At 37.2% G+C, this 64,744-nt stretch overlaps 3 protein-coding genes across 3 annotated transcripts; all 3 read left to right on the top strand.

The window, feature by feature from the left end:
* Nucleotides 1-24,370: 24,370 nt before the first annotated feature.
* LOC145642895 (uncharacterized) lies at nt 24,371-26,703 on the top strand. Its single transcript, XM_081694056.1, has 5 exons — nt 24,371-24,475; nt 25,515-25,561; nt 25,663-25,868; nt 25,961-26,295; nt 26,341-26,703. Exons 1-5 carry the CDS (start codon nt 24,371-24,373, stop codon nt 26,701-26,703), a joined length of 1,056 nt encoding a protein of 351 aa, XP_081550182.1.
* Nucleotides 26,704-28,192: 1,489 nt separating this feature from the next.
* On the top strand, nt 28,193-33,038 carry LOC145641808 (asparagine--tRNA ligase, cytoplasmic 1-like). The gene is made up of 6 exons (XM_081692775.1): nt 28,193-28,824; nt 29,832-30,422; nt 31,015-31,265; nt 31,347-31,476; nt 32,431-32,489; nt 32,641-33,038. The coding sequence occupies exons 1-6, from the start codon at nt 28,324-28,326 to the stop codon at nt 32,822-32,824; spliced, it is 1,716 nt and encodes a 571-aa protein (XP_081548901.1). The 5' UTR covers nt 28,193-28,323; the 3' UTR covers nt 32,825-33,038.
* Nucleotides 33,039-35,637: 2,599 nt separating this feature from the next.
* Nucleotides 35,638-42,676, top strand: LOC145641809 (V-type proton ATPase subunit d2-like). Its single transcript, XM_081692776.1, has 10 exons — nt 35,638-36,014; nt 36,959-37,079; nt 38,148-38,255; nt 38,329-38,431; nt 38,813-38,893; nt 39,050-39,135; nt 39,375-39,434; nt 39,512-39,560; nt 41,913-42,047; nt 42,214-42,676. Exons 1-10 carry the CDS (start codon nt 35,834-35,836, stop codon nt 42,343-42,345), a joined length of 1,056 nt encoding a protein of 351 aa, XP_081548902.1. The 5' UTR covers nt 35,638-35,833; the 3' UTR covers nt 42,346-42,676.
* The last annotated feature ends 22,068 nt before the right edge of the window (nt 42,677-64,744 follow it).

Here is a 64,744-nt window from a genome sequence, read left to right on the forward strand (position 1 = left end):
AGAAGCCATAGGTTTTCACCAATCCAAACCACACTTCAACTCAATGTGCTTCTTTCCACTAGTCCTCACCCTAGAGAGTCTGCACCTATCACTGACCCAAGTCTATTTGGTAGGAAAATAGAAAAGACTACTACTAGAAGGAAAGGGATTTTGACTAGTTCTAAGGGTAAGGGAATACTTGATGTAAAAAAAACTGTTGAGCCCAGTGAACCTAAAGCTAGGAGGAAGATAACCTATGCTAGCAATGATGGAGATGGTGGGGGTGAGCCTAGTGAGTCAAGCAGTTCTTCTGGTGATGACATTGAAGATGATGATTTTAAGGTTGATGCTTTTGAGGTTGATGATGATTCTGATCTTGAGGTAATCCCTGATGGAGATGTACCTGAAGATGAAAGGGTGGAAGTCAACTATGTACCCCACATAGAAGACAACTGGGAGGCTGGGTTTTGGGTTGGGTTTGTGGACTCAGATGATGATGATGATTGCTTTAAGAAGCTGTATGGGCAGGGAGAAATGTATGAAGAGGTCAAGTTTGGAAAAAATTACTCTTAGACCATGGATGATTTTCATAGATAAAGCCCATTTAAGAGAGACACTAAAAGATTATGCAGTTTAAGAGGGTTTTGCTTTGAATGTCATAGCTGCAGACAACTCTAGGTACACCGTCACATGCTATGCAGAGTGTTGTGAATGGAGACTTCATGCTAGTAGGTTGTCTGATGGGAAGACATGGGCAATCAAGAAGATTTGGCCAGATGTCCATAACTGTAGAGGTCTGGAGACCTACAACCCTAAATGCACTGTCAAGTGGGCTGCTCCAAAGGTAATGGAAGATATCAGGGCAACTCTAGATATTCCAGGGAAGGATTTAAATGAGCTATTGTTCCAAAGGTTTGGTATCTACATGAAGCAGGCCTCACTATACAGACTGAAGAAGTATGTGATTGAAGAGTTATTTGGTGGCCATGATGAGTCTTACTCTCATTTGCCTAGGTATGTTGACATGTTATGTGCAACTAACCCTGATTCTAAGGCATTTGTTGGTTGGACCTTAAGTGAAAGTATACCTAGGGTGAACCTGTTCACCACCATGTTCATTAGCTTTGCTGGACAATGGAAAGGATTTCTTGCAGGTTGCAGACCTTTGATTATTGGGGTTGATGGGGCCCATTGAAAGGAAATTATGGGGGTATCTTGTTGAGTGCAGTTGCAGTTGAAGGAGTTATGTCTTCGATAAGTGCAATTACTAGATATATCAAGGATCACGATTATGGAGATAATTAGTTCATTCTATAGGGTCGTCAATGTTTGGTGCTAGATATGACAATTGATCTTTGGGCTAGTTTAATGGCCCAAAGCCTTATAGAATGGATCCTACAAGGTCACACATAAGAGTATTGGGTTAAACAAGTTAGAGGCCCATTATTGGGCCTCATGAGTTCATGACATACCATGTTGATAATTGGGCTTAGATAGTTAGAAGAGTCTAATGGGTTTTGGACTTGACATGGTTTTATTTCTAGATATGATCTATAAATATAAACCATGCCTAGTGTAGACACCTAAAAATGTCTCCCCAAAACCAAACCCGATGATAAATAACCTTTCACCGCTACTATTGGTCGGGTTTAGTATTTAATCCCGAGAGTGCTTAAAAAATCGTATTTTATTAAATTCATATTTTTGAACGGTCCATGGATTAGTCTTGATGTTTGGTAAAAGCATAGTTTTAATTTCAGCCCAAACTTATTAATTAATTTTTAGCCCAAACCTTTTTTATTTTATTGTTTTATTATTTATTTTTGGCCCAAACCTTTTATTTATTTTTATTTAATTATTTTCTTATTTTAGCCCGAATAATAAAAGTCAGAAAAAGCCCGAAATTATCAATCGGCACTTAAAAAGCCAAAAGAAATTAGGGTTAAAAATGAATTTAGACGGAAAATGGACTGAAAAATTCCCGCGCCACGGCAGACTGCCACTGTGTCACGGGAATGCTTCCCGTCTGACGGTGGGACTTCCCGTGACACGGGAGGTCTGCCGTGACACGGGACGTTCCGTGTCCTTTCCGCGTAAACCCTTAACGCGTTTTTCATCCCGTTTTCTGAAAATTTCCCGCGTCACTCCAAAACTGTACCGTGTCACGGGAAAGTGTACCGTCTGACGGTACAGTCTGAACGTGTCACGGTACAGTCTGACCGTGTCACGGGATACTTTTTTAGGGTTTTTATCATTTTAGGGTTCCGTGTGCTCCCTCAGCACATTTTTCCTATAAATACCCCCTCATTTCTGATGAACGGGGCACCGAGTAATTCTCTAATTTAATTTTCTCTCTTTAATGCTTTAGCCTAAACACTAGCCTACCCCTTTTCTACTTCAAAATTCCTTCTTCAAGTACTCAAAGGAGTCCATATTTTACTCGAGGTTCTGTCCTTAAACCAAGGCATGAAAGGTAGAACTGTTTGAGGGTTTGGCCCCAAAATCAACTTTATTTTATTTATTTTAATTTAGTTATCGTTTTATTATTTCCTTGAAGTTACTAACTCGTTTATTATTTTGTAGTTGCAAACAAACAGAATCGAAGTAAGGATCATGCTCCTTTTATTTCTATTATTTTTCTAACGATTTTATGTTGTTGGAATTGTGATTAATTGGTTTTAATATTAATGTTATATTTATTTTGATCACCATATTTCATGTTAAAGGGAATATGTAATTGAAAATCACGCCTAATAAGATAATTTGGACAACCGGTTTAGGATCCTTTTAATCTTATTATTAATTGAAGTGATCACCAATATTTTAGAATTATGTGTGCATTAATATTAAACCAATTTAGTTAAATAATAGTCTAGGAGCGAATTGAATTATTGTTTGTATGCCTTTTAGATCACAGGAATGCTTTTCAATATAAGAATCGAGTAGAGGCTAATACGGGCGAATGTGACTCCATGACTCACTTTGTACCATCATCCCCGATCCTCCTTTCGTGGTTCCGAACCATATGGAATTAGTAATCTCATGGATTATGAATGGGGTGTAACCTTCACGGGTCAATCGTTGTTTCCTATCGTTGTCCCTTTATTCGTGGTTGCCTTAAATGATCCGTGAACGGTTTACAAGTTCCTTAAAAACTTGTTGGCGGCTCCCTACTTTCCTTGTCCCTAATCGTATATGTCAATTCCTACTTCCTATGAGTGCCAAGCATATTCACAACATGCTTTAACGTAGGCGCACTTCGAGCGACGCCTACAATTTGGCGACTCCACTGGGGAGGATTCTTAATTATTTATCGATTTGAGTGATCGGTATTTAATTAAGATGAGTGGATGAGACTTGAAAGATTTTTGAAAAAATATTCCTGTGATTAATTTGGCATTTTTGCATCTGCATAGACGTTTTAACGTCGCGTTCAGGTCTGTTCCGTAGGAAAAATTGGATAACTTGGTTGCGCACGAAGGAAAAATAGGGCACCAGTCAGATTTTCTGACTGCCGTGCCACGACAAAATCTGCCGTGTCACGGTACAGTGCACCGTCTGACGGTGCACAGTACCGTGACACGGGAATTTTTGCCGTGTCACGGCAGTCCTAAAATCAGTCCGGTGGCTTATTTTCTTTCCTCACAGTCGACTTCCTTCGATTTTTCTGAAAAAACGTATGTGTTCTACATGCGTCTTAGCCCCGGGGGATTTAAGCTCTATCGACCCAAAAACGCTCATGGCAATAAGGGTTCATCCGAGTTATTAAATCCACCAAAACCATAGAGTCGAGTTCGATTTCATCACGAACTCGCGGAGCCGCCCGTTGGCATACACCCTCAAAGGAGGCTGCCTTGCTAACGCGTCCAAACTCTTAACCATGGTACCCTTTTGACACCCAAAGCTTGACCAATAGTTGAACATAGATCTTGACTCTAGGTTGCGAACTTTTTTTACATCATCGTGCCTAAATGCTATGTAGTTGTTTGGTGCTAACCTTCATGTGTTTACTCTTTTGTTTAACCCATGATCGAGGGTTTTTATTCTCACATAGTAATTAGTACGGACCTAAAATCGGTTAAAATCTGGAAAAACCACAAAACTGACCTGGAACTGCGCACCGTGTCACGGCATGTTCTGCCGCGCCACGGTGAACAGTGCCGTGACACGGGGCTCACTACCGTCTGACGGTAGACTGCACCGTGTCACGACAGTCTGCACCGTAACACGGTGCCCAAGAAAAGTGTCATGTCAGTCTTTTTTTGATTCTTATGCGTACGTATGTGGATGCTGTGTCCGGTTTGGTGTCATGTCTAGTTGTACGGTTAAAACACGCGTCCATAACCTCACCTAATCAATCACATGTCGTGTTCACACACTTTTTGCTTTAAGTCGTGCACCACTTTTTTGACCGTATTTTAGGGAAATCTTGTTTTTGTGTCGTTTTTTTTTTCGGAGTAAGTCGGATGGTATCCTCCCTTTAAAAATAAACAAGTAGAATTTCAAAATTATAGATTTTTTTTTTTAAAAAAAAAAAAAAAAATTGTCGTGTCACGGTACAGTGCATCGTTTGATGGGGTGCCGTACCATGGCACGGGAATGTTCACCGTGGCACGACAATTTCCACTGTGGCACGGGAATGTTCACCGTGGCACGGCAATTTCCACCGTGACACGGTGGATTTTCCAAAAAAAAAAAAAATTGTCGTGTCACGGTACAGTGCATCGTCTGACGGGGTGCCGTACCGTGGCACGTGAATGTTCACCGTGGCACGGCAATTTCCACCGTGACACGGTGGATTTTCCAAAAAAAAAAAATGTCGTGTCACGGTACAGTGCACCGTCTGACGGTGTGCCGTACCGTGGCACGGAAAGTTCACTGTGTCACGGCAATTTCCACCGTGACACGGTGGATTTTAGCAAAAAAAAAAAAAATTGTCATGTCACGGTACAGTGCACTGTCTGACGGTGTGCCGTACCGTGGCACGGGAATGTTTACCGTGGCACGGGAAAGTTCACCGTGTCACGGCAATTTCCACCGTGACACGGTGGATATTCCAAAAAAAAAAAAATTGTCGTGCCACGGTACAGTGCACCGTCTCACGGTGTACCGTACCGTGGCACGGGAATGTCCACCATGGCACGGAAAAAAAAAAAAAAAAAAAAAAAAAAACCGCGTCAGTCAAGTCTTCCGTGTTAATTTTGTCCTCGCGTTAGTCATTTTGGTTATTGTTCACATGTCTAGCCATACGATCATACCACGAGTCTTATAACATCACTTAGTCACTCACGAGTCAAGTATAGTCCACACACTTTCTTTATGTTCCGACTCGAGTCGTGCACCAGGTCGTTTATGATCGTATATTAGGTTCATGCACCCTTTTTTCGTCATAATAAAAAATGAGTGGAGTTTTCTCACCTGTTTTCAAATGTCTATTTTTTTCCTTCCTTTCCTATCTTGAGCAATGAGTCAAACAATTAAGTGAATTATTTTATTTCACAGTACTTGGTCAAGGAACAGGGATAGATCAATACGGTTCGAGCCATTACCGCAACAATCTCTCAGATCTAATAGGCGTTCAAAGAGAACTTTGTCATCTCCGTTACTCATCACCTTTCAATGGCCACTAAAGAAGACATTGAGAACATTAACAAATCCATTGAGGCACTGTCTTCCATGATGCAAACCCTTACCATTAGGGTCACTACCATGGAACAAAACAAGGTCACTGTTTCCACCCTTGACAAACTGAAGGAACAAATGAGTAAGATCTCTGAGGATTTCACTTATGTGGAACGGCCTCCCACTCCTTTGGATGTGAAGGATAGACTCCCTGAAAAGTTCTCCACTGCTGATATTCCAAAGTTCAAGCCTACTGACAATCCAATATTCCATTTGAAGGCGTTCTCTGCAACCATGGCTCTTAAGGGATTAGATGTAACACTCTTCCCTACGGTGTTCCCTCTCTCCTTAGAACATGCTTGCCAACAATGGTTTTATTCCTTAGATGCCAAGCATACTACGACTTGGCAAGATGTCACCGACAGTTTCATGAATCATTACAAGTGTAACATTCAAACTAAAACTTCTGAACGTGAACTCTCCATTCTCAAACAGAAAGAGAATGAAGGCTTCACCGCTTACCTGAACAGGTGGAGGGAAACAGCTTCACTCTTGGTAGATCCCCCCAAAGAAAGAGAGATGGTTCGCCTCTTTATTCAAAATCTGACTCATAAATATAGGTAACATCTCAAATTTCTTCCACTGAACACTTTCGAAGCTGTATACGACATCGGCATCAATATCGAGGATGAGCTAATAAAGACTGCTGGTAGTAACAATAATAACACTTGGAAAAACAAGAAGAACGACCATCCTTCTTCTTCGTCTTCTAAGCACGAAAATACTACCAACAATATAAGTCAAGTTGATATCAATGAAGTGTTAGCTCTTGATACTCCATTACCCAAGAAGAAAAGAACTTACACTCCTTTAGGAATGACTTATGATGCGGCCTTTGATCGCCTTTACAGTCAAGGCTTGATCACACCTATTGGGCCATTTATAGAGCCAAAACCTGAAGAAAGGAGCGCCAAATGGAATCCCAATGCCCATTGCAAGTACCATCAAGGAAAGGGCCACACTACGGAGCAATGTTGGAATTTGAAGGACGCCATTCAAGACTTGATGGATGCAAACAAACTTCCTGTCCCTCCAGGCGGCAAGAAGTAATGAATACAAGGCACACAGATCCTTCGTGCAAGATTTCATGATTTCTTTCTTTACCATTCTTCTCCATTCCCCCATTCATTTCTAGCATAGGTTTTCCACTTTGAATTTTTTTTATATGTTTCATGTGTTTCATTCACCTTTTCCATTAATAAAATGAGCAATTTTCCTTTACATCTCGATCATAGAATTTTCCATTCATTCAGTCATTCTCAATTAAAAAAAAAAAATCAATTACCGAACTAAACCCAAGGTACACCAATGACTTGAGGCACCTTTGCAACCATGTCATTCCCTGTTAACCGTTCAATCACATTCCATTTCTTCATCAACCATTTTGAGCCTCGTCTAACGTTTGGCCTTCATTTCTTCAACCCACATTCACTTAACCCTGGGATTGGAAGATGTGTAATTGTACAACATTCAAAAAGCAAGTAAAAAAAAAAAAAAAAAGCAGCAAAGCAACAATAAAACAATGTCTAAAGGCAAGTGTTCCAATGTCTTTGATATGAACACGTCTCAAATTGCGTCTCTCATCGAGTGCTTGGTACCGTGCCTGAGAAACATGAATGCTAAGTGAGTGATGGACCGCATGATCTGAGATTGTCTACATTGATTAAAAAAAAGAGAGAGAAAAAAAGAAATTCAAAACAAAAAAAAAAGGGGGGTTGAAAATAAACTTGCAAAATTCAAAATTTTCAAATCCAAAATTACACATCTTGGGGATTCTCTCGGGTCTTGAGCCTTTTATCCCTTTCTTCCTTAAACCATCAACTTAACCACTTTACAACCCTTGAAAGACCTCTTTGAGGTGTACATACACTTGTGCAAAGTTCGGTTAGAGCTACGTTCGGCCTGATTCCTAACGGATACGTAGGCAACCTCACATCGAGGTGCGGCCACATTCATATTCATATCCATGCATGATCGAGTCAAAGAATATCCAATGCTTATCCCTACCCATTTAGAGCTAGACTTGGGGGCTTGAACCCAAATCACATTAGCTTATCCAGCCTGAAGAGTCATCATCTTTAACTCTTCTCACATCTCTTTCCATCGCTATAACCCTTGCAGCCAGCCTTAGTATCACATTCACCCACTTCACTCACACATCCATATCCATATCAATCATCCTTCCCTTTAAGAGCCCTTTATCATGAAATCTTGTTTCAACACTGTGCATGTTTCATCATATTTAAAGACAACATTCAGTAGAAGAAACATTGTATACTTGCTTAGCTTCCTTACCTGAGCAATGTTCATTGTTTCGCATAATGTGCTAAGAAACATTTATATATCAATGATTTTTAATCATACAAAGCATATCGTGCTTAGCTCCCTGACCTAAGCAACGTTCATTATGCAATAATCACTATACGTGCTTAGCTTCCAGACCTAAGTGACGTTCAAAATCGCTTCTTTACACCATATATGATGCTTAGCTCCATGACTTAAGTTCATTCATCTATCGTGTCACATGATGTAATTGTCCTTAGCCTCCTGGCCTAAGAACATGCATCATACATTATTTTCAGGACAAACAATTCAATCCATACGAATCATTTCGTCTTGCTCAAGGAGGAAGTTCAAAACTTCTCTCCCTTTTCATTATTTTATTTTGGGGAAGTTCAAAAAACTTTTTCCAAGTTTTCATCGAAGGAAGTTCGAAAATAAAAGTTCAGTTTTCACATCTTTCTTTTTCGGGAGAAAGTCGGTACCCTCCACTCATGACAAAAATTGACGGAAAATTTTTGCTTTTGCATCTTCGTTTGCTTGTGTCTGCACACACACATATACACACACACACACACACTCACAAGTCATACACATGTCATGTCACATCAAGTCAAACTTGGTCAAGTTAGTGGTCAAGTCAATCACAGTATATACGAGTCCATTGGCAAATTTATTTTTGCAGGTCCATCTACAGCCCACGTCCGGGGACAAGCGGACCATCTACAGCCCACGTCCGGGGACAAGAGGACCACCATCATTTCATGACGCAAGGTTCTCGATACACAGAGACTTGCAATCTCATCATCTTTCGACTTTCCTCAAGCATGGAAAGTATTATCCGGTGGATTTTTCTTCAAGTATAGAAAACCGCCAAATCGGCTTTCCTCAAGCATGGAAGGCATTATCGGTGGAATTCTTAAAGCATAGAATGACACCATATTCATCAATCGGCTTTCCTCAGGCTTGGAAAGCGTTATCGGTGGATTTTTCTTCAAGTATAGAAAACCGCCAAGTCGGCTTTCCTCAGGCTTGGAAAGCGTTATCGGTGGATTTTTCTTCAAGTATAGAAAACCGCCAAGTCGGCTTTCCTCAGGCTTGGAAAGCATTATCGGTGGATTTTTCTTCAAGTATAGAAAACCACCAAATTCCTTTGTCGGCTTTCCTCAAGCATGGAAGGCATTATTGGTGAAATTCTTCAAGCATAGAATGACACCAAATTCGTTCATCGACTTTCCTCAGGCATGGAAAGTATTATCCGGTAGCTTTCTTCAGGCTTAGAAAGCTACCAAACTCTTCAGTCGGCTTTCCTCAAGCATGGAAAGCATTTCAAAAAACGTCATCCGGTGGATTCCTTCAAGCATAGGAAAATACCAAACTCATTTGTCACCGATACACTGGTACCAGATATGTATTCTATCCCGTTACTCTTTTATCTATGGAATTAACATTTTTCTGCAGGTATCGGCGTATGCAGAGTGATTTAGGATCGCAGAACGTCTTTAATCATTCTCCGTCCGTATCGGCTACTTTGACTATCGTTTTCAAAACTGACGTTTCTACAAACTCAGTCAAAGTGGGGGCTTCTGTAGACACCTAAAAATGTCTCCCCAAAACCAAACCCGATGATAAATAACCTTTCACCGCTACTATTGGTCGGGTTTAGTATTTAATCCCGAGAGTGCTTAAAAAATCGTATTTTATTAAATTCATATTTTTGAACGGTCCATGGATTAGTCTTGATGTTTGGTAAAAGCATAGTTTTAATTTCAGCCCAAACTTATTAATTAATTTTTAGCCCAAACCTTTTTTATTTTATTGTTTTATTATTTATTTTTGGCCCAAACCTTTTATTTATTTTTATTTAATTATTTTCTTATTTTAGCCCGAATAATAAAAGTCAGAAAAAGCCCGAAATTATCAATCAGCACTTAAAAAGCCGAAAGAAATTAGGGTTAAAAATGAATTTAGACGGAAAATGGACTGAAAAATTCCCGCACCACGGCAGACTGCCACCGTGTCACGGGAATGCTTCCCGTCTGACGGTGGGACTTCCCGTGACACGGGAGGTCTGCCGTGACACGGGACGTTCCGTGTCCTTTCCGCGTAAACCCTTAACGCGTTTTTCATCCCGTTTTCTGAAAATTTCTCGCGTCACTCCAAAACTGTACCGTGTCACGGGAAAGTGTACTGTTTGACGGTACAGTCTGAACGTGTCACGGTACAGTCTGACCGTGTCACGGGATACTTTTTTAGGGTTTTTATCATTTTAGGGTTCCGTGTGCTCCCTCAGCACATTTTTCCTATAAATACCCCCTCATTTCTGATGAACGGGGCACCGAGTAATTCTCTAATTTAATTTTCTCTCTTCTATGCTTTAGCCTAAACACTAGCCTACCCCTTTTCTACTTCAAAATTCCTTCTTCAAGTACTCAAAGGAGTCCATATTTTACTCGAGGTTCTGTCCTTAAACCAAGGCATGAAAGGTAGAACTGTTTGAGGGTTTGGCCCCAAAATCAACTTTATTTTATTTATTTTAATTTAGTTATCGTTTTATTATTTCCTTGAAGTTACTAACTCGTTTATTATTTTGTAGTTGCAAACAAACAGAATCGAAGTAAGGATCATGCTCCTTTTATTTCTATTATTTTTCTAACGATTTTATGTTGTTGGAATTGTGATTAATTGGTTTTAATATTAATGTTATATTTATTTTGATCACCATATTGCATGTTAAAGGGAATATGTAATTGAAAATCATGCCTAATAAGATAATTTGGACAACCGGTTTAGGATCCTTTTAATCTTATTATTAATTGAAGTGATCACCAATATTTTAGAATTATGTGTGCATTAATATTAAACCAATTTAGTTAAATAATAGTCTAGGAGCGAATTGAATTATTGTTTGTTTGCCTTTTAGATCACATGAATGATTTTCAATATAAGAATCGAGTAGAGGCCAATACGGGCGAATGTGACTCCATGACTCACTTCGTACCATCATCCCCGATCCTCCTTTCGTGGTTCCGAACCATATGGAGTTAGTAATCTCATGGATTATGAATGGGGTGTAACCTTCACGGGTCAATCGTTGTTGCCTATCGTTGTCCCTTTATTCGTGGTTGCCTTAAATGATCCGTGAACGGTTTACAAGTTCCTTAAAAACTTGTTGGCGGCTCCCTACTTTCCTTGTCCCTAATCGTATATGTCAATTCCTACTTCCTGTGAGTGCCAAGCATATTCACAACATGCTTTAATGTAGGCGCACTTCGAACGACGCCTACACCTAGGGTTGCATGACACAACAATTGACATACAGTGAATTGTCACACAAGCAACCAAGTTTCCCAAAAACCCTAACTCTCTCTCTCTACTCGGCCCTCTCTCTCTCTCCTCCCTGTCCGTACGGCCCCTCCTCATTGGGTGGCGCGTGGGTGGTGTTTTGGTGTGTTCGTGGCTCAAATCTCTGTTGAAGGTTGATTGAAGTGTTCAGTCACAACTAACTAGCATTAGTGGAGGATTAATCCATGCTCGTGGACTAAGTAGAGGAATCACACGTGGGGTTCTTTATCTCCCATTGTTCTTGCTCGATCGCACGTGGAATCACACTTCAAAGGTACGATTATATGTTCTTTATGTGTTATGCATTAGATCTTGGGATTAGGTACTGTATTAATATGATTCATGTTTTTCCGCTGCGTAGTACCTATAATTCCCTACAGCAGTAGATGGAAACAATGAAATCTTCCCATTAGCTTATGCAATAGTAAATGGGGAGGACAAAGAAACCTGGTCATACTTTCTTTGGCAATTATACAACATTGTCAAGGACTCAGGGAGGAAAGACTGGACCATAATATCTGACTGACAGAAGGTATAAGTCTTAACCTCACTGTTTGTTTATGTTTGAGTATGTGTGTGTAGGCACGGAATTTTATCAAGTGTCGTTACATATTGTTCGGGTCAAAGTCAAATTGTTGACTCAGGTATATTGACTAAATAATTAATCTGGGTTACTTTGGCCCATGTTATTTGTTTTAGTTAGACTCATTTAATTATTAATAAAATCCAACAAATTGGATTTGTTTATAATTTAAATGGGTTATTTAGGTAAGGAGGTGGAAGTGGATATGTGGCCCATTTAGTGGTCACCTTAAAACCCTAGCTTGGGAGAACTCTATAAATAGAATCCTTCCCCCCTCATTTCACACACATGAAAAATCCAGAGAAAAACCTCTCTACTAAAAAAAACCCTCTCTAAACTTCTCTAAAAAAACCAATCTCAAGAGCTAGAAGAAGAACAACAAGCACCAGACGTGCCGTTCCATTCTAGAAGACCAACCTTGATTGAGATCAAGCCTTTTCGGCCCTCTATCAAGGAATCCCAGTTTCAACTACAACGAATCGAGCCATTTAACGACGTAGCGTGGAAATCGAATCAGTGGATTACATTAGAGATTGTACTCAAATTTGTTATATTAATAAAAGTTATATTTGTTGCATTTATTTTGACTATTTCACATACTCAAAATTTGTGTTTACAAATTTTTGGCACGCTCGGTGGGACCATCTCTACCACTCATCTCCTTTTTCACGTCAAGTCTTCAACAATGGCTTCGAACAACAACACCTCTCAATCCGCCGCCAAGGATCTCACGTTCGCCCAGCAAAGGGCTGCGGAGTTGGCTGCACTGTTCAAGGACGACGGCTTGCGCACTAGAGGAATGAAGAGGAGGGCCGAATTTCAGGAAGCTGCCGCAAGACTTTGAACTGCTATCATCCCTACTAAGCCAAGCACGAGATCTCGTGGACGTTCCTCCTCAAATTTGTCGCTTCCACCAAGCCTTTTCTGTACTTCTCGTGAGATTCCGATGTTCGGCTCATTCCCTCCTCCTGAAGGTGAACCTTCTGCCTCTACACACGACTCAGAGAGGACTCCACCTGCCAGATCTGAGAAGTTGGTTATCCATACCAGCCCGCTTTTCGATGCATTCGACGAAGGAGATCAAGAAAGCAGTCGTGCCTCATCTCCTTCAACTCCACGACGAACTTCTGATATGATTGAGTTTTCTCAATCATCACAAACAACTATTGCTGCAGTTATGGTGATTGAATCCAAGACCGTCGAGGAACAACTTGTCGAATTGAAGGGCCTCCTTCAAAAGTTAATGAAGGATGGAGAAGAAAAAGACGAGCAGATCAGGCAACAAAACGAGAAAATCTCTGCTTTAAACAAAAAGCTTGGAAAACATCCAAAGGGAGCAAGCGATTCGGAAGAGGAAGAAGTAGACTCTGATGGAGAGAGTTCCGAATCAAGTGCTAAAAGCGAGTCCATATTCACCATCCACAAAATCCAGGATATGATAGCAAACGCTATCAAGAACCAACTGGGAGAAGGTTCTCGCGACAAGAAGCTGTACGAGAAGCCATATAGTAAGAGAATCAGCAAATTGAAGATGCCTAAAGGCTATCAACCCCCAAAATTCCAGCAATTCGATGGGAAAGGCAATCCCAAGCAGCACATCGCTCATTTATTGAGACATGCAACAACGCTGGAACGGCAGGAGACTTGCTTGTCAAACAATTCGTTCGTTCCCTTAAGGGAATTGCGTTCGATTGGTACACTGATCTCCCTCGAGAGTCCATCGATAGTTGGGATGACATGGAGGAGGAGTTAAAGAAGAGATTCTACTGTACACGACGCATAGTCAGCATGACCGAATTAACCAAGACTGAACAATGGGAAGATGAACCAGTTCTGGACTACATCAGTCGATGGAGAGCTTTAAGTCTAGAATGCAAAGACCGCCTATCAGAAACCTCTGCTGTTGAAATGTGTATCCAAGGGATGAAGTGGGATCTGTTGTACATCCTACAAGGGATAAAACCAAGGTCCTTTCAAGAGCTAGCAACTCGAGCCCACGACATGGAGATAAGCATCTCAAGCCGTGGTACAAGCTCTTCAGATTTCGTCAGGAAAGAGAAAAATAATTTCAGGAAGACGGAAAAGACCAACAAGAAATCTACCAAAGAGTCATTGGCAGTCTCCACCACATCTGCTCCAGTAAAAATTTCTGGTAAGCCAAAGAGTGAACAAAAGAGAGAGTCATCTTTGAAGGATGCAAATACAAAAAGAGAAGGGCCTACCTTAAAGTAATTGCAGGCAAAAAAGTACCCATTTCCAGATTCAGATTTGTCGGGAATGCTAGACGATTTGCTCGAGAAAAAGATCATCGAGTTACCTAAGTCTAAACGCCCCGAGCAAATGGGTAGAACATCTGATCCAAACTATTGTCGATACCATAGATTGGTGAGTCATCCCCTCGAAAAATGCATCACTCTCAAGGAGAGAATAATGAGGCTCGCAAAAGAAGGAAAGATTGTGCTAGATTTAGATGAAACAGTAGGATCCAATCATACCACAGTCGCCATGGATGCTTCACCATGCGAACGGCGTGCACAAACCATCCAATTTGGGAGTTTGGAGCCTGTTGTCATACAAGTAATAAAGTTCATCCCAACATTGCATTCAGATCCTACTCCATTGTCGTATGAAGAGGAAGAGGAAGGATGGACGTTGGTAACCAGGAGGAAGGCAAGGAAGCCAACGACATCCATTTCACTACCTTGTAAGAAGCACCAGCAAACAAGGAAAGGTCTCAGAAAAGCGGAGGAAATAAAAAGAATGAGGAAGCGATGTGCTCTACGTGTCCCTCGTGAAGAAGTAAAGCCCTGGATGCCAATCACTTTAGGCAGATTCTTCCCTCGAAATTATTTCAGTGAAGCTTCTGTTGATGTAGTGTCTTGTTACACGGCGGAAGTGAAAGATGGATCTGAGGAAAGTCAACCATCTACACGTCTCGATCATTCACGAGATCCCGAAAGAGATTCAAAGATTCTTGCGTTGTTAGACACAGTCCCAGCTCGTATGGGATGGCGCCAAGCTTTGTCTCTACCAGAAGAAATGCGATTCGCTATGGCACGAGCTATAGAAAATCCTACTCACTATACATCAAAGGAAAATATCGAACAAGGCATCTATGAGGACCATCCTGACCGATATGCAGCATGTAGTGCATCTTTGGCGTTCACTGATGAAGATCTTATGCTTGGGTCGAAACCTCATAATAGACCTCTTTTTGTTTGTGGATACATCCGCAAACAAAAGGTTAATCGCATACTCATAGATGGAGGCTCTGCAGTGAATATCATGCCAAAGTCTACTATGAGGAAGTTAGGAATCACCGACGATGAATTGTCTCAAAGCCGCCTCATGATTCAAGGTTTCAACCTCGGGGGGCAACGAGCCATCGGCATGATAAGAGTCAATTTAACCGTTGGAGATATGACTGCAACAACAATATTTCATGTCATTGATTCAAAAACTTCATACAATTTGTTGTTAGGGCGACCATGGATGCACGAAAACGGAGTAGTAGCATCAACCTTGCATCAATGCTTCAAGTATTACAAGAACGGTGAAAGAAGGGTGAGCGCAGAGGTGAAGCCTTTCTCAGATGCCGAATCTCATTTCGCTGATGCTAAGTTCTACATCGATAAAGAAGAGCCAGTTGAAGTGATGCCATTGGAAATAGCCTCCACAGGAAAACAAGCTCCGAAGAAGCAACAAACGAAAGAAGACCCTCCTTCAAAGGAGGTCTTGAGTGAGAAGGCTGAGGAAATCAATGAGAAAAGAAGCATAGAAGTGAAGGCTAACTCACATGTTCAAGTGCTACGTTACATTCCTATGTCACGTCGCAAGGAGGGACAAACTCCATTCGAAAAATGTGAAGTACGTGTCACACCTAACAAAGTCGAAAGTAAGCTATCTTCAGTAGGTGAAAGCATGACTTTGCCAGTTAGGCGAGTAAGCAACCAGAAGATATCTAATCCACCATCTGCAAGCTTTGAAAATATATCGGAGATGCCTAGCGCTAGGAAAGAAGGATTTGACCTAGTTGCTTACAAATTGATGAAAAGCTCAGGGTACGATTTTTCTAACCCAAAGCTGATGGGAAAGGTCATCGATGCTGCCTCCTACGGCCTCAACAAATCTCAACAGCAGCTGCAACAACAAGGTGAGCGCGTTTGGGTGAAAAAAGTTGGATTGGGTTTCACGGAACCTCAACCAGTGAAGATCTCGGCTCGAAGAAAGTCGGTACAAGCATCCCAGTATATTGCGGTGGAAGAAGTTGAGGAAAGCGTAGGTGAAAACACTACACCGAAACAAAAGGGGCTCTGTCTTCGATAGGATTCAACCGGCATCATCTAGGCCACATCATTCAGTTTTTGATAGGTTGGAGGGTCCAAGCCTCGACCCATCAGAGTCCATATTTAGTAGATTGGGTGGTCAATCAAGAGGCATAAAGGAGTCTAAGGGCGTCTTCAAAAGATTAAGAGTGGAAAACAAACCCATCAACTATCGCCAACAAAACATGCAAGTCAAGAAGCATAGGAGAAATGTCTTCAACCGACTAGGGAGCATTGGAGCCATCTCTAAATCACGATGTCAGCAGAAAGGGAACATAAAGAAATTTGAGTTAGAGAATGATGTCAAGAGCATTATCTCATCTCGCATGAAGCGCCTCGATCTACTGGAAGTAAAGACAGGAAAAACCCTTAGTGTGAAAGGACGTACAGTGATTCTCACCGGCCAAAAGGATCTGACTAATCGTGAAGATGATAACGGTGAGAATATCCTTGCTACTTCCAACCACGTCACCGTCTCGGAAGAAAGTATCTTGGATGAAGAGGTGGAGCCAACAGAAGCCCCTAGGACCCTCGAGGACGGGGGGCAATCCACTGTTGATGATTTAAAGGAATTGAATCTTGGTACCATAGATGAGCCACGCCCTATCTATGTAAGTGCTCAACTCTCTCCTAATGAGGAAAAAGCTTACTTTGACTTGCTCATGGAGTACAAAGATGTGTTCGCATGGAGCTATAAAGAGATGCCGGGGCTTGATCCTAAGATTGCAGTTCATCGTCTGGCAATCAGAAAGGGAATCTTATCAAAGAAACAACCTCAACGACGCTTTCGGCCTGAATTGATCCCTGAAATTGAAGCTGAAGTCAATAAACTCATCGATGCAGGCTTCGTTCGTGAGGTCAAATATCCAAATTGGATTGCAAATATCGTCCCTGTAAGGAAAAAGAACGGACAACTACGCGTTTGTGTAGACTTCAGAGATCTTAACAATGCGTGTCCAAAGGATGATTTCCCTTTGCCTGTCACTGAGATAATGATCGATGCCACAACAGGGCATGAGGCTTTATCCTTCATGGATTGCACTGCGGGTTACAATCAAATTCTCATGGCTCCTGAAGACCAAGAAGCAACTGCTTTCCGTACACCAAAGGGAATCTTTTGCTATAAGGTGATGCCTTTTGGCCTGAAAAATGCAGGGGCTACCTATCAAAGGGCGATGCAGAAAATTTTTGAAGACATTATGCACAAAACTGTTGAATGTTATGTTGATGACCTCGTTGTCAAGTCAAAAAAGCGGGAATACCATTTACTTCATTTACGAGATGTGTTTGAGAAATTACGAAGGTATCAACTGAAAATGAATCCTTTGAAGTGTGCATTCGGTGTCAGCTCGGGCAAGTTTCTAGGATTCGTAGTGAGGCATAAAGGGATTGAAATTGATCAGTCAAAGATTTCCGCGATTCAAAACATGCCAGAACCAAAGAATCTCAAAGAGTTGCGTGGTCTCCAAGGACGACTTGCATACATTCGGCGCTTCATTTCTAATCTGGCTGGAAGATGTCATCCATTTAGCCATCTTATGAAGAAAGGAGCTCCGTTTGAATGGGACGACTTGTGTCAGAAAGCTTTTGACAATATCAAAAAGTACTTGACAACTCCACCAGTCTTGGGGGCACCAATTCAAGGGAAGCCACTCATCTTGTATATTTCGGCTCAAGAAAGATCGCTGGGAGCATTACTCGCCCAGGAAAATGAAGAAGGAAAGGAGAGAGCACTTTACTATCTGAGTCGTACCCTAGTTGGTGCCGAACTAAATTACACTCCAATAGAAAAAGTGTGCTTAGCTATGATTTTTTCCATTCAAAAGCTAAGACATTACATGCAAGCATATACAGTACGAGTCATTTCCAGAGCAGATCCAATCAAATACATCTTGTCAAGACCGGTGCTATATGGACGACTCGCCAAGTGGGCTATGCTCATAACTCAACACGACATCACGTATGTGCCCCAAAAGGCAGTTAAAGGTCAAGCTCTAGCCGATTTCTTAGCCGATCACCCAATTCCATCACATTGGGAGCTTTCGGACAATCTTCCTGGCGAAGAGGTGTTTAACATTGACATCCTTCCACCATGGGAGCTATATTTTGACGGGGCTGCACGACAAGATGGTGCCGGAGCTGGTGTTGTCCTTGTGTCACCAGAGAAACATGTCCTCACTTATTCATTCTCCCTAGCAAACTTATGCTCGAACAACGTTGCTGAATATCAAGCACTTATTTTGGGATTGCAAATGGCAAAGGGGATGAACATCCAGGATCTCGATGTATATGGAGATTCTATGTTGGTAATACATCAACTTCTTGATGAATATGAGGTTAAGAAAGAAGATTTGAAGCCTTACCACAAGTTCGCTTCACAGTTGTTGGAATCATTTGAAAGCGTCAAACTCCAGCACGTTCCAAGAAGTGCCAATAAGATAGCTGACTCTCTTGCAAATCTTGCAGCTACTTTGGCACTGGGGGAAGAGGAGAGCACCACAGTTTCCGTCTGCAACCGGTGGGTAGTGACTTCTCTAGAAGATGAAGAAATCTAAGATGCGTGCATTGTTTCGGTCTACGAAATAAACGCAGTGGATTGGCGTCAACCACTCATTGACTACCTAGAGAATGGAAGAGTTCCAAGAGATTTAAAGCACAAAATAGAGATTCGAAGGCGAGCTCCACGCTTCATCTATTACAAGGGGACACTCTACAGGCGCTCTTTCCTTGGAACTTGGTCAAGATGTCTTGGAGATGAGGAAGCTGCTAAAACTATTAAGGAAGCTCATTCAGGAGTTTGTGGAGCACATCAATCGGGTCCGAAACTACATGACCGTGTCAAAAGAATGGGATACTACTGGCCCACGATGGTACAGGATTACATGGAATTTGCGAAGAAATGTGAAGCTTGTCAATTTCACGCAAATTTTATTCATACTCCTCCAGAGCCGTTACATCCTACTGTGACGTCTTGGCCGTTTGAAGCATGGGGTCTTGATGTTGTAGGACCAATTACACCAAAGTCGTCGGCTGGTCATGCATATATCCTTGCTGCTACAGATTACTTTTCAAAATGGGCAGAAGCCATCCCTCTACGCGAGGTCAAAAAGGAGAATATGGTGGATTTCATCAGAAACCACATTATTCATCGATACGGCGTGCCGCGATACATCATCACAGACAATGGCACTCCATTTGTTAACAGGTTGATGACAAGTCTGTGTGACAAGTTTAAGTTTACACAACGCAAGTCTTCGATGTATAATGCTCCTGCTAATGGACTAGCTGAGGCCTTCAACAAAACTCTATGTAATTTGCTTAGCAAGATAACAAAGAAGCAGAAACGTGATTGGCATGAGCAGCTTGGTGAAGCTCTATGGGCGTATCGAACAACCTACAAAACTCCGACCCAAGCAACTCCTTATGCATTGGTGTACGGTGTCGAAGCTATCGTACCATTGGAAATACAAATCCCGTCGTTGCGTGTAGCCATACAAGAAGAGCTTACCGACGAAGAAAATGCTAAACTCCGATTGGCTGAGTTAGAAGCATTGGATGAGAAAAGGCTTGAAGCTCAACAAAGTCTGGAGTGTTATCATGCTCGACTAACACGTACATTCAACAAGAAAGTGCGTGTACGTTCATTCCAGGTTGGAGATACTGTTCTAGCTGTTAAAAGACCCATCATCACTTCTAGAAAGACGGGGAACAAATTCAGTTCGAAATGGGATGGTCCTTATATCGTCCAAGAAGTATACACCAATGGAGCGTACAAGATCGTTGATGCAGACGGGTTACGCATAGGCCCTATCAATGGCAAGTTTTTGAAGCGCTACTACCCCTAAAGTACCAATTGATGTAATAAGCTCCTAAGCAAGAGCCTAAACTGCGTAAAAAAAAAAAATTCAAAAAAAAGACTTGATGAACTACGTTGGCTTGATCTTGTAAGGCGGATTTCCCGCTTTACAGGTACGTAGGCAGCTTGAAGTCACAAAAAAACTTTGAGTCCAGCCACATCAAAAAAAAAAAAAAATCAAAATCATCATGCCCCGCAACGCTCCTGGCCCGCAAGAGCTTAAACTGTGAACGGCTAAAAAAAAAAAAAAAAAAAAAAAAAAAAAAAAACTTGTACTTGCCAACAACTCTACGAGGAAATAAAGACGATATAGTGGTAAAAGGAAGGATAATCATTATTCATTTCATGCTACCATGAATCGAGTCAAAACAAAAGTTCAAAAAAAAAAATGACTATGGCGTCCAATCTAAGGTCTTCAATGCGTCTCGTCGAGTATCGTAGATCTTCTCAACTTCAGATAGCTTGGACTACGCTTCCTTGATGGCTGAGATACTCTGCTCAAGAGAAGTATGGGACATCTTCAAGTCATTTACTTTCTTTGTGCACTCCGCAAACTGATGCTCTGAATCTGAAACAAGTGATGCAAGAGTAGCTTCCTTCTCAGTCAAGCTAGCAATTTCCTTCACCAATTGAGCTTTCTTCTGCGCAACTTCCTCAATCTCTTGATGAAAAGTTTCAACTTTCTTTCCATTCTCCTTTTGAAGGATAACCGCTTTGCTCAATTGAGATTCCATCATCGAAAGTTGTTTCTCGAGGTCTCCTAAAGGCGCCTTCCCTTCACATTTTGCTCGCTGAGCATGGAGTTGTGAAGCAACCTCTACATAGCTTCTAACAGATTGCTCAAAGCTAGAGCTATCGATCTTTTTAGCTCTTATGTACTGGAATGCCTCTATGAGTTCTTGATCAAGCTCATGAACTTCATCCAAGGGAGTTGCGAGAAGCTTCCCTTTTATCTCTTCAACCATAAGGCGCGCAGCATACTTGTCAATTTTTGATATCGTGTCTCTTACATTGAAAGCAGGGGTCTTTGCCGAACTAGGAGCGGAAGAGGAGGGACCGTATCCATCAATCTCCATGCTTGCTACAACACTAACGATGACTGGATCCTGAGACGCATCGATTAAATCTTGGTTTAGTGGAGGATCGAAAGTGTCGTTACAAGCTTCCAACTCGTCTGAGAGGTTCATGGGCTCATGATTGACCTAAAAATAAAATAAAATAGGGTTCATTGAGTTACACACAAAAAAAAAAAAAAAAAAAAAAAAATACCTGTCCCTTGTCATTCGCGATCTCATCGTAGCAATCGCCAAGGACGTCATAAAGGACAGAAGCATCGCCTGGAAGAATAACTTTGTTGGGGGAGTTCCTTTTGTCATTCTCTTTCTCCCTTGAGGATGGAGACTTTTCACAAGACTTGTTGAGCTTAACCTTTAATGTGCGCTTGGTGCTTGAATCGACGACTGATTTTACAACTTTGCCTCCCAAATGGTCGCTATCGTCCTTCCTCTTCTTAGACTTGCCTTGACTACGAGTTACAGGAGCATCTAGAGGACTCGGTGAACTAGAAGTTGACGAGGTTCGGGGGAAGACCGATGCCCACCAGGTCGCATAAGCAGAAGTAACTCGAGATTGAGGACTAAACGGACGACTCGGGATGAAAAACTCAGACTTCGTGCCTAATTGGGTGCTTGCCTGGAATAATTGGAATACACGCTCTGGGGTAATGGCATCTACCTGTGGCTCAAGTTCACCAGGCAACCCCTGGTAAAAACCAAATTGGCGACCAAACCTATGAGGGTTGTACGACTCAATCACGTAACTATCATCGTATCTTAGAGTCACATAGCAAGATCTCATGGCGATGAAGTAATCAGAGATGCGGCGAAGACGTTGATTGTCATCTACAAATCTTTTATCTTCAGGTTCATTTGGGCAAGTTGCAAGCCAGTTGATCGATCTACCAGAACGTATAGTCGATTTAGCATCGGCAGATGACGAGTAAATGACTGCATCAGGGCCTTGAAATCCAATCATATGGGCACTAGCGTACTTGTGAGTAGACATTCGATGACTTCGAAAATACTTTGCTATCCATATAGAGACATAGTGTGCTGGGAAGAATCCTGGACGTCTCCCGGGCGCTGCGGAAGTCGATAGCTCGTTCAAGCCTCTATAAATGCTGGTCAAAATAGGAATAGCCAAAGATATTTTGCGACCACTTGCAAGTGAAGATGCAGGTTTGAATACTCCTGGACGAATGAAGCCTAAGTCTTTCAAAGGGAGGACGAAAGCGCACAACCAGCAAGAAAGAAAGGCGGCAAGATAGGTCTGTTTGCGGTGTGCCTCAGGGATGCCTAAGATGGTAAAAGCTTCATGTACATCATCGTTCCATAGGAAAGTCTCATTCACGGTAGCAAAACTGGTCATAGGCACGGGAAGTATGTGAGCCTTTCTGTCGTCAGAAGAGGTCGAATATCTCGAAACACCACGAAACCAAAATTTACACCAACTATCAAATTTGACGTGAGTTCCGCGTGACTTTGCAGCAATGTGTTGATAAGCCGCGAAAAGGTACTTGCAACTATAAGGAAGATACAAAGAGCCGTTTTGGTCATACCCTTCTAACTCCGTGGCAGATGGGACGACCTCGTCGTAGAAAGAACCATTTATTAGGAGTCCGCTGAGATAGTGCAAATCCCATAAACTGATCGAGACTTCGCCCGCTGAAGTAAGTAGTGTGTTGGTCGTTGAGCTCCACATCTCACAAAAAGCTTGCATGTATGGAGTGTTGCGTTCGTAACAGAACATAGAGGCATAAACTGCGTCAAGGATATTGGTGCTTGTAAGCATGTGCCTGAAGTGTTGCAATATGTCCTCCAACCATTCCCAGTATTGAGGTATGTGTGAGAATTCAGCTCCAATGAGTAACTTCGAACCCCATTTGGCGACTTCCCTGCGAGATATGCGTGCGGAGAGTGTGTCCAATGCCTTAACTTCTATAGATGGCCGATGGTGCGATGACTGGAGTACCTCCTTGGGCGTCTTATTCGACCCTTCGAAGACCTCTTTCCACCAGTGTTTTAGACTTGTTGAGGGATGTTCCACTTTCCAATTCTCTGCAAAAGCTCCAGTCATAGGGCGAAAGGAGGGAAAATGAATCCCATCTGGACCCGCAGCTCCATTAGACACACGTAAGAAGTCATCCTCAAGTGCTCCTTCAAACTTGAATTGCGCCATGACGTTTCTAAGGCAAAAGTGTGACTTTATATGAGAAATCATGGTGGTATCAAAGCATCATCATAATAATAATAAAAATAAGAAGTTTAATATATTCCGTGGCTTGAAGTGATTTTAGCATATCATGATTATCATGATATCAAAAAAAAAAAAAAAAAAGTCACGTGGCTGCTAGTTGGTTTATCATGATATCATTTTGAAAAAAAAAAAAAAAAAAAAAAGTGGGTGTCAGACATTAATAAAGTGTTGCTTTAGTCACCATATTACCACTCCGTATTTTATTTTAGCAATTTAGCTTATCTACTTTCTCAAAAAATACATTGAAGCACAAAATTAAGAGCTATTAAAGCATTCAAGTAATTTTGGAAGCATACTCAATATCAAGGGAATTCCCTGTACTCTTGTCCGATCGAGATGGCGCAAGGCTGAACGTAGCTCCGATGTGTGGTGGTCGAAATTCCGGTTGCGGCAAGGCGTATGTACTACTCCGATGTGCGGTGGTCGGGACTCCGGTGACGGCTGGGCTCGAATGTAGCTTCGGCGTGAGGCGGTATATACTCCGATGGTGAACTCCAGCACTCCAGCAGTGTCGTATCACGGTATCACCTCTGATCTTCGTTGAGGTCGAACTAGTTTGGGGTCGAATGGGCGTCGAAACTCCAGCAATGTTGTTGTAAGAGGTGTGCGTTTGATTATTGATATCTCAAAGCTTCTGGAATAACAGTGCCAATAATTCGATGTCATTAATGTGTGGAAGGTGATCTGGTATTTATAGAGCTACAAGCTAACTTGTCCTCCAAGAAGATAATTTAGAAGTTTAATCAACTAATTTATCTCAAGCCAATCAAATTGGAGATATAGTCAGGATAATACACTTCTATTTCATGAGATAGGATTTTATCTTATCTTTTTTTTTATTCAATAAGGCTCAAATATTACGGTTAGCTCAGCGAAGTGGTGTTTATCATACTCCGTAGTATTTATCTTCAATCAAGGTGAATATAAAGTGGCCAAGTTGGTTTGATTTCCTACGAGATAGATTTTCTTTTTGGTTGTTCACAAAATATATCTTGATTAAAAGATATGTTTTGTCTTCCACATTATCATTTTGGCAAGAATGGAGTTGATGAACCACCTAGCAGTCAGATATTGAAGAGGATTGGTGAGTTTCCAGCTATTGAAGAGTTCGTATTTTCGAAGTCATGATGTTCTTTCCTACACCACTGGGGAATTGTTAGCTCTGTAGATAAGCTTAGCTATTGAATTTTGAAATGGACTGAGGATATTTTGGAGTTTATGAAGTTATGATGCTCTAGTTACTAGTTAATAGTCCAAAATGATACCAATTTTGGTGGAATTTGTTGGATGTCACAAACTTGTAACTTGTATACAGAGCTTTAATAATTTTGAGTTGAGGAAGAATTTCCTCGTTCTAAAAAAAAAAAAAAAGAAAGGGGGTTACTCGATAATTATTATCGGGTCAACCAAATTTCGAGCCCGATCACGATCAAACACTTCAAAATCGTGTCCGTGACCGATCTCGAGGGGGCAATTTGAAGGCACGGAATTTTATCAAGTGTCGTTACATATTGTTCGGGTCAAAGTCAAATTGTTGACTCGGGTATATTGACTAAATAATTAATCTGGGTTACTTTGGCCCATGTTATTTGTTTTAGTTAGACTCATTTAATTATTAATAAAATCCAACAAATTGGATTTGTTTATAATTTAAATGGGTTATTTAGGTAAGGAGGTGGAAGTGGATATGTGGCCCATTTAGTGGTCACCTTAAAACCCTAGCTTGGGAGAACTCTATAAATAGAATCCTTCCCCCCTCATTTCACACACATGAAAAATCCAGAGAAAAACCTCTCTACTAAAAAAAACCCTCTCTAAACTTCTCTAAAAAAACCAATCTCAAGAGCTAGAAGAAGAACAACAAGCACCAGACGTGCCGTTCCATTCTAGAAGACCAACCTTGATTGAGATCAAGCCTTTTCGGCCCTCTATCAAGGAATCCCAGTTTCAACTACAACGAATCGAGCCATTTAACGACGTAGCGTGGAAATCGAATCAGTGGATTAGATTAGAGATTGTACTCAAATTTGTTATATTAATAAAAGTTATATTTGTTGCATTTATTTTGACTATTTCACATACTCAAAATTTGTGTTTACAGTGTGTTTGCTTAATTTTGCTTATGGTTGCTTATGTTTGCTGATGGCAGGGAGTAGATATTGCCCTAACCAATGTGTGGCCAGAAGCAAAGAGAAGGTATTGCTGCAGGCATTTGAGTAGGAATTACAAGAAAGCATTCCCAGGGCCTTTGATGTACATTTTGTTCTGGAGGCATGCAATGCCACTAATGTGTACAGCTTCAGAAAGGCTATGGAAAGGCTTCAAAAGGAAGGGGGAGCAGATGTAATGAAATGGTTTGCTGACTTGGGTGATCAGTCAAAATGGAGCAAACATAAGTTTGATCCAAATGTGTGCAATGACTCCAACACCTCAAATTTTGCTGAGAGTTTCAACTCCACACTAGGGGTAGACAGATGCAAACCAGTTTTAACCTTGATTGAAGGTATATGTCTGCTCAACTGAATATTATCATTGCAATATGACAGAGTACAATCTAGTTGCTAATGTTCTTTTTTTTTTTTCCATGTCAAACAGGTATTAGAAGAGTATGTATGGTCAGAATTGTATCAAGGCATCAAAGAGCACAAGACTGGAATGATGATGAGTTGTGGCCTAAAATTGCTAAGTTGGTCGGAGATATTAGCAAAGCTACAAGCACATGTAGGGCCTATCAGTCAAGTCTTGGAGAGTATGAGATTCATGAGGGGAAGTCTCAGTTTCCTCTTAGTCTCAACAACAAGATATGTTCATGTGGAGCTTGGCAGTTGTCTGGTATCCCCTGCAGACATGCAATCAGAGCTATGCTACATTCTAAAGTAGATCCTCACAACTATGTTAGCTCATGGTATTCTGCAAAAACATACAAGCAGGTGCACTGCCATGATATACACCCAATTCCTGATTTCTCTCAATAGCCACCACCTCATCCTAACCACCCCAACCAGATTGCCCCACCAAAGATGAAGAGAGGTGTTGGGAGGCCAAGTAGAAACAGAAGAAGGGAAGAGGGTGAAGAGCAACCAGGCAAGAGGGCAAGAACTGTGAGATGCAGCAGTTGTGGAAATTTTGGGCACAACAAAAAGACATGCAAAGGGGGTTTAACTGGGAAGGAATTGAAATCAAGTGAGGCATTTGTGGTTAAAAATCCAAGGGTGAGGGATCAATCAAAGGCTGCCAAGGAAGCTGCTGCTCATTCCAAAGCACAAGGGGCTGCAACAGAGATCTCATCATCTCAGATGTCCAACCAACCACAAGACTTGTCTCAATCACAGCCATGAAGCTCAACTGCTAATTGTCCTATTTAGCTAATTTTACAATATCAAGGAACTTTTTTTTTTGGATTGGAACAATTGTTTAAAAGCTCATCATTTTAAGTGTTAGTGTACTGTTGTTAATAAGAGGTTTTTAGCCATCAACTTTAAACTATGATTAAGTTGTTTTTTGGAACAAATTTTGTGCAAACAGTTGACCTCTTGTTTTGGCACCAATTACTTATGATTAATTAAGTCTTTTGTTTTTGGCAAATTAAGAATTGGTAATGTACTTGTTTCATTTCTTGCAATTTGCTGCTGTTTACTTTGCAAATAATTTGATGTAATACACACAAACAAATAGTTAAACCCATGTCTTTATTCCAAAATAAAGCAACTACTACATTAGAGTTTGACAATTGCAAGACAACAACTAAATTCATCTATTTCAAACTAACTAAAAGCAACACCAAATACATCACCACAGCCAATTTGACCACCATGTACATAAAATCAGCAAAAACATCAGTCTTGTGCATAAACTCTGCAAATTCAACCCTTAATGCATGTATATATGTTGCATCTCCTTGCCTCCCTCCAATGTCTCTTACAACTGGGTCTTCCCTTACCCACATAAAAAACTCACAGAGCCTACACTTATAATAGGGCCTTCTAGGATTCGATATTGAGTTCGAAAACCTAATGTCTGCATATCTTGTTGGTTGGCAATTGCAGTTCATGGCTTTGAACCAAGCACCTTCACAACTGATGCTCCTTGAAGATGCATCCCTGCCATAAGAAGCCATTGAAGAGTATGAGTTTAAAAGAGAAATGAAGAGAAGAGAAGAATAGAGAAGAGAAGAGGGAATTCTAAAGATGCAAAGGGTTTAAATAAGAGACAGAAGAAAAAGGGAAAAATCGAGAAAAAGGGAGGGAAAAAGAAACAGAATTTTGGAGGGAGTTCTTGGGGCAGAGGCATTTCAGTATTTTCATCTCCCTAACTCCTTAAACAAGCCAAAAACCCCAAATTACCGTTTACTTAACGTTTTATTAACCAAATTATCATTGTAGCAATTAGGTGAAAGTTTTAGGGGCATCGCTGATAATGAAAACTTAATGAGGTGCACCATTGATAAAAGTCAGATCTTTGAGGGTACTAGTGATAAAATCCCTTATTTTTTTTTACTTGTTTTTGTTTTTAATTTTTTTTTTATTTTGACCAATTACTAGGCGACATGTGGCTTTACAAAAAAAAAACATTTATACCTATTTAACAGGTTGTAGGTAAAAAAGTCTGTTAAAAGAAGATGATATACCAAGGCAGGATTGTTTAGTAATAATCAAAAGGTGTGATTGTTATTGTCTAATCACGCAAATGTGGGATTATTTATTTCTATTTTTCCTATTTTTTATTTTTTGAGATGGATGGGGTACCAATTTGTTATCTTACGTGTCTGGGAACAATCTTTGACAGTACAATAGGCATCTTGCATCTAATTCTTCATTTCTTCCAATTCCAATCGTCAAAAACTAACAACTTTCCCATCAAAATTTAGGGTTTTATTTAAGAGTATACTCTACTTTCCACTAAAACTTATTCGCCACTCCCAAATCTCCAACCTCCCTCTCCTTCTCTCTCCTCCAACAATGGCGGACGATTCAACCCCACCTCCACCAACCTCCGAAATGTCCAAAACCACCATTTCCGACACTCCCACATCCTCCCTTCCCCTCGCTCGCTTCTCCAAACGCGTCCCAATCGCCAACATCCTCAGCCGCCCCGATGGCGGCGCCTCCCTCGACGGCCAATCCGTCATCGTCGGCGGCTGGGTTCGCACCGGAAGAATGCAAGGCCACAACTCCTTCGCCTTCCTCGAGATCACTGATGGTTCTTGCTCTGCTAATCTACAAGTTATGGTTGATGCTTCTGTTTACGATTTGACCCGCCTTGTTCATACTGGTACCTCGGTTTCGCTTTCGGGTACGCTTAAGACCCCGCCCGAAGGTACCCGCCAGAAGATTGAGCTGAAGGTTGATAAGGTTTTGGAGTTGGGTCCTGCTGATCCTGCTACTTATCCTTTGCCTAAGACTCGGCTTACTCTCGAGTTTTTAAGGGATCGTCTTCATCTTCGACCGAGGACTAATTTGGTAATATTTTATTTGTCCATGTTTATGAATTGTGATGGTTTGTTTATTGCATTTTTATTGGTGTTTGTTTGTTGGGTTCTATTGAATTTTGTTTTGTTTTTGTGGGAGTCATTTTGCTCATTTGCTTCGGACATAACTTTGGATGAGTCACGGCATTGATGGATTCGGAACTTAAATTGAAAGCAATATTTTGAGCTGGGTGTTTTCAGGATGTTAGAAATAGAATTAGTGAATGAGGATTTTATGTTTTTTTTTTTGGGAATGATTTGCACATTTGCTTATGGTATTTGGTATAACATTCGATGGGTCACTGAGTGTTTTGTGTAGGGCAGCTGAATTGATTGATTCATAACTTAATTTGAAGAATTGATTGATTCAGATTTTAATTTGAAAGCCATATTTCGAGCTGTGTATTTTTTAGGATGTTCTAAATAATAGCAAGTGTGTGAATTTTATGTTATTGTATGTTGTATTATCTGATGGAATTATGAGAATGATAGTTCTCAAATAGTGTTTTAATTATTTCATTTGAAGGAAATATAATGGGGTTATCTTTATGTTTGAATTGTGATCGATGGATCATTACTAGGTATGCTATCTTGTGGATGCTTTGTGGTTTATTTTTTTTGTTGTGAAATTGGGGGCGTACCTGTGTATTACAATAAAATCACAATCTTTGGTTTGAACTAGATTGGCTGAACTTTTTACAGAAGTATAAGGAGCAAACAAAATTGTTGAAATTTGGTCTGACTATTTTGTGGGAAAATGCAGAGTAAATCTGAAAGGGGTTTAAAAATGAATGATTGTAGTGATGTCTCAGCTTATAGCAGTTTTAACTAATTTCCAATTTGTGAACTTTGGGTTCCTGTATATGGCTGACTCTAGTTTTTCCCAGATGAAAATTATTTGTGAAAAATTTGTCGAGAAGTATTTCATAATGTGTTTGTTTATCAATATACCAAGGAGTGCTAGGTGATTCTAATTACATGGCCATTTCTTTGTAACAGATATCTGCTGTTAGTAGAATTCGCAATGAACTTGCATATGCAACTCATGTGTTCTTACAAGAGCATGGTTTTCTGTACTTGCACACACCCATTATCACTACTAGTGATTGTGAGGGTGCAGGTGAGATGTTTCAAGTCACAACATTGATTAATGAAGCAGAAAGAGTGGAGAAAGAGTTGAAGGAGAACCCACCTCCTTCAGAAGCTGACATTGAAGCAGCAAAGCTTGTTGTTCAAGAGAAAGGGGATGCTGTTAAGAAACTTAAGGAAGACAAGGCAAGCAAAGAGGAAATTAAGGCTGCTGTTGCAGTATTAAATAAAGCTAAAGATGATCTTGCCAAGTTGGAAGAGAGAGCTAACCTTAAACCTGGGCTTCCCGAAAAAGATGGGAAAATAGATTATTCTCAAGATTTCTTTGCTCGTCAGGCATTCTTGACAGTTTCAGGACAATTGCAAGCTGAATCTTTTGCATGTGCCCTAGGTAGTGTTTACACATTTGGGCCGACATTTCGTGCCGAGAACTCCCATACTTCCAGGCATCTTGCTGAGTTTTGGATGTTGGAGCCAGAAATGGCATTTGCAGATCTCGAGGTAATTTCCTTCTTTTCCTTTTCGGAATTTAGTGCATGTCCATGAATAATGTATGTCATGATCAGATTTGTGTTGTTCACTTGAACTTGTAGAGCCTTGGTTTTATGTTTTTTTGAGCAAAACTTTGATTTTATTGAAATTCAAGATGATGATGATTTGTGATAGTCATGCCTGCCATCTGTACTAGTTGATTAATTATTCAACTTGACATTGACATACTTTTGTTTATTATGAAGTATACTTTTTTTTTTCAAGTGTGACTCCTGAAGTCATGTTGATAGTCACTAGTTTTTTAATTCGTAATTATGTAATTTTGAGTTACATTAATTTGTACTGCACTACTCATTGATTCTGTACTGCACTACTTTACCTTTTTTTTTTCCTTCATTTTTTTAATATATATATTTAGTGTACTTTTGAAGGATTGTGAATCTTATGTGTATTTATTTCTCTCCTTTTATCTTTATTTTTAATTATCTGCTAGTCATGAGATGCTCAAGAATCCATGAACTCTGCATGCAATGTTATATGTAAGATTTCACAAAAAGTTCTAACAACATTGAACTGATTAGTGGTTGCATTCTCTTCCCAGGATGATATGAACCTTGCAGAGGCATATGTACAATTTGTTTCTCAGCGGTTACTTGACAAGTGCCTCGATGATATGGAATTGATGGTGAAATTTGTAGACAAAACTGCAATTGATCGTTTGAAAATGGTTGCTTCAACTCCTTTTGTGAGAATTACTTACACAGATGCAGTGAAGAAGCTCCAGGAAGTTACAGATAAAAAATTTGAGAATAAAGTTGAATGGGGGATTGATTTAGCAACTGAGCATGAAAGGTGTGTTAATCTCTGTTTGTGTGAATTCTCTTGATGGTGCAAACTGCAAAAGCTGATATTATAGTTAATCTTACTTTGTAGATACTTGAGTGAGGTCTTATTCAAGAAGCCAGTTATAGTATATGACTACCCAAAAGATATTAAGGCATTTTATATGAGGCTCAATGATGATGGGAAAACTGTTGCTGCAATGGATGTGCTCGTGCCAAAGGTAGGCTTCTGATCTTTGCTATATAATTGTGTGCTTCCTCACCAACATGAGATTTTCTACTTGGAAAAAAAAAAAAAAAAAAAAAAAAAAAAAAAAATCTGCTGTCTTATTTGATTCATTTCATGCAGAAATATAGTTACTGTATGGGGATGTTATTCAAACAACTTGTATAATTTGTTACTCTTGCATTCAAACCAGCCGAGTATTGAGTTTTTTCAAGCTTAAAATTTCCAGGTCAACTTACCACAAAACTAAACTTGAGCTTGAAAATTACAACATTTGTGTTTGAGTTTGTTCACAAGCTTCTCAAGTTGAGCTTTATTGTGCTCAGCATTAAAAATCTTTGAGTAATAGATCACAACCTAGCTAGGCTCATTACACCCCTAGTCATGTAGCCCCAAGTTCACGATTCATTTGATTTCCCAAAAATGCCCTTTATTAATAGCTGTCTTCTCTTCATCCTTTCCACTACTTATGCTGTTTCTTCATGTGTAAAAAATGTAATTAGTGAAGATAAGTTTAGTTGTTAGCAAATTTGTTTTTTATGAGTATTAGTGAAGGTTTAATTAGAATATTCTTTATTAAAAATATGCAGTTTTACTTATTGAATTTAGTAAGAAAAGAACCTTATGAATCATCATAAATCAGTTTAATTTGTAAAATATACCAAGTTAAAATCGGGTTAAGAGATTGGGCCATGAGGTACTGGGTTATGTTTTAAAATCTATGCAAAATGTATACGAGCAGTACTGTATTTAGGGAATGTGACATAATTTTCCAGATCACTTAAAACAGTACAAGTGGTGACTATTGATATTGGGCAAAGTGAGTACTTTATCTATTGTAAAATTAATGGTTATATTTGTGGCAGCCAATTGACTAAAATGGCAGTATATGAGGGCAATATTTGTTATAATGGGTTTTAAGATGTATCTGTTGGTTTGTATTTTTCAGGTTGGTGAGCTGGTTGGAGGAAGCCAGAGAGAGGAGCGTTATGACGTTCTTTGTAAGAGGTAGGATTTTCTTTTGTTTGGGTTTGTGCTGTTAAAATTTTGAGGACTTTGATCTTGATTATCCTTATGCTTTTTGGTTTGTTTTTGGCCTTAAATGGTCAAGGCTAGAAAGAAAACTATTTGATCCTAAAAAATGCTTCATTTCATGCAGGATTACTGATATGGGATTGCCATTGGAGACATACGAGTGGTACCTTGACCTCAGGCGATATGGCACTGTAAAGCATTGTGGATTTGGTTTGGGATTTGAGAGGTTGATTCTTTTTGCCACTGGCATTGATAACATCAGAGATGTCATTCCTTTCCCGCGTTACCCAGGGAGGGCAGATTTATAGGCAGACTGATCACACTTTTGTTAGTCCTTACGGTTTGCCTGTTTACCAAAATGGCATTACAATTGTGATTTTTTTTTATCCTTGCTTAATTACAAGGAAAAATAGAAAAGCAGAACTCCTTGATCTATGTTAATGAGATTTGTGATGATGATCTTGAAGTTGATCTTCTGTATTTTTTCTCTTCATATATCTACAATTTTGGTTTTAGATGTAATTTCCTCTCTTTTCCTTATTGTTTGTTTCATAAGCCCTTTTGCATAATTTAAAATACGCAGATTTGAGGATCAATATTGTCAACTATTCATTATAAACATATGGAGTACTATAATTGACGCATTGATCTTGTTATAACAAGTATCATAATTAATTAAAGGAAAATTTGTCTAAAAGGTACTTATATGTTTACCTTTTTGTGAAAAGGGGCCTTATATGTTCAAAGTGGTGAAAAAGGTCCTTATAAGTTACTTTTGTTGTGAGGAGGGACCTTGACATCGGAATATGACCACCGATTTCACTTTTCCGGCATTGACCATCATGCAATATGCACGTGATGTTTCAAAAATGTATTTTCCTTCTTTTTTTTTTCTCTTGATTTTAAGGAAAGAGAAGGGATTTTGAGAGAAAATTTGGGGATAGTAAGAGAGAAAATGTGAAAACTTGGGGAAAAAATGAACGAAAGGGTCTTTTTAAAACATCACGTGCCATGTGACTATGTGAGTGATGGTCAACACCGGAAAAGTAAAATTAATGGCCATATTCCGAAGTCAAGGTCCCTCTTCACAACAAAAGTGACTTATAAGGCCTTTTTTCACCACTTTGAACATATAAGGTCCTTTTTCACAAAAAAGTGAATATATAAGTACCTTTCTAACAAATTTTCCTTAATTAAAAGAATGCCAGTTTGTTAATTGAAGGAGGTTGGGCTGAGGGCGGCTCTACTCTTTCCATTTTAGAGGCAAACTGTCAGTTATTCTGTAATGCAACAAGGGATATCTTATCATTGCTTTGACTCAGGTCAAGGATCTTTCATGATTTGTTGAGGCAGCAAGCAACTAAGACGAAGTACTGGTAAAATACAAAGCGATAATGACTGAAGTACCCTCACCAACAATAGTTGATCGAATACAATACACAACAAAATGGAGAGATAGCATCATGTCCCACTAAGTACACTTGGTTTCCTAAGCGTAAGAAGTTATATGGTCCAACTCCCAATATTCTATCGTGTAATTCAGCTTTCTTTACTTAGTTTAGGTTGTAATCATGTTTTTCATTAATAGTACTCCTGTTTTTTTTTTTGCATCCTTGCTAGTTGCTATGATGTATGAACTCCAATTTGAGAAGAGTGATGTTCCATTTGAGTACAAGGGTAGTGATAAGTGAAGCTGAAAGCAAACTAGTGGATAAACATTATCAAAATATCAGTGTATCACAATCGAAGCGAAGTCGGAAAGATGGGCCAACACAAATCAAAGAGGTTTGCATGGAAACAAGTGATAAAAGAAGAAGCTCCACTAAGATTTATATTCACCTTGTTTATTATTGTAGGTCTGTATTAATTAAAATAGGATAAACCCTTCCCTTCATTTGTCGGAATGCATTAATCCTACAAGGAAAAAGAATAATTATGGTAATTATAGTAGGTTAAATTATTTGTCCAGCAAAACTATCACAAGCTCTATACAACATGAGAGGCACGTCAGTGGGTCATGAATTATGGATGGACATTATTTTCAAAATTAGGCAAATTCCAAAATGAACAAGTCTTGTGGACCTTGACCAATTTACAAAAACATACAACATTACTATAGGGGCCCTCGAACACAGCATGTGTGTCAAGTTGTGCACAGATTTGTTTTGCAAAGATTGACACTAGTTAGACGTCTTAGGCCCATCTTAACTTTTTCTTGGCATAGGCAACTAGGCACGCCTCACTTTAGCACGAGCTACACTAGGGGTGCTAATCGGCCGAGCCGAGCTCGAACTATGGTCAGCTCGGCTCGTGATCGTTTAAATTTGTTCGAACTCGAACCGAATTCGAACCTTTATGAGTCGAGTTTCGACCGAGCCGAACTTTGACTAAACGTTGACCGAGCCGAACTCGAACTGTTCACGAACAACCTTGATTTATTCTTAGCCCTAATTTACTTGTCTTCTTTATTGTTCATTATTAAATTTTTTACTTTATAACGAGTTTATTGTTTTAATAATGAAAATACTAACTTATTGTTGTGTAATTTCTATTGATAAAAAAGTATATATTTATATACATGATTTTTTTATATGGAAAAAATGAACGAGCTTGTTCATGAACTTTTCGAGCCGAGCTTGGCATAACTCAGCTTGGCTGGTTAAGGTCTCGAGCCGAACTCAAACCCGAGCCGAGCCACCACGAATTGAGCTTTGACCGAATCGAGCTCGAATATTTCACGAATAGCTTAGTCTCATTATCACCTCTAAGCTACACAGGTATAACCGTATAACACATGGTCTTTCACCATTCGACTCAGGCGTAACTCTAGTTAGACCTACTCTTTGGTTCTCCTTCCCTCTCAAATAAGCTGTTTCTATGGAGTAAAACTATTTGTATGCTGGAAGATTCGATTCGCATCTGATCCGCTAAAGTAGAATACCTGACCCGAAAATTTAAAAATTTTGGATTTTCGATATCCGAAAAAAATGTAAATTATTTCAAATTTCGGATATTGGATAACAAAACTTAATGGGTCATTCCGTCCATAAACAACTCTTCTCGATTGGGCTTATACCCGATCAAAAAATCTCCCCCAAACCAAAATAATGCCATCCCTTTGAAAGAATCTCGATTTGTCTTATCGTCATTCATCATCATCAATTAATCTCTTCTGCTAAATCTCCAACATTTTGCGCACCTGTCACTTCTTCTAACTCCTCAATCACCCATTCTTTCTTTCTCTCTCCTCTGTTCTTGATCAAAATCCCCAATTTCATCCCGATCTACCCTAACAAAACCCTTAATTCTCCGCCAAGATGTATGGATTCGAAGCTATGACCTTCAACATTCATGGCGGATACTTGGAAGCCATTGTTAGAGGTCACAGATCTGGATTGTTAACTGCTGCTGATTACAACAATTTGTGTCAGTGTGAGACTCTTGATGATATCAAGATGCATCTCTCTGCTACTGATTATGGCCCCTATCTTCAGAATGGTATGATTTATTTGTCTAATTATGATTTTTTTCAGGTTTAATTTTATTGATTTTGGTTGAATTTCTTGCTTTATTAATTGGATTACATTTTGATTTGATTTGTTTGATCTGAGTTTTTCTGGAATTTCTTTGATTTTGCAATTATATGCTTGACTTTGCTAATTTTCTGGCATTCGATTGTTTATGAGACGAACAAAATCTCTGAATTTCGCGTTTAATTGGGTTTAGTTGATTATTAGCAATAGCGATAATGTACTTAAGGAATGTATTAATGACTGCATTTCAAGATGATAAGCTAACCAACCATATCAGATCATGGAAATGATAAAACCTTTTGTGAAAGGGAATTAATCTTTGGCTACCCCGTCTTCCTAGTCGTGACGAAGATCGTAAATTATAGGCCTTTTTTCCCCAATCAATCAAATGTTTGGCATCAAGTTGTCAATGGGTGAATACATCTTTTTACATACCAAATTGGAGGTTTCAACTCTTGTAATGGATTGTGAAATCTTGTTCTAGTTCGATAACGGGCAAGCTTGCAATCTCACTTGGTTTCTCGTAATTTCTTGTAAGTTTCAGCTTACTGCCTTGATGAAAATATCCTTTTGTGCGGGTGCATTGGGGGTGTGAGCTTGGTTTGCAATGTATCTCTTTATGATCTTTCTATGAAATTGCTAGGCAAGACTCTGTTCTATGTGAATTTGATTGGTGTCACATACATGACATTTCGAACAATTGTCTGCCTCCCTCCCTCCTCCTTGCACTTAAGTGTATCTTTTAAAGTTACAAAGGGTGTTCCTATCATTTAAGGACTTGTTTCTGTAGAGCATTTTGCTTGGTGGAGTTATTTTTTAAATTTTTCTTTATGTTTGATAAGGAGATGGGTACATATACGATTTATATTTGTTGCTTATTGTTATATTTGGTGCTCATTTTGGCTATAGAACCTTCTCCTTTACACACAACTACGCTTGTGGAGAAATGCACACTGAAGCTGGTTGATGAATACAAGCACATGTTGTGCCAGGCTACAGAACCCTTGTCAACCTTCTTAGAGTACATCACGTAAGTGTAGTTACCGTATTTTTTTTTAACTCTTTAAATACTATGCCCCAGATTGAATTTTGTGTTGGCATCTGTTCTTATTTGACATAAACGTAAATCTGTGAAAAACTTCCTGCAATTTAAAATTTGAAGATCCACAACTCTTCATGTCAACAGTATTTGTGGAATGTGGTGAGATGATGCACGTTTTGTTTTCTTCTTGGTTGTTTCTAAATTTTTTTAACGTGATTTAGGTGGATGTCCTTGAGATGCTTATGAGATTTTAAATGAAAGTTTAGTTTCTTCACTGCTTATTTGTGGATTTACTGCTACTTGAGGATTAATTATGGGACTATAAATTTCTTAATTCTTATCTGCATATGTATTTGAAGTTTGTTCTCTCATGTGCTTTTCTTTCTTTAGTCAATGTAGATGAAAATTATAGAATAAGAAAATAATATAATCTTTTTTTGCCGAATATTTATTCTGTATAGTCCAAGGAGATGCTCCATGTAGTGTTGCATTATTAGCTTTGTGTAATTGTTCTATCAAATCCCTTTTCCATCATACATTTTCATCTATTATCTTACTGAAGAGTATCTTTTATTTCTAGAACTCTACATCTTAGAGATAATCTGCATATTTTATGCATTCTAAGCTTGTAGCTATCTTCTGCATTAGTATTTTTGATTTTTTTTGGAAATTGTAATGGTACTCTTACAAGACCAGTTCTTAAAAGGATTCATGATTCAGTTGGGATAAATTTGCGGGGTCTGTTAATGTGAATTATCTTTTAACTCAATCTTGTAGATGAATTTGGTACCCTTTTGACTTACTCCCATGGCTGTTAAGATCATATTATGTGACCATCTGAAGCTGATTTTGTACCGTAGAAGACCAGTAACTTTCAGGCTTCCATGCAGTGGGCACTCTTTCTTGACAAACTAACAAATAATATGTCTTGTAGCTCTTTTCCAAATATAAGCTGAACCTGATTTAAAAATTAAAAACTTCAAGTAACAGTCTGGTACTTTACTTTCTTTATGACACGCTCTTTGTAAATTGTTTGTACTCTTTTGTCTTTTCCAGATATGGCCATATGATTGATAATGTTGTTCTGATTGTTACTGGAACCTTGCATGAGAGGGATGTGCAAGAGCTATTGGAGAAATGTCATCCCTTGGGCATGTTTGACAGGTACTGCCTCTCTTGTTAAGTTAATTCTTTTATGTTTTCCTCACAAACAATGCTTATTTTCCTTTCTTGTCAGTATTGCTACCCTTGCAGTTGCTCAGAATATGAGGGATCTATATAGATTGGTGCTTGTTGATACTCCTTTGGCTCCATACTTCTCCGAGTGTATTACATCTGAGGTACTAAGCATTACATTTTTGTTTTACAGTTCAGTCTCTCTCTCAGCGATCAGTTTTGTTTTCTTTCTTTGGAATCTGAATCTTGCTAAAGGATATGATGTTCTCGAGATTATATTGTTAGTTTAGTTAGTTCTCCTTTGAGATTATGTGTTGATTAAAAGAACGTATTGTATAGTTTGAAGTGTTTATGATAACTACTTGTACCTAGTGAAAATGGGATGATTGGTTTTGGAGGTGGGTAATATAAAAGAAATGGGGTATATCAATTTGTTTTGCTTAACTTGTTACCTTTCCTTAATTGATTTTACCTTTTACTGTTGATTGGTAATATCTTTTAGGTGATTAACTTACCCTTTTAATTTCTTATGTTGTCCCTGCTAGGACTTGGATGATATGAACATTGAGATTATGAGAAACACCCTTTACAAAGCATATCTTGAGGACTTCTATCGTTTTTGTCAGGTAAAATTGCAATGTCTCTTTATAAGAAACCCATTTCCCACCAAAACTTAAGCACAGATTTATATTACTAAGACTCACACACACACTATTCATCACTCCTCCATCTCTATTTTGTATCTGATTTTGTTCTCATCTAATTTGATCTTTATAATACAGTCTCTTGGTGGGGCTACTGGAGAGATTATGTCTGATCTTCTTTCCTTTGAGGCTGATAGAAGAGCTGTCAACATTACAATTAACAGGTATATAATCCATGATTTATATGTTAGTACTAGAAATGAAGCATAATGATAATTTGATAATGACGTCATATTTTGTAAGTTTTATACAATGAGAACTCAAAAACCTCTTAAATAGAGAGAGAGCGAGGGGGGGAGGGGGTATTGTATGTATCTTTAGATTCTTGACCTTGTTGAGCCTTAGGCTCAATTAGCAGTAGATGACATGGTTATTGACTGTAGTTACTTCTTGACATTTGCAGTATTGGAACTGAACTTACGAGGGAAGATCGTAAGAAGCTGTACTCAAGTTTTGGTCTCTTGTAAGCGTCTTTAAGATTTGCGACTCATCCTCAAGAAATCTATCTATTGTTGTGACTGATGTGTTTGCTCATTACAGGTATCCTTATGGACATGAAGAGCTGGCTATTTGTGAGGATGTAGATCAGGTATGAGATTGCTGCTGCGATTCATCATATAAACTAGATTTGTTGTTAGGGTGGGGTTTGTCTGCGACACCCTTCCATCTTCTGCCAGTTGGATTGGGTATTTATCTTTTCTGCTAAACTCTCGAGTATAATTTGGTAGTGCATACATGTGCAAATATGGGTGCACAAGGCCGTACATCCCAGAATATCACACCCAAGAAATTGTAAAGCAAGATTTTTGTACTTGAAATACAAAGCTTATCTATAAAATAGAGTCATGAAGCTTCATTGAGTCCTGCTATGTTCCTTCTATGATAGTATGAATGTCCTCCGTTCCACAAATATTGCAACAATTACCACTAAGGAAGTTTCACTTATATTACAACATTTCCCTATCTGCACTTGTTTTCTCTCTTTCTCTCTCATCATCTCATGGATCCCTATCTTTATTTCTCTCTATCTCTCTCCTCTTCTTAAAATCATCTCATCCACATGTCGTAATATTTGGGGAACGGAGGAAGTATCATTTAATAATAACTGGAAAATATTTTTGATCTTGTGCTTTTTTTATGGGGTACCCTTAAAGAGTTTTCGAATGAGGTATTATGTGAGGCCTCAGTAAGTTCAGCCTGCTGAAGGGGGCATATCCATTATATGCTGTTTTCTGAGTGTCTGACAAGTTATACAAGAATAATGATATGATGATCTATATGCATTTGATATGTTTGTTCGCGTCATCTTAATGTTTTAGCCAATATTTCAGTTTTTGCTCTATATTTTATCCATCGACTCTAAGCTTCTTAATTCATACCCTTATTTTTTTTGTTAACTGCATTGAAGATAATTTTTTTCCCCCACCTTTTTTTCATCTTCTGGTTTACTGGAATACTCAGGAGAACCCAAAAAAATAAAAATAAAAAGGTTTTGAACTATGCTAATTTTGAAGTACAAGCTTTTATAGTGAGCTTGACGTTAGGGCCCTGAACTGAAACGCAACTCTGGTTATTGTTGTCTCTTGACTCAACACTGAAATGACTAGGACTACAATCTCAAAAGATTATAGCTGACTGTTGTCTCATCGCTTTAATAGTTTATTGACTTGGACAACATGCTCAACTCTGGTGCTTTCTTTCCATTGTGAGGAAAAGCTGATGAAGTTTAGTTGGATCATTAAAGTCTTGTGGTGAGGAATACAGTGACCTAGGAGCTTAAGGCTGTGCTTGAAGACGATGCCTTCAAGTGGATGATAATGATTTTTGAGGGAACACCGGAACAGTTGTTGGATGGCGGGAAAAATAAGAGGTTTATTTTGCATTTAGCAGTAACTATGAAGTAGGATATGGATAAGATGCGTGCAAGAGGTATGATCTTTGGACCTTAGTTAAAGCTATGAGATGTGGGAGGACTTGTTGCTGCAGGAACCTTCTAAGAACTTTTAGTTGTTGTTTAGCGAATTGGAGAATTTGCCATTTGCTTCACTTTTTTCATGCAATCAAGCCAAGTATTGGTCAAGCTAATTTCACGCTTCATTTTGTAGCTGTCTTCGAGCTTTAATTTCAGGGTTCAGTGGTTCACTTGACATTAGTTTGAGCTTTAAATATTTCAAAAGTAACCAAGAAGAGACTGGGGCACTGGGGTTCTCTTTCTGCTAACTTCTCTGAATGGAATGATAAATTGCTAATGTCAAGGCTAATTGTATGCGGCTCTTATTAACAGGCAATGGGATCCAATAATCGATTAAAAACCAATAATCGAGAGCTTACTGAAATCTAAATTAACGTCATGAATACACTTGTAGTAATAGAGTGGAAGGAAGCTGGATGCAAATATTTAGGTGGTTGTATGTTTATGTAAGTTGTGGAGTCTTTGATCCTAGGCAGATAGTGACCTGTTAGCTTTATGGTTTGTAATTTGGTAGGACTTGAACAAGGAAAATCAAATACCATTTCGCCTAATGATTCTGTGTTTTGAGCGTTGACGCAGGTCAGTTTAGAAGGTGGTCTTTATTCAGGGTATAGGGTAGTGTGTGTCTGTGCGGGTGCATGCACATGTGGCCCTGTTCATTATTTTGATTCAAATCTCTGTATTTATTTATTTATTTATTTTTTATTATTTTTTTTTTTTAACTCCAGCTGCTTTGTTTTGCTTAATCTTTCTTGAGGATATGCCACCAAATCATCTGCTTCATATTCACTTTTTAACTCTTTCAAATAAATTTTACTGCTCGATAGCTTGTCTTAAATGTGTGGCAGAATATGTGGTGCATCTATAGCATGCATGCTTTGATTCAGACATTCTTAGATTGCACTGCTTGGAGCTTCTAGTATCAGTCATTTTTATCTGTCCTGATTCTGACTTATTCCTATCTTATAGGTCCGTGGTGTAATGGAAAAATATCCACCATATCAGGCAATATTCTCTAAGATGTCTTACGGAGAAAGCCAGATGCTGGACAAGGCGTTCTATGAAGAGGAGGTCAAGACACTATGCTTATCATTTGAACAACAGGTCCTTTTCTATCTTACTTCATGTGATATTTGCTTGGCATACTGAAAATGCATGTCAAAAATGTTGCATTTATGTAGTTCATTGGGGGTAGTTTCTTTTGTCCCTATTTTATTTTCATCTTCAACTATTAATTACCGGATTTCTGTCTTGATTGTATGTGATGCAGTTCCATTACGCTGTTTTCTTCGCTTACATGAGGTTGAGGGAGCAAGAGATTAGAAATCTCATGTGGATCTCAGAATGCGTGGCACAAAACCAGAAGTCCAGAGTGCACGACAGTGTTGTCTTCATATTCTAGTTGCAGTCCAAGCAAATATGAAGAACCTTGTGGAATTTTCAGGAAATACAAGAATAAATCTCGTGTTGCTTGTGCTTTGTACATCTCATTTCTTTCGCGTTCATTGTAGAATTCAGTTGCATACATTATTTATACTGCACAAGGTGAAATAAAGCTTTTATCCCTGTATGATTATGTTATTCATAAGGCATTTTCTACTCCAATCCTATGGGAGCTAAACTTGAGCTCGATATCCCCGTTTTGTTGTTGGGGGAACTAGTATCAAATTCTCTGAATTGAGTCCCAGTGTATCATATGTTAAATTTCATAATGTGAACTTTATTCTTTTGAATGAGGCCTATTGCTTACTGTCTTTGTTTTCCCTTACATTGTACACCTTATATTTTGAAAATTTGCATCACTTAGAAAGGATTGAATCTTGAAATAAGCCTTTGCTTTTGGGAAATATTAGTGTGAGATTACGCATGAAGCTCCAAAGAAATTTGCTTTAAGGGTATCTTACTCCTAATTATAGTACTTGCTGCACATCTTTAACAATCAATGTCTTTAATTCTGAAAATTATATTTTGTACAAAGATATTATGATACTCTATCGTATTTATTGTGACAATTTCAATAAGATTTCACATTAATATGGTTTGTATTACATATACACCCTTCCTTCTTAAATAATTGACATGTTTTTTGACACAAAATAATTGACATGTTTGACTTTCTTTTTATCATTACAAATGAAAGTGTGCATATAATGCTAAAGTCAAGCGAGGTCCTCAATTAGGGCTTGTTTGGTTCACCTCAATTGGGTCTTGTTAGATTCGTAATAGTGTGTATTTTATTAATATGTGATTTTCATAATTTTTTTCATTACGAAATTAAAGATATTTTAACGATAAAAAACTGCACATAAAATGATGATCTGATTTAAACTTATTTTTTATTTGACCTGAACTTATTTTTTTTATGAAATAAGTAAAAATAAGATGAACTAAACAAAGTTTTTTTTTTTTTTTTTTTTTTTTTTTTTTTTTTTTTTTTTTGAAACTGAATCCAATAGATCCTTTATAGTGATGATTAATGATTATGATATTATCATGGGATTTACACACAACTAAAGGTCTGCTCACATTTACTTAATTTCAGTTCAGCTTCAATCAGTTTAATTCAGTTCAGCTCCAATTAGTTCAGTTCAGTTCAGTTCAATTTGGTAAATGTGAACAGACTCTAAACCGACTACTTGGAAATTTCAAAGTTGAGATTTAACAATGGATTAAAATTTAGGAAATAATTAGTGAAAATTAGATAATACACCCAGGTGCATCCGGGTAAACAAAAAAAGGCAGAAAGAACATATAGTATTTGATAAAGAGCATACCTATGTTTGACAAAGAACATACCTTTAATACGTTCTTCGAGTGTGATCAGTGTGTTCTTTGAGTAAAATTATATGTTCTTTACATTATAACTTATGATATTTAACTTATGTTGATAAACATATATGTTATTTTGGGTTTAATAATACAAAGTATGTTCTTTGAATTTGGCGTGTATGTTCTTTAAGGTCGTAGTGACGCCCAAATTCTATTTTTATTATCACATGTCATATTTAAATTACTTTTATTATCGTACATTCTTTGAGTTTGATTAATGTGTATTTAGGTATTAACTATATGTACTTTACAATATAAATTATGTTCTTTTAACATATGTTATTTTGAAATTTGATATTGAAATCTTAAATTATTTTTAATTGAAAATAATATTAGAGTAAAAAAACTAAATTATTATGGGAAGTTGAATTTTTTTTGGAGAGATAGAAAACTATTTTTTGGGGAAATGATATCTTTGGTAAGGATTTTTTAAGAGGTGATCAACATTGGCATGACTCGCATCCCGACCCGATCCGGCCCGAAATAGGGTGGGTTTGGGCAAACCTAAAAAATGCATTTTTAGTTAAAACTCGAATCGGGTTCGAAAAAAGCCCGAAAACCCGCTACTTTTCTACGGCTTTGGGACGAGAAATTATGATATGGCCCGGCCCTACTCGATTTTTTATCACCTCTAAATTTTTTCCGTTAATAATGTGTAATTTTTCAGAAATTTTATTAAGTTTTTATCTCGTTCTTTTTATTATATCTTTATGTTCTTTGGTAATGCATGTTTTTATCAAAAACAAACATGTTCTTTGTCAAATACATGTATGTTCTTTATGAAACACAAGATGTTCTTTCCGCCTTTTTTTTATTTATCCGAGTGTACGATGAGTACTGTACATCCGTGTGTATAAAGGGTTTAAATCCTCTGTCCCATTTTTTATGTTCCATTTGTGTTCCACTTAATATTATTGGTTGTAATAATTACAAGGTCCCACTTCTCAAAATTTAAAAGGCAAATAAATATTTTAAGAACCAATCATATTTAGTGGAACACCAATGGGACACAAAATATGAAACATTAAATTAGGAAAATTGGAATATCTCATAAACACATAATAGGGTTTATCAGGGTTTTATTTTTATAAACTCTCTAAATTCCTATCAAGTAAACTTACCATATTTTTTCTTTCTTCTCATTAAATTATAAAATGGAAAATTTTCAACGTTTTCCAAAGAATACATTAACGAGAAGACGAGAGCTAGGGCAACGAGAAGACGAGAGCTAGGGCAGTTCGCATGAGAAATAAGGTAATTACTTTTTTCACTCGCTAGCCTAAATCGTGCTCTCGAGGGTATGATCTAATTATTATTTTACGAGACGTTATTGATCTTTTGATTATGTTGATACGTATATGATCATGCTGTAAGTATAATTGCGAGATTTAATCCTAACATAAACCTAAAAAAAATTATGGACATGACTTTTGAATTTATTATTACGAATGATGCTGATTTAGCCCCTGATGCACTTTGTAGACTGAATTAATAATCCCTGAATTCGATGATAAGTGCTACTCCGTAACGAATTTTGAAACAATAGTCAATTGTTATTGTCTCACTTGTAAAAAAAAAAAAATAAATAAATAAAAATGTTACAAAATTTGTATATTTTTTTTTTAACAATGTTTTTGTTTAGCTTTAGCTTTGATCTTCACCTTAATAATGTCTTTTTCACTCTTTCATGCCTCCATTGTATATTTGTATAGTCGCTTGTTTCAAAGCTAGGCCTGGTTCAATTTACTTTTTTTTTTTTTTTTGGTGCTACTGAGTAGAACTTAGCAGAAATATCAATGCAGCAGAAATAAGTTTTTAACCAATAAAATTACACAAACTAATAATAGATCATCTTGTGTGCGATTAGCCACACTATGTGGCCATTTGTAAAAGAACGAGTTATCCTTATACTACTGACGAAGTAGTCCCTATAACACTACGAAGTAACCCCCAACCTCTATTACAGTGGGGAAGTAACCCTCGCAACATTGACTTATAACACTAATCAAGTAATCCCTATAGCGCTAATGAAGTTATCCCAATGATGGTTTACTACACGGTGTGGCCAACCATATATAAGAATTTGTGAATTAATTAACTTTAATCAAATAAATATTATAAGAATCAGTAAAATTACAAAAATAATTTATGCTACGTAAAAATAATTTTATTTATTTTGGCAAAAACCTTTGTAAAAATAATTTCGATTCAGTAAGTAATTATAATTTCATTTTATCAATTATCAAGTATAAGAGAATGGAGCCTTAGTATTTATGTTAGATTTAGATGAGTTAGTTTTGTTCGTCTAGATGTTTTCAGGGGATAGTCCCTCTTTAGCACTATGACATCACATTATTCTCAAGTAATAACTTAACACATTTTCATAACTGAATCAAGTGAATTTTCTCCTTGATTGATTAGTCTTCTTTTAAAGTATACTTTTTTTTTTACTTGTAATCTAATATTCCTAATGAGCTAGTCTTGTAATGACTCTAATTTTGATTGCTTCTAATAATTTTTATGTTTTGCAGCAAAGTATTGACAATATGAAGAGTAAAAAATGTTTTGGAGGTGGATTATTCTGTAAGACTTTACTTTTTCTCATGGACCTTAAGGTAGTACTTGTTTTCTATTTAGAACATATTCTGTTTGAACTTGAGTTTTGTCCTGAAATTTTACTTATGTTCGATGTGGTAGCTACGTGCATCTTGTGACAGCTTAGGGTTGTTACAACCCTGAAAAAATCATGAAATACGCTTAATACTTATTTATCAAATTTCTCATATAACTAATGTATGTGAAATTGTTAATACAAGTCATTATCAACTACGAGCTAATGATTGAATAATTGCATAACAGAAACGAGTACATGACATGGTTTTGCGAAGCATTTGGAATTGTGTTCATGTAGAGCAAAGGGTACAATCTTCAACTTCGTTATGTTTCTTGTTCTGTTTTGTCTTCCACATACAGCCTAACAGTTTAGATTTCATTATTAGATATAATGTTAATCAACTTATCTTTTAGGTTGCTGATTTTGATCCACTAAGACTTTCGTCTAAGTGGTCAAAAGACACCAGCAAAATTGAAAGGAGGTATGTGGTTTTGGTAAGCGATTATATTGTGATTAGGATTGCTCTTGTTTACTCAATGTGACCAACTTAATTTTTTTGGTTTAGATGTTACTGCAACAAGAAAGCAAGGCAGACTGCAGGGAAGAAACCATCTGAGCTGATGACTTTTATTGAGGTGGGATTAGATAAACTATCTTCTATCAAAATATCAGATTTTTTAGGCTGTTTATTAATAGCTCGAATCATGCATTCATGTTGTGGTGTCGTCTCATTTGTTCCTCTTTATTGTTGGACTTTTTGATTGATCTTTGGTTTTGTTGCCACTTGGGAAAAGAAGTATTAGTATCGAGTCCCTTAATTTGGTCATTCTTTATTACTTCTATGCATACTTTGTTCTATTTTTCTATCCTGTCTATCCAAAATAACTCACGCATTGATAGTTTAAAGCCTTTGTTGTCAGAGAATCAGGAATAACAAGCTCTATATGTAATTATGTAGCGAACAGAAGTTTGTTCAAGTTTATGCAATGTCATACATTATTGCCTTATACAAGCTCTATATAGTACTATCATGAAAAGATGAAAAAAAAAAGCATCGAACTCTATTGAAAAAAATGAGAACTATATCAAGTTCCTTCGGCAGTTCGGCCATTGTTTATCACTTCTGTACATACTTTGCTCCTTTTTTTTATTCTTTTGTTCATCCAAAATAATTCAGGCAACAAAAATATAAATCCCTTGTTTTCTAAAATAATGACTGATCAATTCTATTATATACTTTGTATTTACTTGAGGAATGAATTTTTAAGTTATGCCCCTTGTTACATTATTATACGTTACTAGGGAAGAATGTAGTATCTCACTTATCTCAGCCTTACACTTCCTGTCATGAAAAGGTGTAAAAAACGAACTGTACTTATCTGATTAATACTATGCCTTGCTTGATTGTTAGTTAGACTTTTTAAGATGCCTGGAGTTCCATGCTATTTCCATTTGCTGAGAAGCCGAATATACATGGATTTTACAACCCTGTATATTCCCTGTTCTATTGGTTAGACATGTTGTACTGAGCCTTCAATAGTTTATTATCGACCCTCTAATATAATACCCTAGCACAACAATGTTTCTAGTGATCTAATTCTCTACTAGCTTCTTCCTTAGGCAGAAGAAATCACCTAAACGCTGTTGGGTTACCCAAGTTCATTTTACAGCTAAAACAAGCTTCGATAAGTTTGTGTCTCTAAACTTTGATCATGTTCTTTTTCAATGACAGAGGGTGACTAAAGCAACAACTAGCTGGAAGGAGTATGTGAGTTCTAATGGAAAAAAGTGAGTTATTTGATCAACATACTCTTGTCACTTTTTGCAGCATCTTAAAATTAATAAAACAAATGAAAGTTTTTGATATACATTGGCTATTACAAAACGCGTTACCAGGTATTACTATAACAAAGTTAGCAATGAGTCTCAGTGGGCAATTCCTGAGGAGCTCAAGGTCACTCATTCTCTGCTGTTCTATTGATAATTAGTCATATATTATGAAGTTACGATCAATGAAATCAGGTTAGTTATATAACTAGTTTGCATATGACTTGTAACATAGTTATATTGTTGTTGTCCTTGCAGTTGATTCGGGAAGAAGCATCAAGGGTGTACCAAACAGTTAGATTCTTCTCCTTGTGTCTTATGTTGGTTATTTTACCATATGTCAAATTTGGGTTTTTAATTTTTCTTATAATTGCAGATGAATGATAATGGTTACACTGATAGAAGAAAGTGAGTTATCTCATTTGTTCTATTTCACCTTCTCTGTTTCTTATGTAAATTTTTGTATAAATATGGAAGTTTTTGATGTATTGTGCATTGTATTTTAATGTTACAGGTATTGTAATGACAGCAACACCAAAGAGTTCCATGGGGTAAATCCTGATGAATTCGATGTTCGATTTTGGGTATCTAGTCTTGTTTGATATAGACTTGACTCTCACTTTTTTACAGGGAGTTGATTCTCAATCAGTAAAACTATCCTCTGATTGGTCAGAACACACCAGTGAGGGAAGGAGGTATGTAGTTTTGTTAGTTTTGTTGGGTTAAGAAAAGTTCAATGGTTTGTTCTTCTTTTGCAGGTAATTCTGTTATTAAAACTAGATGGTTTTAGGTTATCATGATCAACGTATTGCCTTTTGTAAATCAATCATATACGTTAATACGTAGTAGTTGTTTGTTTTCGTACTAGTGATCTTTGTTCTTTGTTCCTAGCAATAGTAATTGACTTTTATTAATTGGTTTAGATTCTACCATAACAAGAAGACAAGAGAGTCTACATGGCATAAGCCTTTTGAAAAGATGACTTGTATCGAGGTTGGTAATTAAAAATTAGTACTCATAGACAAAATTTGTCGCATTCTTATGTATTCATTGCCTTGCTCATCCTTGTCAATTTCTATTTAACACAATTAATTTTACACTTTAATGTGTGTTAAATTTAAGTTTCAAATATTGTGTAACATAATAGAGAATTACTCGTGCAAGTACCAATTGGAGGGAGCGTATGTCTCGTGATGGAACCAAGTGAGTTATCTTATTACTCATGTCACCTTTGTTATAACATAATTTTATTACACATAAATTTCTTGATATATTCATCATCACCAAATTATATCAGGTACTACTATAACAAAGATACCAAGAAGAGCCAGTGGCAGATTCCAAAAGAATTCAAGGTTCTTTCTTGAGTTTTGAAATTTATGCATTTTCATTATATTTTGTTAATATTTTGTCGTAAATTTAACCTATAATTTATTACAATACATGAAACTTGTAGGTGGCTAGAATTGAAGCAGTTCACGCTCATGTTCATTGTGTTTTGTCTAAGCACAAGATTATTGACTAATTATATATGCTGGTAATTTTAATCATGAATTATTTTTTAACTTAATTATCTTGATTTCGATTTTAATCTTTAAATGATGCTAAAACTAGTATTGACAGAGTCACAATGAAATAACCTTGAATTCGGTTGGAATTTGCGACTAGGTGACTACTGACTAGGTCATGATGCAGGACCATGATGGACAGAGAAGCTGCCTGCATATCTGTTAGGAGGAGCAAAAGAGAAAAAGAGATACTTGAAAATCTAGATTAATAAATTTTTTTCCGTCAAAAATCCAAAAGTCTAGGGCTTGTTTGGCATCATTTTTGGTTTTCAGTTTTCTGTTTTTTTTGAAAACTAAAAACCAAAAACAGGAAACAAGAAAAAGGTGTTTCCACTTTTCTGTTGTCAGTTTTCAAAATTATCACGATTTTAATAATTCTAAATAATTTTTGATTCATTATGTGACATATATTGTATACTTTTAAAAAATCAAAAACCAAAAAACAGAAAACCACAACGATGCCAAGCGAACCCCTAGCTACTAGCTTTATTTTACACTTTTTTTTTTTTTTTGACGGGAGCTTTATTTTAGAGTATAGCCAATGGTTGCCCATTTTGGGTGGGCATGAAGAGAGAAAAAAAATAAAAAAGCTTAAAAAATGAAAAATTTGTACTTTTGGTGAGAAATGGATCATGACCAGGTCATGGCCATGACCATTTGTTGAGTGTGGGCATTTAGTGGTATTTCGCCACTTGTCCAACAAAGAGAGGAGGTTTAATTTTTTTTTTTTTTTCAATAGATGAAGACTCACGTGGGAATGGAAGGAAAGGAGAATCAATATCCACAAATTTGGAGGGCAACCAATGTGAGTGTATGGGCATGTGAGTTGGGCATAAATGAGGTGGAAGAGAGAGAAAGTAATAAAAAATATGATGACCACCATTAGCTTGGGCATCCATTGGCTATGCTCTTACACTTCTTGGTCAATGTGTAAATACTAACACACGGGATATATTTGGAAACAATGAAGTTTTGCATGAATTTTCTTTGATTATTGTATCACTATGCTTGTTTAAAGGAAGTCCCGTTATGCAAGAACAATTTGAAGAACCTTCATTGTTTCCAAATATACCCACCCAATTACTTAATAATTGTATTTAATTTATACATAAAAAAGAACCACCACCCCAACCACCAACCAACCACCCTTCCCCTTCTTCCTCCCTTTCAAGCAACCCCCTCACCCATCGGACTCGCTGCCCAGATTCCCCCACCTCCGGCGACCTACCTCCACCGCCGATGGACCATCCCTTTCCCCCTTATCCCCGTTGGCGACCACCACCTCCCTTCGAATTTTTGGATCTTATATACTCAAACATGCTCAAATCAAGTCCAAATCAATTCCAATTTGTTTCTAAATCACCCTAGCATCACATACATACATATATACAGAATCAAAGCCAAAATATGCATCAATTGTAAGAAAGATGCACAGATAAAAATTTCTCGAAAGAATTTTCTAGGGTTTTTCAAAATCAAGGAGATGTTTGTTGGGATATGATTAGGGGGAAAGGGAAGGTCGTTCGGTGGTGGAGGAGGTCGCCGGAGGAGGGGGGATTTGGACAGCGGGTCCGGTGGGGGGAGGGGTTGATTCCATGGGAGGAGGAAGGGAGAAGGAAGGAGTATATATATATATATATATATATATATATATATATATATATATATATATATATATATATATATATATATATATATATATATATATATATATTAATTAGTAATTTGGTGGGTTAGAGGTTAATTAGAAGAATTTAGAGTTTAATTAAGTTAATTGGTGGGTAATTAGGGGAATAAGTTTCCTCTCGCAAAAAAATGAATGTGGTGGTTTTTTTAACCTTAAAGCTTCTAAAAGGTTTTTATTTTTATTTTTTTTTGCAAAATGGTGCTTTTAAATTTTTTTTTTTAATTTTTTTTTTTTTTACAAATTTGCTTTAATTTTATAATGATTTACTTTTGTTCTTTTCTAAGTTTTCCCATATATATCTATAACCCTTAAAAGCCAAATTGGTGAAAAAATGGGCTCTTCATTCCTATTCTTATGAACAGTGCTCTTCCCCTTTTACCCTTAAAAAAGTCCCTTAAAAAAGTGCAATTACTCTTTTGCCCTTGCTTTGTGTGTTCTTTGTTAGGTGCCACTTGCATGCTGAAGCTTTTCCTCCTATTTCTGCCACGTGCGCGCTGATGCTTCATTGCAAGCCACGTTGTGGAAGCTAATCTTTGATGGTGGATAGCTGCTGTCTTTGCTCATGGATGTAATTTTGGGCAGAAGTTTTTATTTTTTTGTAGGCTTTGGAGTATGTAATTTTTTTGGCTAAGTTTTTATTTTTTGTAGGCTTTGGAGTATGTAATTTTTTTGGCTGAAATTTTTTTGGCTGTAATCTTGGGCAGAAGTTTTTATTTTTTGTAGGCTTTGGAGTATTAATAATTATTTATCTTAAATTGTTTTATTTTTTGGAGTATTAATATTTATTTATCTTAAATTGTTTTATTTTTGGTAATTGTTTATCTTAAATTTTAAACTTTGTATATTTTCGCAGTTTGAGTTTTTATTGCTTATAAGTTTGGGTTCATGCGTTGAGTGGCAATTCATTTTTTTGATTAGTTTGTGCAAAAACAGAGCATATTGTCACTTATACTGTTGATACTGCTAATTTTGTTTTGATTTAGTTAAGTTTTTTAATACTGTTGATAATGCTAATTTTGTTTTGATTTAGTTAAGTTTTTTATTGGCTTATTTTCAATGGTTTGATAGTTGGCTTGTAAAAATTGGTCTTAATATTGGGTTTCCTTAGGATCTATTAGTTTGTTGGTCTTTGTAATTTAATTAATTTTAACCATGGAAATGTTTACAAGTCTTGGAAATAAGCAATTGCTTGCTTTATATGACAGTTGATAGCTTTGCTGCTTTTTTAAAGCACAGGGATTGAGTATTCCTAATGATTGAGTATTAGAATTGCTACAAATAGCATTCCTCCTGAGCTACATCGCCTTTTCACATCTCAAGATGAAGACTCATTGCATTTCAGAAAATATGCTCGTATGTATAATAACTTGTTTGCATTTTGCTCGCTTGGAGGGAAAACAAGTGCTAGCTCTGAGAAAGGGATATTTGTTTTCTTATTACATGGTCAGATTTATCACCACTTGCCAGATTTACTGCCTGACAATGAAGTGCCTAAATACTTGCAACTTTATTTTTACGATGCACATTATGAGGCTACGCGAAGGGCAGAAGTTTTCCCTGAAGTGAGGGAAGACATAGTGAATATTCTAATGCGGGTTGTGAGTGTAAATCCATATGCTCGCTTTTTTAGATCCTTACGAGAACTCACTGTAACTGAGACTACACAAATAATCATCAACCAGAGCACAGTTTTGGATCAGCGCATGTATAATGCACCTTCAACTGATGAAGTGGCTGCTATATGGCCTGAGAATGCGTCTTCCAGTGAATCTAATAGCCCATACATAGTTGTACCAGGGAGATCCACTGTGCCTCATAGAATATATCACTATTATGGATGTTATGATCCATTGCAGTATCCTCTTTTATTTCCAAGTGGTGATTGTGGTTGGACACAGGGTCTTAGGAAGGATTATGTTAGTGCACAGAAAAAGGCTATGATGGATGTTAATCCTGCTTCTTCTTGTGCTGTTCATACTGAAGAGGACCTGTTGGCAGAGGAAGCAAAACGTACGTGTTCACTTATAGCTACTTTAAATTATGTTGTCTCATACTCTTGCATATCTAAATAGCTAAAGTAATTGCCATTTTGTTGTCTGCATACAGGTGCAGCAGATAGTTCATGTTCCTCTAAAAGGCATATTTCCCCTCGGGAATACTACGCCTACAAGATACAGATAAGGCCAGAGAACATGTTGCTTCGAGGAGGACGATGTTTTCAATAATACATTGTGGATATGTATGTTAAAATTGAGAACACAAGACTTGATTTTTTTAGGCGAAATCAGCAGACAATAAGAGCTGATTTGTACCAAGGTATTTTGGATACAGTTGAAGATGGAGAGACAAGTGCCAACAACATTGGCTGTCGAGTGATATTGCCTCCAACCTTCATTGGTGGTCCACGAGATATGAAGCGAAGGTACTTAAATGTAATGGCCCTTGTGCAGCGATTTGGCAAACCTGATTTGTTTGTAACAATGACGTGTAATGCCAAATGGCCTGAAATCACTGCTGAACTAGCTCCTGGAGAAGCTGCATGTGATCGGCCAGACATTGTTGCTCGGATTTTCAGAGCAAAGTTAATAGCTTTGAAGAAAAAAAATAATGGAAGACATGGTTTTTGGAAAAGTTGCAGCTATGGTCTATGTTGTGGAGTTTCAAAAGAGAGGTCTACCTCATGCTCACTTTTTAATTATATTGGAAGATGCATACAAGCTAAAGGGGCCTTCTGATTATGATAAGTTTGTAGCTGCTGAAATCCCTTCAACTAAATATCCACAGTTGCGCAAAATTGTTCTTGGCCACATGATGCATGGTCCATGTGGCAGTTTAAATCCTAAATGTCCATGTATGAAAAAAAATCATGGCAATGAAGGTCTTTGTAAGTACAGCTACCCTAAGCCATATTTAGAGGAGACTACTACAAATGAAGATGGTTTTCCCATGTACAAAAGAAGGAATACTGGTGAGCATGTAAGAATTCGCGGTGCTAATCTTGATAACCGTTGGGTTATACCCTATAATCCACATTTATCTATGCTATTTGACTGCCATCTAAATGTAGAATTTTGTTCAACTATTCAAGCAGTCAAATACCTATACAAATATGTATACAAAGGTCATGATCGTGTAACTTTTAATGTTGTTGGTGAACAAAATCAAGTTGTTGATGAAATTGATGCTTTCCAAGCTGGTAGATGGGTATCACCATGTGAGGCGGCTTGGCGAATATTTGGATTTGATCTCTTTGAGATGACTCCTTCTGTGCAGCTTCTTCCAGTGCACCTACCAAATATGCAAACTATTTATATGAGGTCTCATGAGCAGCTTGATTCTGTTGTGCATGATGAAAAGAGAAGTACTACTGCTTTACTAGAATTCTTTAGGCTAAATGCAAGCATCCCTGGAGGCACAGGGTATAGATACCCTGAAATAATTGCACATTATAGGTGGGAAGCTAACAAGAAAATATGGATTAGAAGAAGTTACCAAAAAAAAAATGTTGGGCGCATGGCTTTTGTGAGCCCAGCAGAAGGGGAACGCTTCTTCTTACGTTTATTGCTTGGCAAAGTTGTTAGTCCTGTCTCATTTGCTCATCTTAGAACTATAGATGGTGTGCTTTACCCTACCTTCCAGGAAGCTGCAATCAAGCTTGGATTATTTCAACAGGACAGTGCAGTTACATTATGTTTGCGGGAAGCATCAGAAGCACAAATGCCTTCTGCATTGAGGCAAATATTTGCAACTCTTTTGATCTTTTGTCAACCAAGTAACCCAAATGCTCTCTGGTTGCAGTTTTATACTTCACTCTCTGAAGATTTTGCATATCAAAATCCCAACCACCTAGAAAAAGTGATGAAGCTAACTGTAAGAGATGTTGAGAAAAACTTAGAAGCCATGGGAAAGACATTAGAGGATTTTGGCTTAGGCCATTTGATTGGAGAAGATAGTAATGAAATACGCAACACAAAGGATATCGAAGATGCACTTGAAGCACCAATTCCTCCTGAATGCATTGATTGTCGAGAGAAACTTAATGAAGCCCAGGCAAATGCATTCAATAGCATAATGGCTTATGTCAATGCGGAGAAACCTGGTTGTTTTTTTGTTGATGGGCCAGGTGGAACAGGCAAGACATTTCTCTATAATGCTTTATATGCTGAAGTACGTTTGGCAGGGAAGATTGTGTTGCCAACAGCGACGTCAGGTATTGCTGCTTCTAATATTCCCTCTGGCATAACAGCTCACTCCAGATTTAAAATTCCACTTGATTCAGAGGTGTCACTGGCTTGTGATGTCCCAAAACAGGGAAGCTTAGCTGCTCTAATCAAAGCTGCTGCCCTCATAATTTGGGATGAAGCATCTATGGCTCGTAAATATAGAATAATTGGATTTATTGTTACGTGATCTCTGTCATCCTGATCAGCCATTTGGTGGCAAAGTAATTGTCTTTGGGGGAGATTTTAGACAAGTTTTGCCTATTTTACCCCGCCGTTCACAAAGAGAGGCTGTTGGTGTTAGTGTTGTCAGCTCATACATTTGGCCCCTTTTAGTCAAATTTCGGTTAACAGAAAATATCAGAGCTAAGGAAGACTTAGTTTATTTAGCTTTTCTGCTAGCTTTGGGCAATGGCCAATTACAATCAGATGAGAGTGCTAATGTGCAGCTACCTGAACACATAGTTCAAAATATAGTTACAAATGAGGATTCAGTTTCTGTGCTAACTGCAATGATTTTCCCAGAAATTTCGAATGCAACATTTGATAGTGGCATATTCAATGAAAGAGCAATCCTCACACCAATGAATGAGGAAGTTGATTCCATAAATGATCATTTAATTGAACAGTTTCCTGGCACACCTACTGTCTATCTAAGCTATGATTCAATTCTTGATGACAATTGCAGCCTCTATCCAACAGAATTTCTGAACACACTTTGCCCAGGAGGGATGAGCCCACATCAACTTGTGCTTAAGGTTAACAGTCCTGTAATTTTGTTGCGTAATCTAGCACCATCTAAAGGAATGTGTAATGGTACTCGCCTTATTTGCAGGCACTTTCTTCCTAATTCAATTATTTGTGAAATAGCTAATGGCCATTATAAGGGAACATTTTATTTTGTTCCACGCGTTAATTTAAGGCCTTCAACTTCTTCCAAGTATCCTTTTCAGTTTGAACGAAAACAATTTCCTCTTAAGCTCAGCTTTGCTATGACTATAAACAAGTCTCAAGGGCAAACTCTAAGTCGTGTTTTAGTATACCTCCCAAAGCCATGTTTCTCGCATGGTCAGCTGTATGTTGCTCTCTCACGTGCAAAAAAGTCTAAAGAAGTGACAGTGTATACAGCTCAGCAATCTGATTCTGTCTCATCATCAGCTGTTCGGAATGTTGTGTCCTATGAGGTTTTGAGGCTAGCCAATATCATCTGACTAAAGCAATTCTAAATAAGATTGGATTTATGGTGTGCAGTCTTATATATATATATATCTAGAGCAAATTGTCTAAGAATTGCCATATTATATAGCACCTTATATTTGTGTCTTTGTTCTGCAGTTGTTCCAGGCATTGGTGATGCATGCTTCTCATTTGACACTGTGTTAAACACTTGCAGACTATATGGAATAGCAGTAGTCCTTTTTGTCATGAAAATACATTGGTTAGACAAGTTTTTTTTTATTTCTTCCTTTGGTAGTCATTTTATAACAACACTTTTTTTTCCCTCTTATTATTTACCACAGGATGTCCTGTGAACATGTTGTTATTTTTTGTGGCCTTTTTTGAATGCATAACAATGCATTGTTTGTGATTCATTTATATGTGGCCTGGTAATTTTCATATATATAAATTAATTTTCATTTTCGTATTACATATATTATTTGCTTAGCATATAATGTGCAATATAAGACTATATATGTTTAATGATAAGAAGCTAATTTGTAAAAGAAATATATTTGATCATCTCCTAAAAAGCATCTTTAAAAAATGCCTTTTGCAATTTATATTAAATAAATATTAAGCTTAAAAAATTCAGTTTTAGAAAAGCTATTGTTACACTTCCAAGAATTAGTAGATAAGTTAGCCAAGAAGTTTTGCAATATTCATAAGTCCCAATAAAATTTCAGCAGTGACATATCTATTGGTTAACCAAGTGTCATCATGGTAAGCTTATTTCCACTGGACAATACACATTATGAATTCTCAGCCAATGAGGAGCCTTTTCCTCTTTAAAAAATGTGAGTTCATGTGCTGTCCTTATTCTATTTAAAAGAACCTTCTTCCTTCAAATGCTTATCTCATTTCTCTCTTAAACAATAGTATCTCTGCAGCTGGCAGCTCCTACTTTTCGATTGTTAAGGTATGTGCATTAATGTTCTTGTTTTCATTTCTTTCCAGAATTTACTTCGTACATATCTTCAATAAATAGCATGTCTTCATTAATGGTGGTAACTGTTATTACTTTATAAGTTTCTTTGCTGCACTTCTTGTTAACATAGAACTTCTATATTTAGTGTCAACAAATGTTTTTTGACTATAATTTGGTTAAGTTGCTGGCCTTGTTCTGTTTTCAGCTTTGAGCATGTTTTCTTTCATTTAATATTGTGTTACAAGTCTTTATCTAAGATTCCTAACTTGCTAATACATAGTTTATATAATTCTTATTACAAACCACATTTCTGTTACTCTATTAATTTTCCAGCAACTTTACGGTTAATATATTTGAAATTGACCAATAAAATTGCTACATTTATCTCAAAAAAAGACACTTAATTATTACTGCTATATTGAACAAATTTAGTGTTGCTTAGGGTGTATTATATTTATGTAAAAAAGATAAACTTCGCTGTTAGTTTATGGGATACTTTTTTATTACATTATTGGGCTTATTTGTGATACTTAAGCTTATTTTATACTGCTAATTCAGAATGTAAGTGCATCTTAGGATGCATTTTACTTGCCTAAATAAAATTATTAATATATCTACAACCCTTTAATTTTTCAATTCTGATTTTATATGTGTTACACATTTCACAAAAAATGTCATTTTAAGTTGATTACCCTAATTTTGTATTATTATTTAGCAAATGTAAAATAGCATGTTTCTTTGTCAAATTGCACAATATAGCTTATGTACTTTGATTTGTGAACAAAATATAACAACATTTTGAACAATGTCTACTAATAATCTCAAGTTAAGTATTTCTATGGAACCTATAAGATTGTTAAATACTATGGAATAACCTCTTCTTATATGTAAATGAACTAGAGGTACAAGATCAAGGTTAAGGTGAAGGAGAAGTCTCCTGCTAAGTATCCAGAAGGCAAGAAAGCTTTCCAAAAGCTTGTTTTTGAAGATGATGAGGTAAATATAATGCTTTGATTTTTGTTGTGTAGTTAGCTACAAAAATTAGACACATTCTGATCCATTTTAATGGTGTGCTGTTAGGGGAATGAAATGAGAGGAACTTTGTTTGAGGATGACATTGAGAACTTCAAAACTGTTTTGGAGCACCAGAAAGAATACATCATATCAGATGCACCAATCAGAAATACTAATCCCATGTTTCGTCACAAAGAAGGTGACTACTACCTGTCTTTTGGAGGCACAACAACAATTCAATCACTGAATCCCAATTCTGGTCCTATTGTGCCAAAATACACTCCCATTGCTGAAGTCCCACCTACAAGCAGTGAGGATGATCGCTATGGTAATATATATTATCTGCTTTGGTATTTTTCTTTTTATTGCAACTTACTTTTTAACCCTTATTATGTGGCTTATGTGTAGATATCCTTGGAGTCATTGTGCATTTGGAAGACACACGCAAGAAAAGAACAAGCACTGGTTATGAATTTGATGTACGAGACATCGTTGTTGTGGATGCCAGTGTGCAAAGGTTATTACAAACTGACAGATATACTTAAGCAAATGAACTTATTTATGTGTTTTCTTTTAATAGTGATTTGATAAATATGCAGGATAGCTGATGCTCTTGTTATATCTGTGTATGGAGAGTTGGCTACTAAAGAATGTGCCAAGTTAGCTTCTTGGTATGAATCTTACCTGGTAGTCAGTTTCCGACACTTGAAGGCCGCCACACACGGAGGTTAATTTCTACTCAAAATACTCAAATCATGTACCTTAATTACATTATGACTTATTTTTTATTTCATTGCATAGGATTTTCCTTGGCATCTTCTATGTCCACAATAATTGATCCTGATCCAGCAGGTCCTGAAGTTAGTGCACTTAAAGCTTGGTAAGTTCATATCATTTTCAAAGCTACTTTGCTTTCAAGGTACTTGAACATAATTTTTAAAACTTTTGTGTTTTCAAAATGCTTGAGTAATGGTTGCACTTTTATATGGAACAGGGTGCTGGAAAATGAAGATCGCCTTGCTGATCATGTGGCGCATCAGCTGCAGTCCAGGGAAGCTAGCAGCTCAAATGTCCTGAGTTCAGTTGCAGAACTTAAGAAGAAAACTGTAATGCATTTCATTATTTATACATATGAAGATTACATCGTATGAATATTACATTTGATGAATTATTCTGATGTTAATTACTACATCTGCAGCCTTTAACAACAACTGCACATGAGCGACACTGGCTCAAAATCACAATACCAACTGCACGAAAAGAAGATATCATTGCTTATGTTGGGTGCAGCATTTGTGGAAACCACTGTGACAGTGTCGATGCAACTAAATTCTACTGTGATAAGTGAAATGATACTTGCACAACAGAAAAGAGGTAGAATATCCTTTCACTAACATCATGAGTTGTATTCTATTCAGCTGCTAACTAAACCTCATCTTTTACAGGGTCAGTATCACCTTCTATGCAGCCGATGATACTGCAACTATTCGGTTAACTGCATATGGGAAGCAGTGTGAAAAGCTACTAGGCCTGAAAGAAGCAGAGCTAATTGAAAAGAAGGTAAAAGCATTCAATATACTGCTCTAAGTTAATTATTTATTGTCTACACTTTAAAGTAAACCAGACCACAACTTAAAGAACTCTTTTCTTTTGTGATCTAGATATCAGGCTGGGATGGCTTTGATGAATTAGCTGCTGCACTTAAAGGAAAGCCAGTGAAAGTTGAAGTTGGGCCAACAGGTGCGATCAAGAGAGTTGGCTACCTCAAGTGGGTTATCAAATCAGTTGTTATAGAAGAGCCCATGAAAGCCAAATCAGTTGGTGCAAAAGAAGCTGGAGATGGCACAGTAGCTACTGCAAAGAAAGTCATGCCTGTCAAAACAGCTACTCCAACAGAAGTCAGTCAGCCAAATCAGATACTCGAAAAGAAAGCATAGATGTTAAGGACTAAGGCTTCTTGTAAGAACACGTTATATCGGACAAGAGTAGCTTGTCATTTTGAACGTGTTCTTGCTTGACACCTTTTGAAACAAGACTTAGTTCCTTTTGCACAATTCACTGGTGATGATTTTGTGCTCCAAACATACTCTGCCATGTGAACTTTAATATAATTTGTGTACTTAAGTAGCAACTTATGTATGGTTATCATGCCTAACTTCAGAACTAAGACCTTATGGCTGCACTTTTGTGATGCAAACATGATGCCCAACAAATCTCAAGTCAAGCATATGTTGCTTTTATGTTCCATAATCCTTAGTAATTACTTACTTAGTGTTGATTGATAACCTTGAAATAGGCCAGCCATGTTCTAATTAAAATATTCAAGAAATGGTATATTAGCAGTTTGTTTTTTGATGTTTTATGTGATGTTTTTTTATTGCATTATTGGCTTTATGTGATGTTTTTGGCTTTAGAAAATACTTAGTGTTGATGTTTTTTATAAAGCCATGTTTTTTATATTATCAGATTGCATTATTGGCTTTATAAAATACTTAGTGTTGATTGATAACTTAGTAATTTATGTGATGTTTTTTGATTGCATTATTGGCTTTATTATATAACTAAATAATAAAAATTTAGAAAACATATTCATAAAACCTCTAAGATTAGACATTCCAAACATAATTAATATATATAATATATATATATATATATATATATATATATAATAATAATAATAATAATAATAATAAGATCAGAATCATTACATCTACATAATACATATAAAGGCCAGTATTTTAAACACCAAAATAACATTAAAGCACTTACACAACTAACTAGCCCTAGAAAGACTATCTACTTAACCAAAATCAATATTGCATAAGGTACTAAATTAGCTTAATCAGAATCAAACCCATAAGCTCCAGAATCATCACCAGAAACTTCGGGTGAGTGATAATGATATGGGTAGCCAGTATCTTCTTCAGATTCTCCATCATACCATGAATCATATTCTGCTTCCAACCCATCTTCCTCCTCTTCACTCTCTTCTTCTTGTTCCTCTGAGCCCCTTTCCTGATTAACTAATGGTTGCTGCTGCTCTTGCTGCGCCACACCAACGTTTACCTCACCAATTGAAGGCTGCTCCTGCACTCCTTCACCTTGAACGACAATGGTTGAAGAAATTACCAGTTTCACAACAGGCTCCCCATCACTAATTTCCATATCCGATTCCCCTCCCTCGACACCAAAGCCTAAAACCTCATCACCCTTGTTACACTGACCCCTGCTTTTCAATGATTACCCTTTGAAACCCACAAACCTTTTCTTTCTCACAGGACTTCCGTCGCTGTCACTATCGCTGTCAACCTGAATCGGAGAAGCAGAACTACCATCAATTCTAATCCCCTTATTCTTGTTCTTATCCTCAGCGACAGGGATCGAAGGAGCAGAGCTATTGCCAATTTTAAGCCCCTGATTCTTCTCCTTTTCCCGAGCAACTTCAGCGCACTTTGCAAGTTGTTCATCAATATCTTGCATTTCCTTTGCCAGCTCTTCTAATTTCTGGGTTGCATCAAGACGAGCCATAGCCGCTGCGAAATATCGACCACGAAGGTTTTCTTTCCTTCTTTCTAGAAACTTACGATACCATTCTGTAAATGGAGTGTTCTCAAAATTTTTAGCCATAACAGAGCGTAGGATGAAATGGAAGATCAGAAATGGTAATTACAAAAGCTTTTCCAATTTGCATCAAGAGAAAAAAGAGAATTTTCAGATATGTATGACCAATCACTCTGCATTCTCCCTTTTTAAACCCCAAGCCGTCACTTGACGTCTTTTCGACTTCCTTCATTGCAGAAGTAGAAAGGACACCTTGTTTCAGACATTGCACAATAACCGAAGAAACACTACAGTTTTCAAACCAATGGTGAATATGTTTTTTTGGAACAAAAAACTTGTTATATATAACTACTACTGAGAATATCCAAAAATAGAAAGCAAGTTTCTTTTACATTTGTTTAATACCAAACACGACTCACGAATTTTTTGTTTCATACAAAGCGTTTACATATGTACATTACGTTAAATATTATATACGCACTATCAAACCGCCATGAATGCAAATTAAATACACCCCGTCATACCATCACAAATCTAAATTAAATACACACTATCCCATTTTACATGTATAAAATATTAAAATAAATATTTTAATTTTAAAAGTGTCATTTCTTATTTACATTTTACTCAAAAGCCCCATGTCAAAACTTTACACTACCCTTAGACCCCTTTTCTACCAAAATATATTCACATCACCTATATTTCATTATTGATTGACCCATCAATGATGACTTATAACACCAAACATATCCAAAGACCAAAAAAATAATTCAAATAGGATTGGCCTATTTAAATTGTTTAATTTCTTAATTATCAAAATAAAGCCCACAAAGCCAAATTCTTGCAACCTTGCCACAATATTAGCTACCTTTTCATAATATAGGCCCATTAGTTGAGAATTTTGGTTGCAAATTTGCTTCTAAAGATTAAAACCTAGGTTATGCTAAGCCCAATTTAACTTATCATTTTGTAATTAAATTATCAATCATATTTTCTAAATTTTATACAACAACATTATAAAGTATTACTCATAGATGACAAAAACATTACTAATCTATATACATTGATAGCATTGCATTTATGAATAAAATATATGCCCCAACAAATTAATTATGCATTTACATTAAACACTAGACGGTATCTTCCCAATTCACCATTCGGAGTGCGCGCATTTACTTTTTCCAGCGAATTCAATAACCAACAACATTAAAATTGGACTTCCTACATTTTACATGGATTATTCTTTATGATTTTTATATACCAAATCTTATTACTTAACATAGTATCATTATTTGATATATCTATAACCCTTATATCTTAAATGCTTTCCAATAATAAATTTACACATTTAGCTTGTGAATGCTAAATAAAAAAAAATCATTCTATAATGTTGTCAATTTATTCAGCTTATTGATTTATATTTGATTTATTAATCCCGATAACCAAAGTGTTGCGCGCGCATCGCGCGCGTGCACCACAACTAGTACATATATAAAGGAAAAGGGAAAAAAATTGATATATATATCTACTTATAAAACTACTCCCTCTTTACCAAAAGAAATGACTTAGTCAAAGTTTACACACATGCTAATGTAATAATTTGACCTTTTCTTTTATCATCAACTTTAATATGTGGCTGGTCATATCGTATGGCCAACCATCTTGAGGGTTACTTTGTTAGTATTATAGGGGAAACTTTGTTAGTTGGTTCACATAATTAAGGTATAAGGTATGAGTTTAGAATAATTTAAACCCATACCTTAAGTTTGTTTTATGATTTTAAGAGTTTCAAACCCATACCTCAAACCCCCAAGGTATGAGGTTTATAAACCTTGGGGGAGAGGTAGGTTTGGCTCATTCCCATACTTTTAGGTATCAAATAAAAGAAAAAAATTGCATTCCATAAGCATACCAAACATATGGTATCAAGAATCAAGTTCTAAACCCATACCATTATGGTTTCATTTCTGATTCCAACCCCATACCAGTTTGCGAACCAAACGCCTTCTTAGTGTTATGAGGGTTACTCAGGTTATTCAATCGGTCAATATCATAGGGATTACTTTTTTCTACAAGCTACCACATAGTGTGGTTAGTTGCGCACAAAACAGGCTGAATCTTTATATAATTAAACATCAATAAAAATTATATAAAAAAATAATATTATAAATCTTTATATTAATATCTATCCAACAATTTATTTCATGATAAAATATATATTTATTATGTTTATTTATATTTAAAAAAAAAATCAAATTTTGTTTAGAACTACCCCATAAATAGTCAATTATGTGTACAACTTTTCTTTTTTTTTTTTTTTTTTTTTTTCTTTTTT

This window comes from Chenopodium album, chromosome 8, assembly GCF_948465745.1.
Source record: "Chenopodium album chromosome 8, dcCheAlbu1.1, whole genome shotgun sequence".
Lineage (NCBI taxonomy): Eukaryota > Viridiplantae > Streptophyta > Magnoliopsida > Caryophyllales > Amaranthaceae > Chenopodium > Chenopodium album.

Bases quoted from the DNA above. Each gene is read 5' to 3' on its own strand.
- LOC145642895 (XM_081694056.1), top strand. From the start codon at position 24,371: ATGTTTTGTCTTCCACATTATCATTTTGGCAAGAATGGAGTTGATGAA. The intron at 25,869-25,960 runs GTATATGTCTGC...CATGTCAAACAG, and splicing joins AGTTTTAACCTTGATTGAAG to GTATTAGAAGAGTATGTATG. The intron at 26,296-26,340 runs GTGCACTGCCAT...TTCTCTCAATAG, and splicing joins CTGCAAAAACATACAAGCAG to CCACCACCTCATCCTAACCA.
- LOC145641809 (XM_081692776.1), top strand. From the start codon at position 35,834: ATGTATGGATTCGAAGCTATGACCTTCAACATTCATGGCGGATACTTG. The intron at 38,256-38,328 runs GTACTGCCTCTC...CTTTCTTGTCAG, and splicing joins CCCTTGGGCATGTTTGACAG to TATTGCTACCCTTGCAGTTG. The intron at 39,435-39,511 runs GTAAGCGTCTTT...TGCTCATTACAG, and splicing joins TACTCAAGTTTTGGTCTCTT to GTATCCTTATGGACATGAAG.
- LOC145641808 (XM_081692775.1), top strand. From the start codon at position 28,324: ATGGCGGACGATTCAACCCCACCTCCACCAACCTCCGAAATGTCCAAA. The intron at 28,825-29,831 runs GTAATATTTTAT...TCTTTGTAACAG, and splicing joins TTCGACCGAGGACTAATTTG to ATATCTGCTGTTAGTAGAAT. The intron at 31,266-31,346 runs GTGTGTTAATCT...CTTACTTTGTAG, and splicing joins TTAGCAACTGAGCATGAAAG to ATACTTGAGTGAGGTCTTAT.